At 47.8% G+C, this 69,821-nt stretch overlaps 3 protein-coding genes and 2 long non-coding RNA genes across 17 annotated transcripts; 3 read left to right on the plus strand and 2 right to left on the minus strand.

Annotated features, from left to right (window-relative positions):
- Window positions 1-9,241: 9,241 nt before the first annotated feature.
- On the plus strand, window positions 9,242-12,698 carry LOC120675680. The gene is made up of 5 exons (XR_005675444.1): window positions 9,242-11,593; window positions 11,677-11,949; window positions 12,024-12,115; window positions 12,214-12,312; window positions 12,414-12,698. It is a non-coding gene; the product is annotated as an uncharacterized LOC120675680 (long non-coding RNA).
- Window positions 12,699-17,988: 5,290 nt separating this feature from the next.
- On the plus strand, window positions 17,989-23,518 carry LOC120674012 (beta-galactosidase 2). Of its 2 annotated transcripts, XM_039955070.1 has the most exons (19): window positions 17,996-18,523; window positions 18,693-18,788; window positions 18,899-19,011; window positions 19,312-19,378; window positions 19,478-19,570; window positions 19,655-19,798; window positions 19,977-20,065; window positions 20,171-20,276; window positions 20,355-20,442; window positions 20,613-20,731; window positions 20,828-20,992; window positions 21,180-21,349; window positions 21,423-21,532; window positions 21,625-21,734; window positions 21,831-21,941; window positions 22,025-22,126; window positions 22,214-22,419; window positions 22,502-22,820; window positions 22,910-23,518. In XM_039955070.1, exons 1-19 carry the CDS (start codon window positions 18,365-18,367, stop codon window positions 23,018-23,020), a joined length of 2,478 nt encoding a protein of 825 aa, XP_039811004.1. In that variant the 5' UTR covers window positions 17,996-18,364; the 3' UTR covers window positions 23,021-23,518. The 2 variants fall into 2 exon arrangements, with proteins under 2 accessions (XP_039811003.1, XP_039811004.1); XM_039955069.1 differs by having other exon boundaries at window positions 17,989-18,523; window positions 22,025-22,419.
- Window positions 23,519-25,648: 2,130 nt separating this feature from the next.
- Window positions 25,649-27,045, plus strand: LOC120671963 (1-aminocyclopropane-1-carboxylate oxidase 1-like). The gene is made up of 2 exons (XM_039952242.1): window positions 25,649-25,869; window positions 25,978-27,045. Exons 1-2 carry the CDS (start codon window positions 25,750-25,752, stop codon window positions 26,803-26,805), a joined length of 948 nt encoding a protein of 315 aa, XP_039808176.1. The 5' UTR covers window positions 25,649-25,749; the 3' UTR covers window positions 26,806-27,045.
- Window positions 27,046-30,821: 3,776 nt separating this feature from the next.
- On the minus strand, window positions 30,822-37,363 carry LOC120673245. Of its 3 annotated transcripts, XR_005674589.1 has the most exons (5): window positions 36,420-37,358; window positions 36,264-36,322; window positions 35,493-36,155; window positions 31,239-32,376; window positions 30,822-31,153 (listed from the first exon to the last, which is right to left on the minus strand). XR_005674589.1 is itself a non-coding variant. In XM_039954004.1 (4 exons), the coding sequence occupies exons 1-4, from the start codon at window positions 36,868-36,870 to the stop codon at window positions 31,393-31,395; spliced, it is 2,154 nt and encodes a 717-aa protein (XP_039809938.1). In that variant the 5' UTR covers window positions 36,871-37,363; the 3' UTR covers window positions 30,859-31,392. The 3 variants fall into 3 exon arrangements, 2 of the variants coding, with proteins under 2 accessions (XP_039809938.1, XP_039809937.1); XM_039954004.1 differs by having other exon boundaries at window positions 30,859-32,373; window positions 36,420-37,363; XM_039954003.1 differs by having other exon boundaries at window positions 30,859-32,376.
- Window positions 37,364-37,777: 414 nt separating this feature from the next.
- Window positions 37,778-41,970, minus strand: LOC120673246. Of its 10 annotated transcripts, none has more exons than XR_005674598.1 (5): window positions 40,952-41,774; window positions 40,436-40,532; window positions 39,874-40,059; window positions 39,027-39,791; window positions 38,509-38,816 (listed from the first exon to the last, which is right to left on the minus strand). It is a non-coding gene; the product is annotated as an uncharacterized LOC120673246 (long non-coding RNA). The 10 variants fall into 10 exon arrangements; XR_005674594.1 differs by having other exon boundaries at window positions 40,473-40,532; window positions 40,952-41,773; XR_005674593.1 differs by adding an exon at window positions 37,784-37,996 and having other exon boundaries at window positions 38,734-38,816; window positions 39,874-41,970.
- Window positions 41,971-69,821: the final 27,851 nt, after the last annotated feature.

The raw sequence follows: 69,821 nt of genomic DNA on the forward strand, positions 1-69,821 counted from the left end.
CGGGCTTCTGGCTGCTGTTTCTAGAAGGAGGAACGACCTGCTGCGACTGTCCAGTGGGTCTCGAGCGTCCGCACGGGGCGGAGTGGGGCCACGGGCAGTGGGGGTGCGGCGGAGTGGAGCAGGGGAGTCGGGCGCGAGGTAGAAGAAAGGAAGGTGAACGCTGACGAGGGGGGTCGCGGTGTCAGCGACAGGGGAGGCGAGGGACGCGCGCGTGGACCGCGCGCTGCTGAAGTGGGCCCAGGGAGAAGAGAGAGGGCGCGACTGAGGGAGTGGGCCGCGCGGGTTTGCCTGGGCCGGGCTGGATATTGGGTTTGGGTTTGCTTTGGGGTTTGTTTCCTTTTCTAAATTCTATTTCTCTCCTTTCTAAATCTAACTCAAACAAAGCTATTTGAATTCAAACAAAATTTGAATTCAACTCCTATGCATTCAAACAAAATAAAGCCATGCACCAGCATGAATGCAACAAAAATTTAAACCTATGATAAATTTTAATTAATTAAGGAACAAAAATTAGATTAAATGCCAACTAAACACAATAAACCTTAGAAAATTTAACTAAAGCCAATTAATTTATTAATAAAATGCTGAAATTAAATTAGGGTGTTACAGACCCTACCCCCTTAAAGAAATCTCGTCCCCGAGATTTAGCTGGGCTGGCTAGCAAAGAGATCTGGATACGTCTTCTTCAACTCATCTTCTCGCTCCCAAGTAGCCTCAGCTTCACTGTGGTGACTCCACTGAACTCTGCACATCTTGATGCGCATGTTCCGAGTAACCCTCTCTGAGGTTTCCAGAATCTTCACCGGATGCTCAATATAAGTCAGATCCTCCTGGACATCGACTCCATCCTCGGGTACTCGCAGACACCTCTTCAGCTGAGATATATGGAAAACATCATGAACTCCTGAGAGGCTGAGAGGTAACTCCAGGCGATAAGCAACTTCGCCTTTCCGCTCTAGCACCTTGAATGGCCCCACATATCGAGGTGCTAACTTCCCTTTGACATTAAATCTGCGGATTCCTCTCATCGGAGACACCTTCAGATACACATAATCACCGACACTGAAAGTCAGGTCTCTCCGTTTGCCATCTGCATAGCTCTTCTGTCTGCTCTGTGCAATCCTCAGATTTTCTCGCACAGCCTGAACCATCTGCTCCGCATCATCGATGATCTCAGGACCGAAGAGCTGCTTCTCGCCAATCTGATCCCAATAGAGAGGAGTCCTGCACTTTCTGCCATACAATGCCTCAAAGGGAGACTTCTTTAGACTGGCCTGATAGCTGTTGTTATATGAGAACTCAGCAAATGACAGGCACTTATCCCAACTAGTACCATACTGAATAGCACAAGCTCTCAGCATATCCTCCAACACTTGGTTGGTTCTCTCTGTCTGCCCATCTGTCTGAGGGTGATAAGCCGTACTGAAACGTAGCTTCGTATCCAATGAATCATGGAGCTGCTCCCAGAACCGAGAAGTGAACTGAGACCCTCTGTCAGATATAATCTTCTTGGGCACACCATGCAAGCAGACAATCTGAGAGATATACAACTCTGCAAGTCTAGCACCGGAGTAAGTAGTGTTCACTGGTATGAAGTGAGCAACCTTCGTCAATCGATCCACTACTACCCAAATGGAGTTGTACCCTTTCTGAGTACGAGGCAATCCAACAATGAAGTCCATAGTGATTTCCTCCCATTTCCACTCTGGAATCTTCAAAGGCTGTAACAGACCTGCTGGCCTCTGATGCTCAGCCTTGACACGCTGACAGGTGTCACAAATAGCCACGTACTCTGCCACTGAACGCTTCATCCCATACCACCAGAAACGTTCCTTCAGATCATAATACATCTTGGTGCTGCCCGGATGAATAGAATAAGCTGTATCATGGGCCTCACTCAGAATCAACTTCCGAAGATCCTTCACATCTGGAACACAGATCCGGTTCTTGTACCACAAGGTACCCTGATCATCCTCTCTGAAATGAGGAGCCTTGCCCTTTCTGAGCAACTCATGAATCTCCTGCAGCTTCTCATCATCTTTCTGATGCTGCCTGATCTCTGCCTCTAGAGTCGGTACTGCCTCAAATGCTGCACTGGAGGTATGATGCAAGAAACCCAGACTCAACTGCTCGAACTCCTCACATAACTCTGGAGGCATCTGGAAAGCAACGGCCATGTTGACATAACTCCTTCTGCTCAAAGCATCTGCTACAACATTGGCCTTGCCCGGATGATAGTGAATCTCCAGATCATAGTCCTTGACCAACTCTAGCCATCTTCTCTGCCGCATGTTCAGCTCATTCTGCGTGAAAATGTACTTGAGGCTCTTGTGATCAGTGTAGATATCACATCGCTGCCCATACAAGTAATGCCTCCAAATCTTCAGAGCATGCACAACTGCGGCTAACTCAAGATCATGAGTAGGATAATTCAGCTCATGCCGACGTAACTGCCGTGAAGCATAAGCAATCACTCTGCCATCCTGCATCAGAACACACCCAAGACCATCCTTCGAAGCATCACAATATACCGTGAACCTCTTCGTCTGGTATGGCAGAGTCAGGACTGGCGCCGTAGTCAACCTTTTCTTCAGCTCATCAAAGGCCATCTGACGCTCATCAGTCCATACAAAAGCCACATTCTTCTCTAGCAAAGAAGTCAAAGGCTTCGCGATCTTGGAGAAATTCTCAATGAACCTCCGATAATATCCAGCTAAGCCCAAGAAAGATCTGACTTCCTTTACTGTCTGCGGTGTCTCCCACTCGAGCACATCCTTCACCTTGTTCGGATCAACAGCAATGCCTCCCTGAGAGATAACATGACCGAGGAATGGAACCTCGTCAATCCAGAACTCGCACTTGCTGAACTTGGCATACAACTGATGCTCTCTCAGTCTCTGCAACACGAGTCTCAGGTGCTCCTCATGCTCTTCTTCTGTCTTGGAAAAGATCAGGATATCATCAATGAAAATCACCACGAAGACATCCAGATAGTCCATGAAAACCATGTTCATCAGATGCATGAAGTAAGCCGGGGCATTAGTCAAGCCGAAGGACATGACTGTATACTCATATAGCTCGTACTTGCAGGTGAATGCCGTCTTCGGAATATCCCCAGGACGGATCCTCAGCTGAAAATAGCCCGAACGAAGATCAATCTTCGAGAATATACGAGCACCTCGAAGCAAATCGAAGAGATCCTCAATACGGGGCAGTGGATGCTTGTTCTTGATAGTGACTGCATTCAGCTCCCGATAATCCACACACATCCTCTTCGAGCCATCCTTCTTATCTACCAGCAACAACGGAAAAGCCCAAGGAGAGAAGCTGCGACGGATATAGCCCTTGGCTAGCAACTCATCAATAGTCTTCTTTACTTCTTCATGCTCTATAGGTGCCATACGATAGGGCCGCTTTGCAATAGGAGCTGTGCCAGGCAAGAGATCAATGCAAAACTCAATGGCGCGTTCAGGCGGCATACCTGGCAAATCATCCGGAAAGACATCCGGGAATTCAGACACCACGCGAATACCGTCCGTGGGTCTAGCCTCCATCTGATGAAGAAATCCAGAAGGCTCTACTGCACTAATAACAACCTCTTGGCCACTGGAAGCTGATAGCAAGACTGTCCTCTGAGCACAATCTATCCGAACTCCCCATTTGGCCAGAGTCTCCATTCCCAGAATGACATCAATGCCCTTGGTGTCTAGCACCATCAGATCAGTACAGAACTCTACTCCCCTCAAAGAAACACTGACTCTCGGGCAGTAAGTGTGAGACCTCAACTGTCCTCCCGGTGAAGATACTAACAGGCACCTCTTTAATGTGCTAGTATGAATACCATGATGCTCGACAAAAGACTGAGTAATGAAGGAATGCGTAGCACCAGTATCAAAAAGCACTGTAGCTGGATATGAATTAACCATGAACGTACCAATAACCACGTTGGGAGCCTCGGCCGCTGACTCGGCCGTCACGTGGTTCACCCTGCCCTGTGCTGGCCCCCTGGGCTGAGCTGGGCGTCCCTGCTGTCCCGCCTGCGCCTTCCGGGGGCAAGCGTTGGCGTAGTGCCCCGGCTGGCCGCAGTGAAAGCAGGTGCGAGGAGGTCCCTGAGCCTGCTGTCTGGTAGGAGCTGCCGGACGTGGAGCCTGCGGTGCCGGTGGAGCTGGTGGAGCACGAGCCGGAGGTGCTGGTAACCTCGGGCCCTGACCTGCCTGCTGCTGTCGAGGCGGGTACTGCTGCGGTGGCCTCTGCTGGTACTGCTGAGGAGGCCGGTACTGCTGCTGGTACTGCTGGGGCGGCTGGAGTCGTGGACGAGTGTTGCTGCCGGAAGCAACGGGGACAACCTTCCTCTTCTTGTCCTCCATCTCCAAGTGCTTACGCTCAGTGTTGAGCGCACTGTCAACCAGATGGTTGAAGTCGTCGAAGCGGAGGTTGAGCAGCGCGTACTGGAGGTAGTCCTCAAGACCCTCCATGAAGTGCTCCTGCTTCTTGCGGTCATCCGCAACCTCGGCAGGGGCGTAGCGAGCTAGCTGAAGAAAGCGATCACGATACTCCGTGACCGACATAGTCCCCTGAATTCACAAAGACAGATAGATATCGGAAGATTAATTCAAGATTCATAAGGATAGAACAAGGAGCATAAGCTCAAAAGAAAACGCTGAATGATTATACTTAAGATTACCTGCTTCAGTGCAAGGAACTCCTTCTGCTTCATCTTCATAACGCCCGCGGGGACGTTGTGGCTGCGAAAGCGCTCCCTGAACTGGAGCCAAGTGAGAGACTCGCGGTCATGGACTGGGTGGGACTCCCACCAGTCCAAAGCTGCCCCTCGCAGCTGTCCTGCTGCGTACAAGACGCGCTCACGATCATCGCACTGGGCGATGTCCAGCTGACGCTCCACTGCACGGAGCCAGTCGTCAGCCTGAAGAGGGTCGGACGTGTGAGAAAACGTCGGCGGGTGACCCCTCAGGAACTCAGCACGCCTGTCGCGAGGCTGCGGCGGCGGAGGAGGCGGAGGCTGAGTGTGAGCGTGCTGAAGAGCCTGAACAGTGTTGTTCAGGGTAGCCATCATCTGCATCTGGAGCTGGAAGTACTGCTCCGGAGTCAAGGGCGGAGGCATCGGGATCCCGGTACCCTGGTTGTTCTGACCCTGCTGCTGGCCAGAACCGGAACCGGTGCTCCTGGTGTTCACCATCTGATTTGAACAAAAGATTTCACGAGTAAGGATATTGCAGGAATAAACTCAGATGGATATGATAACTCTTTGCGGAAAAAGACTCAGCCATGATAAAGTAGACAGGATAGAGTTGACTGTTTTACCCCCAACGATCTAACTCATTTTATTAATTAGTTAACTTTAACATCCGAGTGATTTTCTTTAAGCAAAATTTAAACTACTAAGCTATGCAATCAGTCAAAAATCCAAATCAAGCATGTAGCATAATAACAAGCAGACAATTTTCACAACTTAGCCGAGTTTAGCAATAGACTCGACTAACACAACGCGTCGCAGAACGTGCTATCGTGTTATTATAAAAAGGTCACCTAGCTAACTCATGGTGGTCAGATGACTGATTCAGGCCAAATCTACGAAAACTATTCTTCAGAGAGAAAAATCAAGGCAGAAGGGTAAAAGGTCATAGAAGTCAAGGGGTATAATAGTAAAATAGTTTCAGCAGACAAGGATTGGAGAGAAGAAGTCCTAAAACTCGACCAGTTCTATCTAGGCTTCGTCCTACAGTCGATACTGCTCTGATACCACTCTGTAACACCCGGTTTATAAAAGAACATAAACCGAGCAATCATATACGTGCCAGGATCAAGTCACACGTATATACAACAGAATGAACAGTATATCATAGCACATATCACGTAAAAAGATATAATAAAGCGAATACGAATGTTATTTATTACAATAATGACAAAATGTCTGATACAGCGGAAGCGAAGTACAAAATACGATAAAGCTCTCCGAAGCTGAAGCAGGGCGCCACAGGGACGTCGACTGGGAGACGAAGCACCTAGAAGTCCTCGTAGTCCTGGTAGCGCTGGACGAACTCCCTCGTGTCGGCAGGAACTGAGCAGCAGTAGCGTAGCCAAGAGGAAAAAGTAGAGAAGAGGCAAGAGTGAGTACAAAACTTGTACTCAACAAGTATAACACAAACTATGAGGCTCTAAGGTTGGCTGACTCAACTGCATTAGCTTTTAAGTGTTGGCAAAATTTTATTAAAGCTATTTACTACGAGTTGATGAGTTACCATTAACCCAGTTACATAGTAATTAATCAGAATTAATTATACTACTACTGAGTACCAAACCGAAACCAAGCCACCAAGGTAAACCCCGAGAAGCACCTCCCTCGTCGGAAGGAGATAACTTCACTAATCAAAAGGAGGATCTGGGCCGCTCATAACCGTGAGCACGGCTAGTATACCAGTTTTACACTCTGCAGAGGTTGCACATCTTTACCCACAAGTCGTGAGCTACGCCAGTTGTTCATCACACTTCCTTAGGTGAGATGGCCAGCGACTCACTACGAGGCCTTTAAAAAGAATCTCGTTGGTAAGGCGTAACCGCGAGAGTTAGGTCGGCGACGATGGGGCCCACCTCCGGGGGTACAAGCACAGGAGCGCAATCCAAGCACAGACCAAGCCGGAGGAGCAGGGACCATTGAAGCTTACTACTCTTGCCCCGCAGGTAAGTTACTCCAAACCAAAAAGATCTAGTTATTACGCCAAGTCTATCCCATTCTAGCCTTGTGGTAGCGCTGTTGTCCCAGGTTGTCGCTCTATGAACCGGTCCTTATGGAGAGTGGCCAACCAAGCACTAAGCACCGTGCTGGCCCCCTAAACCATGTTTCTACAAAAACCAATTTTAACGAGACGTGAGCCACTCAAGCCACACAGAGTGCCACTCTCAGAATTAAATTCAAGTAAACCATTAATCAATTTAATTAAAAAGGACCAAAGTGTGTTATAGCGCAGCAACCTAGCACAACTAACCAAAATGCAACCCAAAGGCATATATAAAGGATATAAAGTGGCTAGGAAATCCTTATAGGCATACAATATTAAAATGCAGTATGAAATTGTATTTAAAGTGATAGGTTGTTCATGTTACACTTGCCTTCCTCGTACTGCTCCTGCTGCTGCTCAAAGTGCTCCGAAGACGGCTGCTCCGGGTACTGGTACTGGGGCTCCTCAGATGGATCAACGTCTACTCACGAACACATGGCCAAAACAATGCACAATAATAAGCATACAAGCAAACATTAACAAAAACTAAGAAACAGTACATCAATACATAAAAACAGCACACTAAACTAGTCTAATACTGTTCTACGCGTTACAACGATCGCGTGGATATAAAGAACGCTAAAAACGGAGCTAAAACGCGTTTTCTAGGCCAAAAACAAGTTCTAGGGGCTTATTTGTAAGAAAACAGAGTTCCAGGGGGTTTTCTACAAAAACCGAGGACTAAAAATGTAATTAAAGATTAAACTCAGGGGCTAGCGCATAAAAACTCAAGGACTAGACTGAGGGCGCTAAATCCAGAAAGCTCGGGGGTTAAAATGTTAAAAACAGGACCTGAGTGGAAATAGTTTTGACTAACTCTGGACCGCGGGTTGATTATTATAAAGCTGAGGGGCTCTTATGCAAAACTTGCAAGCGCTGACCGTTTTCTTCTCTATTGACTTTGGCTGGGGCCTCTGTGCGCCATCGGATCTTGATCTGACGCCTGAGATCAAGGGGTCGCGGGGGAGGCGGCGCTGCTCGCCGGAGCAGAAACTCCCGCGGCGGCGGGCTCGCCGGAGATGGCCAATCCGGCGTTCCCGTGGTCGGTTTGGATCGCGACTTGTCTCTAAAGCATGCCCGTGGCATGCGTAAGCCACTGGGACACTCAACGGGGAGCTGCGGGGCTGGGAGCTTGGAGCACGGCGACGATGGCGGCTCTGGGCGGCGGGGTCTCGCCGGTGCGAGTGTTTTGGGCAACTCCGAGGGCTACGGGCTACGGGAACAGGCGCAAAAGAAGGAGGGGTTTGGGGCGTAGCTTACCGAGGCTTGGGCCAGGTTGGGGCGGCCGTGCAGGGGTGCCGACGACGTTGACCGGCGGCGGGGGTGGAGTGGATCTCACGGTCCAGATGCTGGGGTGGCCCTCCGGGCTTCTGGGCACCGCGATCCAGCACTGGAGGCTCCTACGAAGTCAGAGCGGGGGGTCAGCGCGGCTGTACTGCACCAGCGGCGAGAAATCGCGGTGGCGCAGAGGTCACACCTTCGAGTAGTCCCGGCGAAATTCAGGCGAGGCAGGGTCTAGGCTCCGGGGCAAAGAGTTTGGGGAGAACCCTAGGGCCACGGCGAAGCTGCTGCGACGGTTGGCACGGGCTAAAGGGCAGCGGAGCGGTGGGACTACGGCGGCGTGGAGCTTCGGGCCAGCAATGGCGAGACGGGGGTGGCTCTGGGCGCTGAGGCGGCGGTGGAATGGCGTGGGTGTGCACAGGGATGGTCGCGGGGGTTAATTAAGGGTGAGGCCGTGATCCCCTGCGCAGGACGATGGCGGTGAGCCCCGGTGATCTCGGCGGAATTCTGCGCGGGGAAAACGGATCGCGGCCAACAAATTGCGCGATCCCGGGCTTCTGGCTGCTGTTTCTAGAAGGAGGAACGACCTGCTGCGACTGTCCAGTGGGTCTCGAGCGTCCGCACGGGGCGGAGTGGGGCCACGGGCAGTGGGGGTGCGGCGGAGTGGAGCAGGGGAGTCGGGCGCGAGGTAGAAGAAAGGAAGGTGAACGCTGACGAGGGGGGTCGCGGTGTCAGCGACAGGGGAGGCGAGGGACGCGCGCGTGGGCCGCGCGCTGCTGAAGTGGGCCCAGGGAGAAGAGAGAGGGCGCGACTGAGGGAGTGGGCCGCGCGGGTTTGCCTGGGCCGGGCTGGATATTGGGTTTGGGTTTGCTTTGGGGTTTGTTTCCTTTTCTAAATTCTATTTCTCTCCTTTCTAAATCTAACTCAAACAAAGCTATTTGAATTCAAACAAAATTTGAATTCAACTCCTATGCATTCAAACAAAATAAAGCCATGCACCAGCATGAATGCAACAAAAATTTAAACCTATGATAAATTTTAATTAATTAAGGAACAAAAATTAGATTAAATGCCAACTAAACACAATAAACCTTAGAAAATTTAACTAAAGCCAATTAATTTATTAATAAAATGCTGAAATTAAATTAGGGTGTTACATTTACAATGTATAGTTTTTTGCTGTCATAATCATACTAATTGATTGCTTTATCCTATTATTGCCAAAAGGCCATCGAATCTACACCTCATTGCTGCTCTGATATATAAGTATTGTTTCACCCTGTCAAAATGGTTAGTACCTATCCCCAACGAGTATATAATTATATTACTGATGCAACTTGGTGCATATGGTACAAAATGAGTTGAGAAATTTTAAACTAGTACAAATAAAATTTTGCTAAGTAGAACTTATGTAATACTTATTTTGTTTACAATTTCAGCCTTGCTTATGTTGCTCTACTGACAACCTGATATATAATCTTTGCAGTCTGGCTCATCAAAGAGTTCCACTGGTGACAGTGAACCTGTTAACAATGCAACTGATACACAAGGTGTAAATTTAAACAGCGCAGCTGCTTCACAGGCTTACTCATCACAAATTGCTGGGAGTAGCACTCGAGCATGTAAGTCAAGGACACAAACCAAATGGCCAGAGGACAAGGTGACTGCAACTAGACTTGATGAACAAGGTTGGCCTACCCCAGATGCTGCAAGGGAAAGATTCGTATTGGTCTGTGGCCTCATTGCTCGGGAGAGGGTGTCAATCAATGTCACGGTTGAGGATCTCACACCAGAAATGAGGAGAGATATGTTCACTGTTTTGGAGGAAAAGCTAGAGTACCCAGCCAATCTGTCCACAGCTGCTCGCAATAAGGCAATTAAGTCGGCTATGAAAGAGATTGCACTTTTGCAACGGCGATTCAAGGCCCATTTAAGAGCAGATTTTGTGAGGCAAGATGAGCTTCCCTTTGAGAAGCACCCCTTTTTGAAGCCAGAAGACTAGGAGCAGTTTGTAGAGACAACCAGATCTCCATTGTTCGAGCATGTGAGCCAGGAGATGAAAGAGAAGAGAGCCAAACACAATAAGCCACACAAGATGGGAAGAAAAGATTATTATGGTTAAAGGAAAGATTGGGAGTTGGAGGATGAAAAGCTAGCTGCAGAAGGAAAGGAGAACCCTTGGGAGCAATATCCTGGCCGTTCTAGGCCATATCTGCAGGCAAGGTCAGGGCCGACCATTAGTGCAAGCGGGGACATAACATTCACTTCCCCTCTAGTGGCAGACATAGCAGATAAAGTGAAAAGAATTGCAGCTCAAGCTAGTGATGGTTCTTTCACTGGGATTAGGGAGAATGATGTTCTTACTGAGGCACTTGAGAATCCAGAGCATCGAGGTCGGGTGTGAGGTGTCTCTAGTTCACTTGGCTGGGGTAAAGGGTTTGGCCCAGAATGTGCTGAAATGTATAGGAAGAAGAAGAAGAAGAGGAGGTCTGATGCAGACAAGGAAGAGATAGTTGGTGAAGAATTCAATAGAGTTATGGAGTTGCTGAGAGTTGCATGTGTGCCCATACCGGATGGTCTGTGCCTCACCCAAAGTGTACATAATAGATCTTCTGACAACATAGCTGAGGAGGATGTGCCCATTAACAAGGGGCAAAATGATGGTCCACCTCAGCCGGACACAATAGATCTGCTGACAGAGCCAACTAAGTGCAGTCTTCTGGATGGCAGCGAGTATGACATGGAGCTCGCATTAGGCACTGTCTATCCAAATCAACAGACTTGCCATACAGTACCGGTATAGAATGGGTATGCAGTGGTGCAACCTACTTATGTGTGGCCCAATGCGAGGCACATCAAACTGCCTATCCCAGTAGAGTATGAGATCACAACCCTAGCTGATTCTCTCTTGCAACGCATATAGTGGCCAAGACGGAGAATCCTTATCCCACCCAGGTCTAGAGATCCAAACTCTGCAGCACCATCAGCTGGTAATACAGCTTCCGATGCAGCTACTTTAGCTCTGCGTCAGCAAAAGCAACATCAGCAGGACCTGCAGCTCAGACAGTAGCTGGATAGCCAAACTCTGCCCCAGCATCCGCTAATCCAAACTGAGCCCTGCAGCATCCGCTCATCCAAATTGAGCCCCAGCAGCGTCCGCTCATCCAAACTGAGCCCCAGCATAAGCAGCTCAACCAATCTCCACAGCAGCACATCGAACATGAGCCTAAAAATATGGAAGTTGGCGCTGTTTGGACTATGGCTAATCTAAAATACAAGCCGGGTGAGCCTATGTTGTCAGAAAAGGCTTTAAAGTCTGCTGGGCCATGTTGTCAAGCATTGCATGCTTACATCATGAAACAAAGTGGAAATGGTGCTATTGACATTCCTGCAAAGGTGGCTGCATCCTACTTTCATACTGAGGATGATTTAAAATTGGCAGTTGGATTCAATGACTTGTATGACCTTTACAACCTGGATAGTCTGGACATGAGCTTGTTGAGGTGCTGGACATTGTAAGTCCCTTCAAACTAAAATAGATATTCTTTAATTTTTACCAAAAAGCTCATTCAATGACTAAGAAATTGTTTATTTGTAGGAAAATGATGAAACAGGCAGAGGAGATGCACTGTAATGTTGGGTTTTTGGACCCACAGATATTCTCAGCCACACTCGTTCAATACAAGTCCAAAGATGTGATAACAGCAATTAAAAGGGCTATGAATGACGACTACGTGGTGGGTGCCTACAACACTGGTAGCCACTGGGTACTAGTGATCATTGCTATGAAGTGGAATGTTGTTTGGTATTTGGATTCTGCTAAAAGTTTTCCATTGCGAAAGTTCAAGGATGTAGTAACTATTGTGAACTGGTAAGTAGATTCTAGGTTTAGATCACATAAATTCCATCTCTTAATGTTTCTAATGGATATTGCTGATCATGCAGGGCCTATTCAGAGCACATGGAGACAAAGATGAAAAAAATTCAAAAACCAAACAAAAACCAAACCTAAACTCACGCACAAGACAGATATTAAGGTAAGAGCAAGGATTTCCTTTTTGGTGCCTTCATATATATATATATATATATTTGGTACTGCCTTAACTTGTGTCATTTTGGTACCTTCTTCATGCAGTGCGCTCAACAGCCGTCGGGTAGCTTGTCGTGTGGATTCTATGTTGCACTGAACATGTACGACCTACTCGGTGACATAAATGTCATTAAAAAGACTTCTGTAAGTATATATATACTTACCTAGCCTTGGCTCTGATCAGATTCTCCATTTGATTTTAGAAACTGAGTTTTACTTGTATTCTCAATAATTGTATTATGCAGGGTTACAAAGCTACCCAAGAAGTAGATCAAGGAGCACTAAGGATGGTCCAGCGGATGCTCTGCGATTTCATTCTTAAGGAGATCATCGACCCAAAGGGCAGCTTCCATGATGAGCCAGCACATGCCACGTGAGTTCATTCTAAATGCTCTGAAACAGTGAACTTTGGAACTTGGAACTTGGAACTTGTAACCTGTAAATTTAAACTTGCAGTCATAAACCTTGTAACTTGTAACCTGTAACTTTAATTCTTGATGTGTACTTGTGTAGATAACTTTCATTCTTGATGTGTAATCTGTGATGTATATATATATATATGCGTTTGATGTATAATTTGTGATGTATATATATGTGCTTGATGTATAATCTGTGATGTATATATCCAAGCGCTTGATGTGTGATCTATGATGTTTGCTGGTGGCTACCAAATCCTGGCTGGTTCCAGGATGCAGCCAGAAACACAGGCTAATTTTTGTGTGGTGGCTCAAATATATGTAACGGGCATTAACTAAAGCAGGGTACAACACACGCCAGTTGGATTATGGGTAACACAAGATTGTAACGGGCATAAAAAACGAGCGTTACATACCGAATACAGTGGTAATGGGCTTGTTCTAACAACCGTTACCAAACCTGAACAGTGGGCCTGGGAAGAGACCCAAGAAACATGGGTAACATGTATTTGTAACGGGCTCCAAACAACAACGGTTACCTATAAGACATTTTGGTAACGGGCTTAGTGTAGGCCGTTACCAAAACTGACCAGTGGGCCCGGGAAGAGACCCAAGAAACATGGGTAACATGTATTTGTAACGGGCGCCAAACAACAACGGTTACCTATCAGACATTTTGGTAACGGGCTTTAAGTTTAGGCCGTTACCAAAACTGACCAGTGGGGCCAAGGAAGCGACGGTGTTGAAATGGGTATCACTTATTTGCAACGGGTGTGGAACAAAGCGTGTTACGTATGTGAGCTTTTGGTAACGGTTTTTAGATACGGCCCGTTACCTATATGACAAACCTGTAACGGCCTTTTAGAAAACCCTGTTACAAAATATGACCAGTGGGCCCGGATGGAAGCCTGGTTACAAGTATAGGTAACGGTCGTTTACAGAGAACCGTTACTAATATTTAGGTTTTGTAACGGACCTTAGTCTTTGCCCGTTACTCCGTTGCTCTGTGGGCCCACAAAAAAAGCAAGTTTGGGTTACTGGTTACTGCTTTCCGTAACGATCGTAGATTAATAACCGTTACAAATATGGACAATAGGTAGCGGGCACATGCCCGTTACCTTTACGCTATCATTTGTAACCCGATAACAGTAACAGTTGTGTTGCCCGTTACCTTAGGGGTGTTCGTGCCCGTTACAAATCAAGGTTTCTCACGTAGTGAATAGACATGGATGACACATTGTTTGCGGAGCCATATCTTCCGTAACCACCTCGTACCACTTGTTTTGTCACTGTTCATCAATCATCAATAACAACGTTCCTAACACTTATACATTAAGGCTCTGTTTGGATACTAATGGATGCTAATGAGTGTGCTAAACTTTAGCACTACTAGCTCCTCCAAACGCTAATGCTAATGGGGTGAACTAAACTTTAGTAAAGATTAAAAAAAATTAGCATGTACATGAATGCTAATATGTACTAAAATTTAGCACTCAATTTATTTAGCTCCTCCAAACAGACCCTAAAGCATTGATAGCTCTCCATATGGTTCCAAGTAGGCGCCTTAACGTTAGTTATGGCACAGCTATCGCACCTTCGTACCGTGCTCAGCTCAAAGTAAAACCTTTGTTGCTATTGAACAGGACACGACCGACCATGCCGCCTTGCACGTGATGCCACGCTGCCTAGCTAGTATGCTGTATGCCAAAAGCAAGCAGTGTCACTCATGCAGTTGAGACTTGAGAGCCGACCGTAACAGGTGTGGACCGAGCCTATAGCTTGTTACTGTACTTATTTAGGGGTCGCGATCTCTGTACGATTCTACTTGATCCCTTTTTAGCACACATACCCTGTTAAAGTGTTATTTATTATATGTAACCGTAGCCTCTGTACTTGTGTAAACAAATACTTTAACATGCTCCAGTATATGAGATGAGGCCCACACGTCAAGCGTGTGTGTCCAAACGAAACCGCCAGAAGATTTTTTTTTTTTAGAACAACCGCCAGAAGATCTGGAGCTAGGTGTTTGGAAAAAGAAAAATCTATGGCACCGTGCGTTGCTGATGTGAACTGTCGTGTGCCGTAGGGTGCTTTGATTTGCTTTTATGTAACAACAAGGGTTGTGCCACTTGCACGCATGCCTACGTATACGCATCATGATATCAACCATCCATCACCGTTGTGGCATTGTCCAACGCGTCTATGCATCATTATACGGGATAATGGGATGGAAACTGAAGCAAGAACTTTGGCACTCACTCAAAGATGTATAGTATTATCTTTGCGTGCACGACAAATAAGTGACCGCGGGCAGATGTACACTACTAATTCTATCCATTATCTGAGACAGTACAATACCTATACAAAGGCATATTTAATTTTGTCAAAATCATTCAATATTATTATACTATCTATTGTTATCATTGTCTAAAATATACGTATTTTGGATGAACTTGATTTTCTTTCGAAGAAAGAACGGTCGAAGCATCGGATTCTGATTGTTTGGCAACCCAATGCAGTCAAGCAACCTAGGCCCACCCCTAAATATGGTGAAAAAGGCCAATTAGTTCCACATATCACCTTCCACCTACATTCCACAGTATCTTGAAACTTACATTTCAAAGCCGAAATGAAATATAGCTGTTTGGGATGTCTCGCGAAGAACACAGATTCGCATTGTTCAGCTGGCTGTGGCCGGTAGCTGGTGTTGATTTATTGTGAAAGAAAAGTACTGCTGGCTGGTGACTGATATTGATTTGGTGTGAGAGAAAAACATTGCCAGCTGGCTGACTGACAAGCCAGTTGAACAGAGCGATTATATATTTGGAATATAAAATAATCCTTTATTAATAAACAAAATAAACCTCGAAATTTTAAATAGAGGAAAAGTTTTGTTCAATTTATAGACATGAATTTATTTTATGAACATGATTTTTTCTTATAAAATGAAATATCAGATTTCATAAAAAAAATCCGAGTATGGAACCTTTGCTTGTCTTTTTTTTTATCAAACATACCTGCATTCAACTTAAACATACGGTACAAAGACCAGAACCCATACAGGTACACTGTGGTAGGATACAGAAGACAGCTGTACCACCAAACCATTTGCAGAAAGGACCCTAAAAAACATGAAAATTACATTCAAGTCCCTGAATCCTTTGCAAATTGGATCTCGCCGTCGGACGCCGCCGGCGTTCACCTGAAACGGTCGCCATCCGCCCACTAACCGGAGGAGCCTCCTCGCCATCAGGCTTTGATGGCTTTGATACGAGCCGCAGAACACACTCGTCGTCACCGACGAGATGAAGCCATCGCAGAACGTCCATCGGCCGGGGACGCACCCCAAACTCCGCCGGCTCTTGATCCAAACTCGCCAACGACGACAGAGGACGCCGCGGAACCATCGAGCCGAATCCACACTCCAAACTTCCACCAGATCCAAAGCTGCTTATTTATCCACAAAAGAAAAGAGCGGCACACTCACCTCCCTACTGATGAGTCTGGCCTAGGTGGGATTGGATGAAAAGCCCGACACACCGATCCGGATTCCCCGAATCCAGCAATCTTAGCACCGGCATCCGAAATTACGACGCACCGATCCGGCCTACAACGCCACTAGGGCCTCTTGTTGTGCCTCGGCAATCTTTGCACCGCACTCCGGCGCACCCACTCAGGAAAAGGCCCAATCGCCCTAAAAGACTAGTCCAATAGGGGAAGGGTGGCTCTCCCTTTTAAGGTGGCTTCCTCCTCCCAAGCTAAGCAAGGTGGGATTATGCGGCTCACACGGTCGCCGCCCGACTACAACTGGGCCACTTTTGGCCCATTTTTGTTGCGTCTTTGCCAGAGGGTAATAGTAGATGATGTCCTCATAATTCCCACCCCCTTAACAAGGGCCCAGCTCTGATACCAAATGATGTGTCCGGCCCAGGTGGGATTGGATGAAAAGCCCGACACACCGATCCGGATTCCCCGAATCCAGCAATCTTAGCACCGGCATCTGAAATTACGTCGCACCGATCCAGCCTACAACGTCACTAGGGCCTCTTGTTGTGGCTCGGCAATCTTAGCACCGCACTCCGGCGCACCCACTCAGGAAAAGGCCCAATCGCCCCAAAAGACTAGTCCAATAGAGGAAGGGTGGCTCTCCCTTTTAAGGTGGCTTCCTCCTCCCAAGCTAAGCAAGGTGGGATTATGCGGCTCACATGGTCGCCGCCCGACTACAACTGGGCCACTTTTGGCCCATTTTTGTTGCGTCTTTGCCAGCGGGTAATAGTAGAGAATGTCCTCATAATTCCCACCCTCTTAACAAGGGCCCAGCTCTGATACCAAATGATGTGTCCGGCCCAGGTGGGATTGGATGAAAAGCCCGACACACCGATCCGGATTCCCCGAATCCAGCAATCTTAGCACCGGCATCTGAAATTACGACGCACCGATCCGGCCTACAACGCCACTAGGGCCTCTTGTTGTGCCTCGGCAATCTTAGCACCGCACGACGGCGCACCCACTCAGGAAAAGGCCCAATCGCCCCAAAAGACTAGTCCAATAGAGAAAGAGTGGCTCTTCCTTTTAAGGTGGCTTCCTCCTCCCAAGCTAAGCAAGGTGGGATTATGCGGCTCACACGGTCGCCGCTCGACTACAACTGGGCCACTTTTGGCCCATTTTTGTTGCATCTTTGCCAGCGGGTAATAGTGGAGGATGTCCTCATCACCTACCGGGCCGGCGAGTCGAAGCCGGAGGACTCCTGTACAAGGGCTCCACGCCGGGAGCACCACCTCCTCAAACTCACCGTCGATGCCAGAGTGAAGCATCGCCGGGGCGAGGAAGAGCTTGAGAGGACTTATTCCGATGCGCCGCCGTCGCCGCCACCTTGCCGATGCCGCCTGGACACCAACACTTAGATCTACTAAGACCTAACCTACCCGCACCGCCCGACCGGGGCCCAACGGTTTCCGCCCCCTCCCGACGGCGCAGAGGCCATCGGAGGAAGAGGAGACCGCCGTCCCCGGCGGAGGCGACAAAATTGCTTTTTCTCTCCCCTTTGTACTGTAGCAGAGGGAGAGAGTTCGAGAGTTCACTGCACTCCCTTACCTTTGCGTCTCTTGTTTGGTGGTGAGCCGGTGACAGTAGAGCAGCCGACCACCCCAGCCGGCAACCCCCACCAAGATTTGACCTGCCATATAAATTCGTGCCTCCCTGGCTCTCACGCCACTCCTCCGCGCCAAAAAGTCTCTCACATTGACGACACCAGTCCCAGGCTGTGGGCCCATCAATGCAGTCACATTCTCTGTCCTCCTTTCCTCTTCTCTCTCTAATTAACTACGCTATTAGTTGGACTCCCAGTCTCGCTCCGTTGCTAAAGTGGTGTGTGATCACGCTCTCAGACCCCTCCTAGATCCTCGCGTCTCCTTCTTGTGCAACACATTTTTTACTCAGATCGAGGGGCTACAGGTTAATCGCTAATCAGCCCTTCCCTCTCAGATCCCAAAGGCCAAATTTAGAGAGAGAAAGCAAGAGAGGGGGGAGAGAATCAGCAGCAGAATACGCGGGAGCAGTGTGCAAAAGAGGTGTTTGGTGGCTTGGTGCAGAGCAGCCAGAGATAGAGAGAGTGAGAGGCCTCCCTCACTGTCCTGAAGCGGCGGCTCACTCCGGCCGTCCGGTGGCCCGACCTGCTTCTTCCAGTGGAGGGAAAGCACCGAAAGGCGCGGCCTTTTTCTCGCTTTGCTTCCGCCTTCTTTTCACTTCCCTCCCTTTCCTTTCCTTCCTTCCCCCCATCCATGGCGTCGGCGGGCCTCGCCGCCGCCGTGCTCGCGGTAGCCCTGCTCGCCGCGGCGGCGTCGGCGGCCGTCACCTACGACCGCAAGGCCGTGGTGGTGAACGGCCAGCGCCGGATCCTGCTCTCCGGCTCCATCCACTACCCCAGGAGCGTCCCCGAGGTGCGCCGCACTCCCTTGCTGTTCCCCTTCCCCGGCCCATCCGGCACCCCGGCGCCTGCCGTTCCTTCCCCGCCGGAAATGCGGGCTCGCTGGGGGTCCGCCGCCGCAGTTCGTGGAGCGTGTCTGACTCCCCTCGCTTGCGTGCTTGCTTGCTTCTTCTGGCGTGCAGATGTGGCCGGATCTGATACAGAAGGCCAAGGACGGCGGCCTCGACGTGGTGCAGACGTACGTCTTCTGGAACGGCCACGAGCCCTCCCCTGGACAGGTAGTTAGTTACCATTGCCGGAACACAAATTGCTGGTAAAAAAAGAAGCAGTTGATTTTCCCCTCTTCCGCCGCTGTTCTTGATTTTGGTGGTTGGTTGCCCATGCGCAGTACTACTTCGAGGGGCGATATGATCTAGTGCACTTCATCAAGCTGGTGAAGCAGGCCGGACTCTACGTGCACCTCCGCATTGGCCCCTACGTCTGCGCCGAGTGGAATTTCGGGTAACGGCCTAACGGGAGTTTGCTTGGTTTTGCTAGTCTTATGTGAAATGTTTCTGGCAGCATTGATGTCCTTGCTTGTATACATGTGTTTCGAGTGAAAAAAGAAGAAGCAAGTGCTGGTAGTTGTTTTGGTTTGAAGTAGTTTCTATGCTCTTGGTAGTTGACAGTTAGTGTTCGCGAGTAACAACTTATTCCTGTGCTTTGAATTTAGCCAGCGAGGAATAATTAACATAGATCCATTGATGTCAGGGTGATGTGAAGTATGCTAAACTATGTTCCTTTCTCTCCTTTTGGTTGCAGTGGTTTCCCTGTTTGGCTCAAGTATGTCCCAGGCATCAGCTTTAGGACTGATAATGAACCTTTCAAGGCAAGAATTGATAGATCGCTCTGCTTCTCAAGTATTTATCTTTTCTAAAATTACTGCAATCTTGGCAATTTTTTTTAACCCAGGGTCAATCTTGAACAGGCTGAGATGCAGAAATTTACCACGAAGATTGTTGACATGATGAAGTCGGAAGGGCTCTTTGAATGTCAGGGAGGGCCAATCATCCTCTCCCAGGTATGTTTGCAACTTACATTCTAGTTCTGTATTGATGCCATGCTTTTGAATGCAACCTACCTTTGGATTCCATTGTCCTTGCAGATTGAGAACGAGTTTGGGCCCTTGGAGTGGGATCAGGGTGAACCAGCCAGGGCCTATGCGTCGTGGGCAGCTAACATGGCAGTTGCACTGAACACAGGTGTTCCATGGATCATGTGCAAAGAAGATGATGCGCCGGATCCAATTGTATGTCCTGTACTTCCTTTCTTTAACAGTGCACCTTGGCCAGCATTTCTTTAATGTGCTGGGGTCTGACCTTGTGACCATTGTCCAAGAAAGGAAACTAATCATGGTTTGGATGATTTGCTACCCCCTCTTTCTCTTTGTACACTAAACAAGAACTTGCTCTGATCCAATGTTGCAGATTAATACATGCAATGGATTTTATTGTGACTGGTTCTCCCCGAATAAACCTCACAAGCCTACCATGTGGACTGAGGCTTGGACAGCTTGGTAATTTAGTTTTCTTTCTTTTCCTAATCCAAGAAGCTAGACACTTATAGTTTCTTTTTAATCTTTCTCCTTATGTATCTCCTTTATTTTCTCTTGGGTGTGCAGGTATACAGGCTTTGGTATTCCAGTTCCACATAGACCAGTAGAAGATCTAGCATATGGTGTTGCCAAATTTATTCAGAAGGGTGGCTCTTTTGTTAATTATTACATGGTAACTCCTGTGGTTTATGCTTTGCAACTGAGGCTTATTACCAAATAATTGATTGAATAAAGTTCTGACACCTTTCAGTATCATGGAGGAACAAATTTTGAGCGCACAGCTGGTGGTCCATTCATTGCAACTAGCTATGACTACGATGCTCCAATTGATGAATATGGTGAGTTGAACACAGTCTGCTTTGGGCAAAGGCATGCATTTTGTAGTTTGCATGACAGATTGGTGCAAACTACAAAATTTAATAAGAAGTGATTATGTTCCAACCATTTATAATTTAATAATCCCTCTGTTGACCAAATTAATCTGAGTCACCCCCTGTCACTTCCTCAGGCTTGTTGAGAGAACCAAAATGGGGTCACTTAAAGGAGTTGCATAAAGCTATCAAGCTCTGCGAACCAGCCTTGGTTGCAGGAGATCCGATTGTTACTTCACTTGGCAATGCTCAGCAGGTCGTTAACTATCACAACATTATGTTCACTCTTTATGCACTTTGACCCTATAACAATATTTAATTCAGGACTGACTTTTTGATAATTCCTATTTAGGCATCTGTTTTTAGATCAAGCACAGGCGCCTGTGTGGCCTTCCTTGAGAACAAGGATAAAGTATCATATGCTAGGGTAGCATTCAATGGAATGCATTATGATCTACCTCCCTGGTCCATAAGTATTCTCCCAGACTGCAAAACAACAGTGTACAACACTGCCAGGGTGAGACTGGACGCCTGAGTCTTTTTGTTCATTCTACAATTCCTCTTGCTATTGCTCTAAATGAGTTGCTTGCTTGAATTGGATGTTTATCCTATTCAATTAGTTCATGCAGCATTTCCTTTGTGATGCATACCTTTTTATTATTTTGGAGAAAAAACTTTTTGTACTGATATGTTTATTTATACAGGTCGGGAGTCAGATCTCACAAATGAAAATGGAATGGGCTGGAGGATTCACGTGGCAATCATACAATGAGGATATAAACTCCTTGGGCGAGGAATCATTTACGACAGTAGGTTTATTGGAACAGATAAATGTGACAAGGGATAAAACAGACTACTTATGGTATACAACATCGTGAGTACTCTTAACTCAGAAAATCTATCATTAGTTTTTTGCGATTTGAAGATGCTAAAGGTTTCACTTTCAGTGTTGAAATTGCTCAGGATGAGCAGTTCCTGAGCAATGGGAAGAATCCAACTCTAACTGTTATGTCAGCTGGTCATGCTTTGCATATTTTCATTAATGGACAACTAACAGGTAAAACAAAGGATTCTCTCCCTTCTTTCCCTCCCTCCTTCCCTCCCTCTCTTTCTAATTGATTTTCAATATGCTCTCCAATTCATTGGCAGGAACTGTCTATGGAAATGTGGAAGATCCAAGATTGACATATAGGGGAAATGTCAAACTTTGGCCAGGCAGTAACACCATTTCATGCTTAAGTATAGCAGTCGGCCTCCCGGTAAGTGAACGTTTTTCTTAACAGCAGATAGTGCTCTAGTACTGGTTGTGAGATGTATCTGTGTTGCGAGATTCATTCTATTAACCTTTACTGCAGAATATGGGAGAACATTTTGAGACTTGGAATGCTGGAATTCTAGGTCCTGTGACACTGGATGGTCTGAATGAGGGAAGAAGAGATCTCACATGGCAGAAATGGACCTATCAGGTTACTTCTGTCATTGTTATGATCCTTAACCTTATGGGTGCTGTGCTGAAGACATGAACGTAAACAGCTCTGTACTTGTGCAGGTTGGTCTGAAAGGTGAGACTTTGAGTCTTCATTCACTTACTGGAAGCTCATCAGTAGAGTGGGGAGAACCCATGCAGAAACAGCCTCTGACATGGTACAAGGTATTGAAGAAATTCATAATTTTGATTGCTTTCCATGTGGAAAAACATTATTTTTCAAAAGATCATTCATTTATTTATTCTGTGCAGGCTTTCTTCAACGCACCAGATGGAGACGAACCATTAGCTTTGGATATGAGTAGCATGGGTAAAGGGCAAATCTGGATAAATGGACAAGGTATCGGACGGTATTGGCCTGGTTACAAAGCCTCTGGAACCTGTGGAATCTGTGATTACCGTGGAGAGTATGATGACAAAAAGTGCCAAATCAACTGTGGCGACTCTTCTCAGAGATGGTATGCACTTCGTAGGTCACTGCATCAATATCCATGAAAAGTTTACAATTGAAGCTCTTGCACTCACTTCATGCTTGTTCAGGTACCACGTCCCTCGTTCATGGCTTAATCCGACAGGAAACCTTTTGGTTATTTTTGAGGAGTGGGGTGGTGATCCTACCAGAATCTCGATGGTGAAAAGAACCACAGGGAGTGTCTGCGCTGATGTCTCTGAATGGCAGCCATCAATGAAGAACTGGCATACAAAAGACTATGAAAAAGCCCAGATCCACCTCCAGTGTGATCATGGACGGAAGATAACTGAGATAAAATTTGCCAGCTTTGGCACACCACAGGGCTCCTGCGGGGGCTACTCTGAGGGAGCTTGCCATGCACACAAGTCATATGACATATTTTGGAAGGTAAATGATCTGCAAACACTGGTGGACCAGTCATAAACCTAATCTCGTATTTCTGTTTACGCTACAATCAAAATTGGTGTTTCTTGCAGAACTGCATTGGTCAAGAGCGTTGTGGGGTAAGCGTGGTTCCAGATGTATTTGGTGGGGATCCCTGTCCCGGGAAGATGAAAAGGGCTGTTGTTGAGGCTATATGTGGTTGATCCACATAATCCATATAAGCCATTGGTTTCTACAATAATGTCGCCCAATCAACCTTCTGGCAGGAGGTGAAAGTCACAGCTACCGTGACGCGCAGACTGTCAGTAGTTACAGGAATTAGTTTAGGTGTATGTTAGATTTAAGCATCTATATCTGTATGTAATTTGGCCTACACAAGATTTTGCATGGGATTGTTAGGACTCTAGGCATGAGAAATTCAGGGTTTTGGCACATCTTAGACACAACAGATTGGTTTGGCTTGCGGAGGGTGCAGATGAGACTCTGCTCATACCTGAGTCCATGTGCGCGATGTCTCTTGGGTTGGAGGAGGACGCTAAGAAGCAAGACTGCTTTTGCATTATCTGTTTACTCACTTTAGCTCATTGGAGGGTGCAATGTAATGTTCAGGGCCCATCATTCATGTACTGTGCTAACTAGTACTCGAGCAGCAAAGGATATCTGTTTCAGATGATAAATATGAATTGTGTCCTATTCTGTCTTACTACATCTTTCTGATTCTGTACTTTGTTGGGCATGGTTTACATGAATGTCATCTTGCTGAATGCTTACATCAGAATGGACCCATTCCAAGATTTAAATGAATAACCATCGCTTGCAAATATTTGAATAATACATGGTTTGCTTCTGCAAGTTACGGTCAGGGATACAAAAATTCGGTGGTAAGCAGCGCCAGCATGCCCATACCCCGGTGAAAAGATGCCAGTTTCAAAAGTTGTGAATTTGAACCTTGATTTTGAATTCAAATATTTGACTAAAATGTTTTTTTTCGAGTTTGATAGAAAGTTGGGAGTTGTTTTTTTACTGGGAATAGCATGAATTTTACTTTGTCCTTGATGTATTGTTCTTTTAGACAACACAACCCCCTTTTTTTAGACCTTTTAATAGACAGCAAGCATTCTCATCGTCTCACGAACATACAGGTACTTGAACTTTGCCACGCTGTATTGAACATTCGTCGTAGGGTGAAACTTTTGGATTTGTCGTCGGCAGCTCTCCTGCCTAGTTCGTTTTTTTAAAAAAACTTATAAATTCTTTTTTCAAATTGGTACCGAGAAACTAATCATCTCGCAGTGCCATTCCGTTGGTAAGCGGTACCAGGTTGCGGTTTCGACTTGTCAGCGAACACGGTACCTGGTCCGAAATTTGAAGCAAAAAATTCGTACGTGCAAATTTGGCCAGAATTCCACGGCCCTGCACGCTGGAGGTCTGGCACTGGCACGTGTCCCTGCGGGCTGCGCTGTCATGGTCAAAAAGGTCAGTCCGCGTGGCCCCGAATGCGCTGGCGGCCGGCCTCTTGACCGGCACAGATCGATCGATCAGGAACGCGCAGAGGAGAGGAGACGCATGGCATGATTGGAGTAGGAGCGAGCTAGCACCACCAGTCCACCACACTGGCTGGTGGTGTTCTCCGGCATGTGCTCGCGCTCGCAGTTTTCCAGGGGAACCCGGGGGCCGGGCCGGGGCTTCGGCCAAAACAAGCACACCTCCGCGTACGTGCAGCTGGCCAAAACCCAAACCGATCGCTTTCTTCAAAACAAAAATCCATCGCTTTCGATCGGTAAGATGTCGTTTGGTGGTCGTCGTCTCTGCCCTCTAGCCAGACTAGGGGTCTAGCCTAGAGTGACTACTTTCCACCAAGACAAAAGAAGACCTGCAATCCGGTTTGGCGTGGTGAATTCAGTGTGCGGCGAGCCGAGAGATCCGGTGGAAAAACCGCGCGGAAGGGGTCGGAGCGAAGCGAACGGCCGGCGTCGCCGGCGGCCGGTCGGGAGACCCGGCAGGACCGATCGAGCCCCGCCCCCGCATGCGGCGGCGCGCCAGGCTCGCCCATGCCGCGGCCTGCCCGGAAGCAGCGTCGAGTACACAGGACAGCGTACTAGTCTACGAGACGACCGCGCCGCGAAGCGAGCACCCGATCGACGCCGGCCGCCGCGCTCGCATCGGGTGCGTCAGGGTCAGTCCAGTGCATCTAGGCCCGCTTCGTCTAGATCACATCAGATTCGATTCTTCAGAGCTCAGAGTTGTATATATGTGTAAAATAGTAAAATACTCCACTTACTAGAACACACGTCGATCGATCGGCTGACCGGCGTACGCGACGCTGCAAACGGACGGGCCGCCCGGCGCGTGGCCCCCGTTCCAAACCAAGCAACCGAAACCGCAGGAACCAAGCCACCGGCCTGGACGGGACGTCTCCATGACCCTCTTGTATTTGGCCACATTGGCCTTGTTCTAGCTGTGCTAGAAAACTAGCACGCATCCCAAAAAAAGAATCTCGCGTGCATGAAACACTAAATAAAGTCTATTTGTAAAACTTTTTAGGGATGAGTGTAAATTTTCGCGACGAATCTAATGACTGTAATTAATCGATGATTTGCTATAGTGATACTACAGTAACCATCCTCTAATCGCGCGGTCAAAGGTCTCGTTAGATTCTTTATGGTCACTAGCGCAGGGGTTCTGAAGTTGGTTTTGTAAACTGACTTTGTTTGACACCGTAATTAGCTGTTAAAATTCCTAGCGCTACAATTCTAGCACCAACCAAACAAGGCCATTGGGAGTATGTTCGTGAAATGTCGGAAGCAGCGGGGTGCTATAAATAGCCAACCTAGCCCCTACCTCATGCAGCAGCGAACACACAAGTTGGCACACTACTGCAAGGAGCTAGCTTCGCATTTGGCAACTTACCCTGAATAATACGAGTCGCGCGATGACGGGACAGACGGAGATTCCGGTGATCGACCTCGCCGGCCTCACCGCCGGCGCCGAGGAGAGGTCGCGCACCATGGCGCGGCTCCACGAGGCCTGCAGGGACTGGGGCTTCTTCTGGGTAACAAACACATCCTGCAGTAATTCCTGTAGCGGTTTCTAGCATGCAACCTCGTACAAATTATTGTGCCTGCGTGCTCATCGATCCGCCGCGCGCATCGCATCGCAGGTGGAGAACCACGGCGTGGACGCGGCGCTCATGGACGAGGTCAAGCGCTTCGTCTACGCCCACTACGAGGAGCACCTCGAGGCCAGGTTCCACGCCTCCGACCTCGCCAAGAACCTGCCGGCGGCGGCCGGCGCCGGCGGCGAGGAGCCCTCCGACAAGGTGGACTGGGAGGCCACCTACTTCATCCAGCACCGCCCCCGGAACACCGCCGCCGACTTCCCGGAGATCGCGCCGCCGGCCAGGGAGGCGCTGGACGCGTACGTCGACCAGATGGTGTCCCTCGCGGAGCGCCTGGGCGAGTGCGTGGGCCTCAACCTGGGGCTCCCCGCCGGCCACGTCGCGGCCGCCTTCGCGCCGCCGTTCGTGGGCACCAAGTTCGCCATGTACCCGCCCTGCCCGCGCCCGGGGCACGTGTGGGGCCTGCGCGCGCACACCGACGCCGGCGGCATCATCCTGCTCCTCCAGGACGACGCCGTGGGCGGGCTCGAGTTCCTCAGGGGCGGCGCCGAGTGGGTCCCCGTGGGGCCCACCAGGGGCGCTCGCCTCTTCGTCAACATCGGGGACCAGATCGAGGTCATCAGCGGCGGCGCGTACCGGAGCGTCGTGCACCGCGTCGCGGCGGGGAGCGAGGGGCGCCGGCTGTCCGTGGCCACGTTCTACAACCCCGGGCCCGACGCCATGGTGGCGCCGGCGATGAGAGGGGACGACGCGGCCGCGGCGGCCTACCCGGGGCCCTACAGGTTCGGGGACTACCTCGAGTACTACCAGGGCACCAAGTTCGGCGACAAGGACGCCAGGTTCCAGGCCGTCAAGAAGCTGCTCGGTTGAGCCACCAGGCTGAGCTTCCGTTCATGGAGATCCTTGTTTCGATTCTTCGCTTTTTGCTTGTTGTTGATCCATGGCCTGCATTGCGTGTTTACTTTAGCAAATCTTATTCATTGTATGTATTCTGCGGGTTGACTAATGGTGCGGCTTATGAACGCATCCCGTCAAGTACAGCTTGTTTGCAAAACATTGTTCCCTTCCGGTAAAGGTGGATTGAGGTGAAAAATGAAGTAATTTCACAGACGAAGTATGAGTTAGAGAAGATTGAGCAGGAGAAAAATTGCAACCACACTCGCCACAGAATGGCCGGCCAAGCAAACAGAAAACGCCAGAGCAGAAAATAGAAAAGGAAACACTCCTGTCAGAAGTGCCAGAATATCCTCAGCTTAAAATAAATGGACATCGGGAAACATATGCTAAAATAAAAATCAAGTTATTCTAGAATTCAAAATTTATCTTAGAAAATAAATCGTTTTACCCTATTTAAAAAGTACATATGCATATAAGAATCAATTACTATCTGAATAGATAATAAATAGAGATAAATATAATTATTTTACCTTTCTTAATAATCTATCATGTAATTTGTAGTCGTTGTATTTTGGTACGGAGAGAGTAGACGCCCATCCAACCTGTTCTGTTTACGTGAGGCCACTGCGGCGCGGCCCACAGGTGCGTCGAGCCCAGCGCGCACGCCAGGCCGTCGGCCCGCTAACTTCGTCGTACCGAAACACAATAGTATCATTTGGCCTTTTCGCTCCTGGTGTTTCTGATCCATGTTACAACACTCGCCTACTCTTGTGCACATCGAAATTTCACTCACAAACAATCAATGCACAACGGACACTTACCCTTTACCCACACCACCAAGAGACGGACCACATATTGGCAATGTCAATTACTCCTACAAAACAGATCGAGATGCCTGACATCTCTCTCCTCGTAAATTAATAAAGGAGGTGCTTTGAGTGAGATGACACCTTGCCACCCCGCCCATCATCGTCACAGCTGGTGGGTCCTCACTCTAGAAAATCCTCTAAACAACTTCTATCTTATGTTAGAGAGCTAAGAGCATCTCCAACAGATCATGTAAAATGAGTTGGTTCTGTAAAAATAAAAAAAACTAAGCTTAAATCCAAATCCACCAGACTCTCCAAACTCTTCAGCTCGGTATCTGACTATCCATCCAACACCCTCCGCTAGCTATAAGCACTCGGATCAGCATCCATCCACTCCGTGGGCCCTCTGGCCCCTCCACCACACTGACCCGTCGCCCCCTCCACCGCGCCAGCTCCTCCTCCGCCCCCTCTGATGCACCAGCCACTCTGCTGCCCCCTCTTCCGAGCCAGCCCCTCCGCCACGCCCCCCCTCCCGCCATGCTGCACTGTCCCGCCGCCGCTCCGTGGATCCCGCGCCCTCTCCCACTGGCGCGCCGTACTACTCCTGTCGGCGGCACCTCGGCTGGGAGGCAGAGGAGAGGGGCGCCAAAGCTGCTCTGGTGGGCGCTGGCCATGGAGGAAAGCAGTTGACTGAGATTGGGGCTCTGGTGGTGGAATCAACTCGGGAAGAGCTAAAATAGCTCAAATTGATTGGGGCTCTGGCTTGGAGGGGATGAACTGACGTGGAACCGATTTTGCCTAGTCTGTTGGATTATCTTGTACAATTTAGGGGTTTTCTATTTTTACAAAAGGGTACAATCTTCAAATTAAATAACATAATACATAAGCTGTTGGAGATGCTCTAAGGGTGTGTTTGGAAAAACTCCACTCCAAGAAATCAACCAACTCCACCAATATGTCATGCCAAACAAGTCCAGCTCCAGCAACTCCAACTCCGAAAAAAACTGGAGTTGGAGGCAAACTCCATGTTTTTCTTGTAGTTTCTTAATGGATACTCCAATAACAGCTAGTATAAATATTCTCATGGAGTTGGATTGAAATTAGCCGCCTTTGCTACTGGTTACACATGTACCGCTTCGCGAGAAAAAAAAGGCGTTGTCTTCTCCCTCCCCTAAGCCCATTCCAGGCGCCAGCCCTGCCACAGGCCCCTGCGCCACCGTCCAGGCGCGCCCCCGCAGTGCTGGACCTGGCTCAGTTCTGTGTGGCCGGGCGGAGGGGGGTCTACGAAAGCAACGAGCAGGAGCAACACCGCCAGGGAGCCAAATGCGGCGCCGTACACCCAGGGGGCGGCACCAGAGCTTTGGGATTAAGGAGGGTTGGCCTTGAAGCCAGCGAACGTGGAGACGTTCCCGCAGCCGGAGGTGACAAGGACGGCGACGAGGCCCAAGAGGCCGCATGCCAAGGCAGGGAGCGCGACGCGGAGCTGGGCTACACAGGAGGACGTGCCGATGGGGAGCGCGAAAGAGGAGGTGGCAGCAAGGTGGAGCGAGAGGAGGAAGGTGATGTCCTGCGTGGCGACCCTGTAGCGGGAGGCGTCGACGTTGCGAGGAAGAGGCGCAACACGGTGAAGTTGAGCGCGCATTGCGGCGGTGGGGAGGGTGCGGCTAGCTAGGAGTGGAGCAGAATGGGGTAGAGGAGGAGGAGGGCAAAGAGGAAGAGCGGGTGGAGATGGAGGCGGGATCAATCGACGGAAGGCCCGGCGGGCCACTGCGCTGCCGCAGGACATGGCCGCGTGGGTGGGGAGAGGAAGAAGACGAGGGGAGAAGAGGAGAGGCTGACATGCGGCCACACTCACAAGGGTACAACAGACTGTTTACGATAAAACATCTAATTCGTAGAGCTGGAGTTATGCTATTAGCCAAACATATTCATCAAATCTATATCTTTCTGGAGTTTGTAGAGTGAAACTGCAAAAATATGGAGTTGCTACTTCTGAGTTATTTTTCTGGAGTTGGAGTGCTCCCAAACAGGTTGCACTCCAGCGCACCCTCTATTACACCCTCTATTACACCCTCAAATCCATTTCTAGAATTGAGGTTATTTTCTGAAGTTGGAGTTAATTTAGAGACCCCTAAAATATAGAGGTAACCGCAATTTAAAACAACTCCAGCAGATCCTATATCAAGCTCCCTATCCTAAATATGAAGGATGGAGTCGAGATAAACAACTCCAACAGACTCTCTACTTGAGTTCCCAAGCTAGGGAGGCCTCCAAATCTCCCCTTACAGTCTTACACCCCATAGGCTTAGAGTGTCTCTCGGAGCCCTCCATTTGTGGGCCTCACTCAAGAGCCCCTTGCTTCTCCCTTCAAGGCATGTGCTTTGCTCCCCTCCTATTGTGCCGGCCCCCTCGCTGCCCTGCCTAAGTGTGCTTAAGGCGTGTGCCTAAGTGGTTGCATGAACTAAGCTTCGGCCGGTCTCTTCCCATCAGTGTCGCGCGAGTCAAGCTTGGGCTGCCATCGCTCGCTTCTACTATTGGCCTCGTCGAGGCGCACTGCCACCACCGCTTCCCCTACTTGGCTAGATCTGCCGCAGCCACCGTCGCCGCTATAGCCGGCCTCAGCTTGTCCCGATCGCCTAGAAGAAGGGAGATGGCGGCGAGCGGCTGCAGCACTAGGGAAGGACGAGGAGTGGTCACACGAGGAGGAAGACAAGGATTTTTATTTTTAATTTAAACTTTTTGGATGAGAGCTGAAATATTACGGCTCTTGCTAGATTTGGATGCATTATTTGGAGGTTGTGAGATGGGGCCAGCTCGCAAAGGCTACATGAGGCCTATGATTTGGGGGGTATTGTTGGAAATGCTCTTAGTATTTAAGAGTTTGATTTAGAAGTTATTGCTGAAGTTACTGTTAGTAGCTTTCACAAATGATGGAGACTACTTTTTACGCTGTCATTTTAAAATTTCTTGATTTCAGGCAAACGAGGAATATGAGGTGCGATAAATTAGGAAGGAGCTTTGCCGAACATTTTTTTACAGAAAACTGATTCTAACCCAATTCCATGAAGTAATTATATAAAAAATAAATTAAAGGATTGGGAGTTGGGAGCTTAAAGAAAGTTACCTTTCTTAATTTGCTTTTGGCTCATAATCACTTCATATTCAAAATTTAACCTCGAGTATCAATGAGAATCATTTTCCGACACTAAATTGTTTCAAGTGAGTCATTTTTTTTACAGTGAATCAGAAGCAATAGAAGCTCTACCAAACATCATCAACCCAAACAGAGAATCAGAATTTTTGAGTCACAAGACTACAAGCACGCATATGCTTGCAAACGTCAGCGATAAATGAATCGCTTGTCTGCTGGATTTACAAAGGGTACGCCCACAGATCAAGATAGTGAATGGTTCATCACGGAAGAGACGAAGTCACTTCTAGCATCCCAAATACCCCAGAGGATGGTGAGAGGCACAGCCGGCCAAACATTCTGGCCCAGATGACTCTGCGTCCTGAGAGTTCAGAAGTAGTTCACATCAGCTGCACAGCACAGCCAATCTGGCAACCCAAAATGTTATTATCATGATCCATCCATACATGATCGCGGGCGCCGATCTTCTCTCACGTCGTCTTTTATCGGCTCAACACCATGGCACTTCCTCGATCCAGGTTCACCCTTGAACATTGATCACAAATATTCACAAAAAAACCCTACCTTTTGCATACAGCAAACCATCACACTCTGTCGTCATCATGCCGCCGCCGGGCTCCTCAGCTCCTCCGACCGCCTCCGCCGCTCTCGCTTCTCCGGCGCGCGGAACCCGTCCGGCTCGACCCCGCCGGAGGCCGGGTGGTCCGGCCGGAGCGCGTGGTACCGGCTCGCCTCCCGCCCGTACGACCTGCCGGCGTCGCTCTTCGACCGCGCCAGCAGTGCCGGCTCACCCTCCGGGTGGCGCGCCGCCTCCCCGTGCTCGCTGTGGCCGCCGCCGCGGGCGCGCGAGTCCGCGGTCGTGGCGGTCGTCACGCTGCTCAGCGGCGTCCGCGCGAACGACGACAGCGGCGTGCTCTCGTACGAGTGGTCGCCGTCGAGCACGTCGTGTGTCGACAGCCACCGCATGGCCTTCTCGAGGTACTCGTCGCTCGGCGGCGGCGCCGCCGGGGCATTCCTGCCGCCGTCGCGTCCGCCGCGCCCGTGGCTTGATGAGTGGCCTCTCTTGCCGCCTGGGAGGAGCTTCTTGATGTTGCCCAGGAACTTGAGCTTGCGCGGCCCGGCCTTTTTCCCTGGCGCCGCGGCGCCGCCGGCTGACATCGGCTTCTCCGACATGGCATGAGGGCTCCGCTCCGGCTCGTAGTAGCTGCGCGCCGGCGACCGCGCGTCGCCGTCGCCGTCGACCGACTCGTGCAGCGGGGAGAAGAGGGCGGGTTCGAAGCCCTCGAGGCCGGGGTGGCCGTACCGGAGCAGCAGCTGCCTGGCCCTCTCGCTGGAGCGGAAGCTCATGCTCCTGCTCAGCTCCAGGGCGGACACGTCTCCGGCGCTGCCATCGTCGTGGTCCGGTTGCTCGGTACTCAGGCGGCCGTCGTGGTCGCGGAGCTCGTGGCGGAGGCAGGCGTTGACCCACTTGAGGTAGACGAGCTCCTCGAGGTGCGCGCAGTGGTCGTCGTGAAGCTGCTCGATCTGCCGCGTCAGCCTCTCGTTGCTCTCCCTCAGGTACCTCACCTCCTCAGCCATGTCCTCCTGCATCCGGAAAATAAAGGACAAGATTATAGCACACAAGATTACAAGCGCAGAAATGTTCAGATTACCATTTGATTTGGGTCTGGTTTAGATGCAAAAGTCAAAATTCCATAGGCGACACATGCATGAAGCATTAAATCTAAATAAAATAAAAAATTAATTACATAGTTTACTTGTAAATTACGAGACGAATTTAATGAGTCTAATTAGATCATAATTAGACACTAAATTGCTACAGTAAATATGTGCTAATGATAAATTAATTAATCTTAGTAAATTCATCTCATAATTTATAGACGAGTTTTGTAATTAGTCTATGTTAAATATTTGAAATGTGAAAAGATTTTTTCAAAAACTTTATGCTTAATATGCTTCCAGATATAGCAGTTTGAGAAGCTTTGATAAACAAATTTAGAGCAGAGCCGTATGGCACTGACTAGAGTGGCATGTTGCTTGACCACACGTGCTGTTTTTTTTTGGTGTCGAAACGCTTCTCCTTTATTTGGTGTGTGTTTAAAGCCTGAGATCTTGTGATGGCTACAGATAGGTACAGAACCGAACGCTTCATCAAAATTTGCATAAAAGAAGTGAGGCTTTGTTTAGATGCGAAAAGTTTTGGGTGTAAAATACTGTAACACTTTCGTTTGTAATTGGTAATTATTGTTCCGCCATGGGTTGACTAGACTCAAAAGATTCATCTCGCAAATTATAGTCGAACTGTATAATTAGTTATTTTATTTAGCTACATTTAATACTTCATGCATGCGTTCAAAGATTCGATATGATGAGAAATCTTGTAAAATTTTAGAATTTTAAGTGCATCTAAACAAGGGCTAAATGCCGGTAGTGATACTGCGACTCTGCGAGGGAGTCATTTGCGTGCTCTGACAAATTTGCAAGCAGATTTAAAGAAAGGGAATGTTCTGCATGCAAGAACTACGGAAGAACAATGGCCTTGTTTAGTTGCAAAATTTAAAATTCTAAATCTATCACATCAAAGAGAATCTTACATGTATGGAGTATTAAATTTAGATAAAATAAAAAATAAATTGCATAGTTTTCTTGTAAATTGCGAGACGAATATAATGAGCCTAATTAGATTATGATTAGATACTAAATTACTACAGTAATTGCTACAGCACACATGCTCTAATGATGATTAATTAAGCTCATTAGATTCATCTCGTAGTTTACAGACGAGTTTTGTAATTAGTCTATGTTTAGTATATCAAATATTCAAAGATTTCATTTTTACAACTTTACACAGCCAACTAACGAGGCCAATATCCTCTTCTTTTGATTTGGGCCTGTATTTTTTACCCTTTCTCACAAGTCTGAATTTTAGATCCTTGATCTTATCATCCTAATGCCATCCAATATTCTCCTTTTAATTTTCCTTCTTACTCTAGTCTTCTTTCTCCTTGCTCCACTCACAACATTGTCAGCTCTCCCTCACCCCGCTCTCCTAAGGCCAGTCTGAGAGTTTTATGGACACAGTTACCTAAACTGGGAACTAGGTAACTGTACCAGATGAGTTTCATGGTGATGAATTTTTTTTCACATCCCATGAAACTCCATCCTTTTCTCTTCTTATCATGTCAGCAAAATTGATGATATTTAATACTATAAAACTCTCCATGAAACTCCGATTGAAACTGGTCTAAACAACACACAACTCTATTGGCTCCTGTCTTGGGATCCTCATTGAGTCGTGCTAACCGATTGTAGCAAGTTGCCTCCTCCCCGACCCTTCCCATGGGCTGCCCACGTCACCTTGCTGCCGAGTTGTGCACATCTAGACTGCATGCCTACCAGCTGCCTCTTCCGCTGGACTAACCTTTGCTCCTTGGCTTTCCAAAGCCCCAAAATTTTCAAAGATAACCTCTAAAAGTCCCTAATTACTAACCCCAACCCACCGAGAAACATTCGCTCTGTTCAGCTAGTTTGTCAGCCAGCCATAACTTTTCTCTCACATCAAATCAGCATCAGCTCACACCAAATTAGCATCAGCCATCAGCTAGCAGTATTTTTGTCTAATAACAAATCAACACTAGCTATCAGCCACAACCAGTCGAATAGATCGAATGTTGCTAGACATAGAGATGAGGGAGAGGAAAAAAAATCAGGTAGAAGAGTAAAATAACCTAACACTTGATAGCAATTTCTTTGGCTTTTGAGCATTTGAAAGGTCTTGAGCGAGTAACAAACTAACGACTCTTTGACGGAGCAAGGTGCACGGAGAAACTTTATGACCCATCACGTTCAGCATATGCTGGCCGGGAAAAGTACCATTGACACCCATGATCAAGGAGAAAGAAGATTAATTTGCCTAAGCTTGATACAGATTCAAAGGCGAAAATGACCAAGTTCATGCCCAACGCCAATAATTCAGTAGCAGGAAGGTTCTAAGCATGACTTTAGCATTGGAATAACAAAACCCACCCAGGATGAGGTGGTGGTCTACTTTGATAAGGCATCCCCTAGTCAACTTAAAGCTATGACAGTGACATGGAAACTTGGCACAAATTCCAGCCTCTGCTTTTCAGGGAGCGTTTTATTCCTGATATAAGGGAACGACAAACGCATTTCACCAGCACCGCTGCAAATCACTTAATTCAGGCATTGTTGGCACTATTCCTGAATGCAAGAATAAGAATTTGCAACCGTCCATTATGAACCTCGTGGATTAAGGCCCCATTTGGATCCCATTGGATTTTAGAATCAGTTTTGGTCAACTAGAGAGATTTCAAAAATTATTAAATGCTGAGCGTAAAATTTAGGGCGTTTAGATCCCTAACTAGATTTTGAATGCTGGATTCTAAAATCTCGGCACCTAAACCATCTTTTTTATTTGAGAAAGAAAAGTGTCTCATATCTGACTCAAGGAAAATAATTGGCACCTAAATCATCTTGATTACTTATATTTTGCTTATTTTTCAACCATTTGGCAACGGTGTAGAACAACGCGCAAGGTACTATCTTAAAAGGTCTATCATGATAAGATAAACTAAAATAGCATCTAATAATTCAGAAAAAAACATTTATTAGCCTGACAATGCATGCAATATGGAGAAAGATTAAATTTTACTGAATACTTGAGTTAAGATGCCAATTACCTCAAGAGCTGGATTAACAGAGGATGGAGCAGCCTGTCGCGCATCCTGCAGCCTGAGCGCGAGCACCAGGTTCTCCTCCTCCAGCGCGGCGTTCGCCTTCCGCAGCTCCGCGACCTCCGCAGCCAGCGCACCGGCCGTCTCCTCGCCGCCCCTCTCCAGCTCCGCCACCTTGGCCCGGAGCGCCGCCGCCTCCTCCAGCTCGGCCTGCACCCGCGCCTTGATCGCGCGCAGCTTCTCCTTGGCGCGCGCCAGCTCGGCGCGGGCGGCGCCCAGCTCCTCCACCTCCGCCCGGAGCCTCCCGTTCTCCTCCTGCAGCGTGGCGACCTTCAGCTGCAGGAGCCGCTCCTCCGCGGCGGCGGCGGCGGCGACGCGGCCCTCGAGCTCCCGCACGGTGGCCTCCTGCGCCCGGAGGCCCTCGAGCTCCTGCAGCCGGAGCTCCAGCCTCTGCTCCCGCTCCAGCAGCGACAGCCACAGCTCCCGCAGCCGCTCGCGCTCCCGCCGCTCTTCTTCCCCCGACCCGTCCGGCTCCGCTCCGTCGGCGGCATTCGCTCCGGCGATTTCGGCCGGCGGCGTGGCCTCGATCACCACTCGCGCGACGATATCCGGCTCGTCTTCTCCGGCGCCGACGGACGCGCCGTGAATCACGTTCTCCGAAGATTCATCCTTTTCACACGGAAATTTTGAAGGATCAGCTTGACACGATCAAAGGCTGTGTGGAGCTGCCGAGCTGGCACGATCAAGAAACGGAAAGTCGTTGGGTCGAGAACTCACGTTGGCCGACAGAATCCTGAGCCCGTCGCCGGGCGCCGGTAGAGCACGAGGCCTCGCAGCTGCAGGAAAATCCACGGTAAACAGGATCAACAACGCCACCATCGGATCGAGACGCGATCACGCGAACGAAGCAAACGGAGCACTCGAATCGCGCACCTGAATCCGGCGGCGGCAGAGGCCGCCGCTGCCGCCGCCGGAGCTGTGGCGGCGGCGGCGGAGCGCGGCGCGGGCGCTGTTCAGACGCGTACACCGCCGCGAGGCAAAGCGAAACCGCCGCGGCAAGCGCGGCGGCGGACACGGCAGCGTTCCCGGAGCCGCCGATGGCAGCTTCCTCCCCCACGATCGCCAGGGACCCTCTCCCCCGTCCGCCGTCCTTGCTCCATCCGAGGAGGCGGGTGAGCAGCGCGGAGAGTGAGACGCCGAGCAGGGTCCTGTCGAGCCCCGGCTTCTCCGGGTCGAACCGGAGGAGGAACCTTAGCCCGGCTCCTCCGCCGTCGCCCCCCTCCATCCCGTTACTGCTGCGGCCCTGCTCCCCGATTCCCCATGTCCACGAGGCGGCGCCGAAACAGAGCCCGTGCGGAGGTTGAGGAGGCGGCGGCGGCCCCATGGGTATATATGTCAACTCGCTCACCAACACCAATCTTGGTCAAAGGAGAAACAAAAAAAATGAAGAGGAATTGGTGCGAGGAAATTATTTTTGGACAAAGTTGGATTAAGAATTGGATTCCTTGGTGCATGGATGGAAGAAGGACGCGGGGAAGAAAGCATCAGAGACCCCCACACGAAAAGGAGAGGCCAGTGTCCCTCAATCTCTTCCTCCTCTGGATGGCTGGGCTGGGTCTCTCTGCAATTGAGTACCTGGGTTGAACACTTGAACTTGGGTGTATGTGCGCGCGATTTTACTGGGGCGCATGCACACACACACTCTGCTTTTCATGTAGAAGTGCTTGCTTGCTGGCAGGACGCGGAGATTGGTGTGCCCTGATGACGTGGAATTATTAGGTGTTTTCCCAGGAAACAGCTTGCTTTTTAGAAAGTTTTTTTTTGTGTTTCTGGAGATAGGACATGTGAGGTAATGTTTGCAGATACGAGTGTGCCATCATCATGCGTTGGTGTCTGACAAAGGGACCCTAACAATGGGGTTGCAATACTGTGGGCCACAAAACCATGTACTACTGCTGATATGTACTCCATCTTGTTTTGACATGGCAATCTGACGATTAGTTGATCGCTGTCTTTGTCATAACATGGGTGTTTAGTAGCTTATTGTTTCCACCGGCGGTCTGGAATATAATCTAGACTAGTCCCTTGCACGCGCGTTGCGCGCGCATAGATTCTTTGTATTCTGTCAAATATTTATCTTTGATATAGAATGTAGTTATCTCTATAATCTTAAGAGGTAATTATCATTGTAGTAAATGTTTAAATACAGGGATCTAATGTTTCGGTTTATTTTAGTGTGCTCATCTTCCTTTGTAGATCTTTATTTGCGCGCCTTCATATAAGGTACCACCTCAGAGTAGAAACTTATATTATTAATATTCTATATTATTTTTCGAGAATTATAATAGACAGTAGGTTACATTTATGTTACAACAAAACATTTGATGCTCTAGCAAAAAGGTCGAAGATACCAACCACATAATCTAAGCTAAGCTAAGCCATAGTTGATGCTGTTTTGGGATGGTCTGTTAAGAATGGCTTGGGGTTTTCATGATATAGACATAAATATCCTGCAAAAGTTTAGATCGAAAAATTTAGTGGTTTATATATGTTTGCTTTGATGATTTGACATATCCAGAAACCAAGTTTAAAATATATGGCGATAGAAGTAGTTGGTACTGCATCAACAAATGAGATCTAGTTAGTACTGGATGTTCTTGTTGTGTATAGCTTTTTGTGACTTGAAATCAAAAGTTCATCAGACTAGGTTCAATATTGTGCCACATCTTCTCAATAGAATTCACAAGAAATATTGCTGTTGGCATCAAAAGTTGCAACAGGAAAGTGGCTCGTATTCTAATTTGCATTTAGTCTCTGGTGCTTGGCAGTTAGCATGCGATTCCAAATTAATGTACCTGAAGTGAGCATCATGATGATCCTGCTTTCAAGCCGCTGGGAAAACCATTTTTTACCTTTATTAATGGTAAAATGGAGCTTCATTTCTTCACCGGATCCGAAAGAAGCCAAGCTTCTACACATTTTCCTACCTTTCATATATACTGACCAACGTGTGAACATGGAGAAAAAAACTATCCTTGCTCCTTAATCAAAATGTGAACATGAAGAAAACAAATTGCCCTTCCTCATGTACTATCAAGGTTCAATCTAAGTATGAACGCAAGGAAATTTTACACGAAGGACACTTGGGCAAGCAGTCCTGTTGCCTTGTCAGGTGTGTACGTTTGGTACCAGTCCTTTCATCTAGGTGAATAAGAAAATTCAATAAAAAAAAGGTAGATAAACTTACCAAACTTTAAAAGCCGCAATTCAGGTTTCTCCTAACAGGCTATAGTAGCAGTAGAAATGTAGAATCTTTTTTTTTCTCTCCAACTGCATACGGGGAAAAGGAAGTGATAGATCAATTTTGGGTGCATACATTACAGAACCATAAATTTGAGTTAAGTCAAATTAATTTTGTATCATACTGGAGAAAATATTTGCCAAATAGAATAGTAAAACTGGTCACAAAGTATTTGTAAAATATATGTCATAATGAATCCAATGGCAGGTAAAGGCACGAAGAGAATAAGAAAGAACAACCTGATGACAATAGGAAGCTCTTCTGATCTAGCAGTTCATTGCATGAATATTCTCTCTGTGTGGCTGATCATATGAAAAAAATGAAACTATACCTATTAGTTTGATCTGAATTAATTATATTACAAAAGTTGCAATCATATTGAGAGATTCCAGGTGGTAAACATGTCCCAAAACGATGTACCTGCATAGCAGAAACAAAGTAGTACCAAACTTCAAACTGGACAACGATGGTATTAATCTAACAATGGTATCAAACTAAACAAATTTAGCATAAACAGTGACAAGAATATGAACAATAGATGGTCTGTACATCCGAAAGGGAATGGGTCCAATAGCTATTAAACTCCTATAGAAACAATGTGATGTAGCAACTCTGAATTATATTTCAGTATATTCATCCGGAAAAATACATGTTGTGGTGTGGAAACAAATTAGTCGAAGTTGAAATAGAAAAGGCCACGGGACAAAAAACTACAGGTATCTCTGACCCATCTATCAAATTGGCCTGTCAAGCTGGTGGAAGGGTTGGTCATAAAAATATGCTTAATCAAGCAGGTCACACTTAGGCATCATATGTGAAAGAAGCAATGAAAAATGGTATAAGCAAATATTAGGCATAATTAGTTTGTGAATATATTGTTGCACCCTTCTTTCTTCTGTTTTGAAAATTTCAATGCATCTGCATAAGAAAATGATTTAGCTGGAAAATGTAGTTTTTTTTACCTTAGTACCTGCTTGGATAAGTGAATGCATTCTCTGAAATTCCTGCATGGTGTAGGCAGATACAATGAGGACAAATGTTCAATCAAATTTATCCACTAAAATAAGAAATAGCGAAATGACTCACCATCTTGGAGCTCTTTAACATCCCTTATGTCCTTGATGGAATCCCTAGGTTCATTTTTCCTTTTGCTTTTCCTTCTCAAGGAATGGCTGAATTTATTTCCAGCAATAATTGCTTTGTTGTTGAAAGAGACAATTTTAATCTATGCTCTCTTTCCTTTCTTCATTATATGGACAAGCCCTTCAAAACCTGCACATGTTGTTTCAATTTCAAATCCAAGTCAAAGCAAAGAAAGCTATTTTCAGAATTTAATGATTCGGGTTCAAGTTTGTGGTTATCCTTGATAAGAAATTGAGAACCAGATTCGAGCATCAGCTACAAGGCCCTCTAATGAGTCCATATAAAATTCAGGCAATTAGAAAATAACATACTATATTGATTTCTTCCCCCTGTTACAGAAGTAAGTTGGTGTTTCTAGCCTCACAACCAATAAATCTACAATCTTGTATCAGCAATTATTTTTATGCCCTCAGGTAATAGCATCTGCTTATATATCAATTCTTTATCTTTCAAAGAAACAAGGAAGAAAGTCGACAGTAAGTGCAAATATGGTCCAAGAACTCACATAATTAATAGGATTGAAGAAAAGTAGCTTATAGTACCTCCAATGTCTTGAGCAGCATGGAAGGACACAAATACCTCTAAAGGTGCTTTTGCAGGACCTGTAAAAATAGGAAGACCATATTCTGTAACTTAATCTTTGGAAAAACGCTAAGGAGAAATTGGAAGAAGGCACAATGAGGAGAAACATCAGATCGAGATTGAAATCAAAGAAAGAAGAAAATACAAAACCAATCTGGATGTGAAGAATCTGTTATAAAAAAGAAAAGAACATAGAAGGAGGGTGTGGGGGGGGGGGGAGTAATTGGAAGCCGCATGAGCACAAGCAAAATCGAAAGGACGGAAACTTGATCTGAGCATCCAAAGATATGGGCATGAAACACACGTTGCAGAGCGCCTGAATCAATGTTCGAGCTACATAGGAGCAGCCAATCGAATGGATCCTCATATCATAGAAAGAAGAAGTGAGAGGAAACAAAGGAGAAAGCGACAGTAGTAGTAAGGAAGAGGAAGAACTTACCATAGAAGCCAAGTGAAGCAGGATCCCCCGGCCAAATATGGTCGTCGACCACGTACGGCGTCGAGGCGTCAGCTGCAGAGGGCGACGGTGTGTAGGAGAACATGGCCGATGAGGCGGGCGCAGCCACGACAGAGGGGATGGCGCGGAATTCCTTGTGGCCTGCCCATCACGGCGGCGACAGCACACAGGGAGATTACACCTAGCTTGTGGGCGCGTAAAGGCGAAAACCATCGGTTCACGCGTGGGCACAGCACAGTGGCAAACTCGTCGTGTACCTAGGCGATGGCAGCGGCGGCGAACTCTCCCGCTGCGACGCAGAGGTAGGGTCGCGCCCCGCGGAAGTTGCTGTGCGGTGTGCACGCAGCAGGGCGCGTCGAGAAGGTGCGGGTCCGGGTCGTCGACTGGGCCGGGGCTGGAGCACGAAACCGGGTATCCGGGCGGCGGAGCAGAGGCCACAACCGCGCAGGAGGAGGTGGGCGTGTGGACTGCGCGGCGGCAAGCGACGAGGCGAGGCGCAGCAGAGTGCGCCGAGCAGCTGCGGGTCCAGGTCGTCGACTGGGCCGGGGCTGGAGCACGGAACTGGGCATCCGGGTGACGGAGCAGAGGCCGCAACCGTGCAGGAGGAGGTGGGCGCGCGGACTACGCGACGGCAGGCGGCGAGGCGAGGCGAGGCCGCCGCCGTGAGCCGCGAGGACCACAAGACGAGCTCAGAGAAGAGGGCGGAGCTTGAGACATCAGAGGAACTATCGGGAAGGAGAGGGAGGAAGACGGAAATTTCCCAGAAGATGGGCTTGACCAGCACTGCTGTGTGTGAACGGAAGAAATCTTTTGGCGCAGAGGAGAGGAAGGAAGACGAAAACTTTCTGGAAGATGTGCTTGACCTGCACTGCAGCATGTGAACGGAAGAAATCTTGTGTAGCACAGACGAGCAGGCATCGAGACCATCGGAACGAGATCGCATGGCCAAAAAAATTTGAGCCGACGTGGCCACAGCGAGAGGCTACGGAGTCCCACACGAAATGCCAGATGTCGTACGACCATCTCAGATCAGATGTCAGTGACAAGTGTACAGACCGGATGATACTAGAAAACCTCGCGGCAATGTGGCCAGTGGATGTACCCGTGATATGCTTGATTTTTTTTTCCGCATGCAGTTGTATAGCTATTTTTATAAATGAATTGTAGAAGCACTTTGAATTTCGAGCAACTTTTATATCGAGCACTTTTTTATTTGAAGACGTTTTGGTGTTCCAATTATAGGAAGAATAGCTTTGGTTAATTTGTATGCATTTGGATGAATTTATAGAATGTATTTAGAATTTGTTCTAATTAAAAATGCATAGAAGGGCAAAAATGGAATATTTAGAATGTAGTCATAGTATTTGTTCATATGAACATCATGGCGGTGGCGGGGCCTGTATTACGTTGTGGTATTATATTTGATGTAGACTTTATTTCGTGCATAGAGTAAAAATAATTGTATGTAGACAGATGTAATTTTTAAGGTACTTAGATAAGACGTAATATATATTATTTATTTATTTATTGGTTTACTATACAATTAGTTTCTTGCAGATTTATTCATAAAAGAAAAAGATTAATAGGTATAGAAAAACCTATTCATATGCTAAGCACTCATGTTCTACTAAATAGTGTTAAGTAAAATTTACTTAAGTAATTCGTAAATTTTGCCTACATTTGAACAAATGTTTATAAGATAAGGCACTTGATGATTACTATGTGAATTTATGGACCTTATCAAGTGAATTGTTTTTTTGCATACGCAAACAAATTTAAATGTCTAATTTTTAAAGGTACATTTGAATTGATTGTGGTATATATTTTAGTAATTTAAATTAGTGTGAGTAAAGTGAACTCAAATATATGGCGTATTGCAAGAATCTAATGAATTTAAATAATTGCAACAAAAATAGAAAGGGAGCAAAAACTGTTCGATTTGTCTTTCCACAAATACTCTGAACATTATTTCAATTCCTAACACAATACGCGCGCTGATTTTACATGGAAATTCCAAAGGATTTGTGATTAATTGGCTGCTGTAGTCACAAGAGTCAAAGGAGAAATGGCCCATGTGTTGCTGACGGTCGTGGCCTCTGAGCCTTTGACTGGCCGGTACTGTTTTGTGGACTCGCTCGTGAACCATTCTGTGAACTTGTGTTGCTGCTGTTTTGTGGACCCGCTCATGAACCATTCTGTGAGCTCGCGTTGCTGAGTGTGGTTTAGATGAGGCAAGCCTGAAGGGGGTTCACCTCACCTGCATCCTAGTGGCGTGCTCCCATTGGTCACGTTGACGTGGCCGGCTTATCCTCTGCTATGCCACACGTTCACGGGCTTACGGCCCCTCTGTTCTGTCCGCGTGAGAGAGAAAAGTGAGAGGGAGAGAACGAGGCAGAGGGAGAGAGCAAAGCGGAGGGGGGATGTGCCGGTGGCGCAGGGCAAGGCGGAGGGAGCAGGGGGTAGCGCGATGGCGTCTGGCAGCAGCCTCAGCTCGGGCGAGGTGGAGCTAGCTCTGGCGATGGAGGGCCAGGCTGTGGCGGCTCGTGGCTCCGGCGGGCAGAGGCGAGCGTGGCGGCGCTCGGCCTCGAGCCGAGCTGACGAGGAGAGTAGCGGTGGCGGCGCTTGGCCTGGAGCCGAGCTAAAAAGGAGAGCAGCGGTGGCGAGCTCCTCGGCTTCGGCGCCCATTTCTTCCTCTTCCCCATCATTGCCGAGTAGAGGAGGGCTGTGGCCGGAGCGATTCTAGCTGGAGGGGCAGCGGCCGCTGGCGCCTGGCGGCCATGGTGAGTCCGCGCGGGGCCATGGCGGCGGCGGCAGCCTCGAGGGCGCCTGGACGCGGCCCTGGAGCTTCCTCACAGTAGGATCCGCATGGGGCGCGGCGTCACCTCCCTCCCGGCCGGCGCCTCCCTCCCCGGCCGCGAGCGCCGCGCCGCCCCGACCCTCCTCCGGCCCGCCTCGCCCCTTCCTCTGTGGCGGTGTGGCCTCGAGCTCAGCTTGCGTGGCACGGCGGTGTGGCCTCGAGCTCGGTCCACGCGGCCTCGAGCTCAGCGGGTCCACGGGCGACGGCGATGAGCTCGCGGCGGCGGCGTACTGGCCTCGGCGTCTGGCCTCCCTTTCTCTCCCTCGTCTCCCTCTCCCTCTATCTCTCTCTCCTGCGGCTGTCGGATCCGGCTCCGGGGAGCCGTGACCAGGCGGCCGGAGCTCGGGCCGGCGGTGGGCCCGCGCGGTGCGCGAGGAGCCTCGGGCCTGTGCTGCGAGGAGCCGGCGGGGCGTGGCCTCGGTCAGCTGCGGCGAGGAACGGGCCGCGGGGAGGATGGGCTCGGCCAGCCGCCGGCCGTTGTTCGCCGGATGGACGGGCACGATTTTTTTTGATGACGTGGCCACGCTCTCCTGCCTTCTTTTGGTGCGGAAATCGTAGGTAGAGATAGGATAGTGTTATCCCCCCAGCAGCTGCGATCACAACACTTGCTGAAATCCTATTTGAGATTTGGGACATGGATCTTTTTCCACGGTTTTGACCACTAGATCAACCGTGGTTCTGTGGGCTGTGGCTGTATGCTGCCGGTCCAGCTCGTCCGCCGTAGCCTTTTCTTGCTTTTCTTTTTGGCCCACATGCTGATGCATACTACTGAAAGATATGCCATGCATGCTCTTATTGCTCTGCACTACCGTTATATATGTGGCACAACTCATTTTTTTTTCCTGGACTACGACTGCTACCGGCAGAAGTGTCAATGATCCATGTACTACACCTACTACTGAAGGTCTGAAAACAATTCATTATTTGCTTAAGCAGCTTGATGAGTCACTGCACCCCAGGTTTAGTGGTAACGGCCGCGGTATGCAGGCCGCAAATAAGGGTCGGATCTGGACATCTGGGACTGGTAGCAGCAGCTAGCAGCGGCCACCGAACTGGCCTCTTGTCATAATGTCTCTCTAATGTCATGGCCTCCTCCTCCTCTTCTGATGATGAGTGCTGATGATGAGTAAATGATGCCGTTGTCAGTAAAGGCGAGCTAGCGACAAACGGCTACGGCTACAAGCGCGTCTTTCCTGGCCGTATCCCTCTCTTTTCCTTTCTTCTTTCCCTCGTCGTCGCTTCGCTCGCCGGGTATACGCGCGTCTTTCGTTGCGGTCGCGCTGCCCTCGAGGCTGATCTCTCTGGGAGTCTGGGTGTGCCGCGCCACCGCCACTGAAAGCGAGGAAAAGCTTGGGCAGGCAGGCGAGGCGATCCGGCATGTCATTGTCTGGCAGACTGGCGCAGTAGCTAGAAGGCGATGCTGTTTCAATTGAAAGCAGGCAGCAACCTCCTTTACTATTTTAGATAGCATACCTTTTTTGCTTCTGCGGAATGCCTCGATTGGGGATGCTTCTAATTTCGAGCTACAATCCGATGCCTTTTTTTTTTTGTCTCTGGTGATTTTCTACTGTTCTCTCCTAATTGAAATAATGAATCCTTTGGAAATGTAATGACGCCGGGAGTCGAAGCTATAGCCCGAAAGGAACTGGCGCAAAACAATGGCCATGTTTTCAGAAACAAAAAAAACTTTTTTTTGGATGTAGATTATTGTGCCATCAAATACTCCTTGACTTCAAACAACCTGTCTAAAGATAGGTCGAACGGACTGAACAAATGCCAAACATTTGTATTTTCTTTTTCTTTCTACTCGTAAAATGAAGTCATTTTTGAGTTCAAATATTGCAGGGTGTTTGATTAGAACATACTCCATGCCACCAAATGAAGATTTCAGTAATTACTCACATGGTTTTTCAAGGGTCGAATATGAGAGTGCTTGTCCTTTAGTTGATATGCTATCGCCAACGCCAGACGAGGTATATGATAGGCTAGTATACACAACTGGAGCCCGATTCCCCCCGCTCATCACCAAATTCACACGATGTGTCCCGAACAGACACCTAACTATGTGTATGTGCTGTAAGCACACAAATCATCACCAAATTCTCAAATGAGCTGAGCTAACCATACGATGTGTATACATATATCTATCTATATTTATATCTATTTCTAAAGCTTTAACGGATAACTACATGTATGTGATACTTATATCAAATCTATTCGTTGCAACACACAAATATAATAGTAGCCTAGTAGAGGCATATATAAGCAGTGTATCAATCAAACACGTCCGAGGCCCGGTTCAACTGCTTGGATCTAATCTGTGCAAGCGGCGGTAACTACCTATTACTCCCTCCTTCCCCGTTTATAAGGCATGGTGGAACATGACACGGTCTTCTAAACAACACTTTGACCATTTATTTATCATATATTATATCACTTTTGATTATAAACTTATAATCATTGTAAAATATATTTGATTATGAATCCAATCATATGAAATTTGCATTATAAAAATAAAAATTTAATAGTCAAATTATTGGTCAAAGATGACAAGGTTTGAATCTTGATATACGTGTATGCCTTATAAACAGGGAAGGAGGGAGTATTTTGTTCTGAGAAGGGCTGCCTCCTAGGCTGGATTTCGGTCTGAACACGGCCCATAAAGATGGGCCGCCCAACTGGATCCCAGCACGATTTTTATATTTTTATATTTTTTATTTTCGTTTTTACAAAAATATATTTTCATTTTCGAAATTTACAGGAATATAGGCCGGGACCTAGTTGCCCCGCTGCGGGGTGGCAGGGGCTTTTCTGCAAAAATTTTCGCAAAATTTTTGCAGAAAAGCCTCTGGAGGACTGGTCGCCCGGCAGCGGGGCGGCCGGCCCCCCAGGCCGCCCAGTAGCGGGGCGACCGGCTCCCCCGCCCTTATATAAGGGTTGGCTAGTCCCCCGACTCCTCATTTGCATCACTAAAATTCCAGAAACCAAGAAAAGAGAGGGAGGGAGGGAGAGAGGAGAAGCCCTGCCGGATTTTCGAGCCGACGACTGCAGGTAACCAAAATTCTTCTACGCTTTACAAATAGATTATGTTGTAATTATTTTTGTTGACACAGTAGATTAGCAATCAGTTTAATATCATTATTGTGTGGCCAGATATGTCGAGCAAGCTTTGCTTTCAAGTTCATTATGGTGACTACTATATTTCTCATGATGCGTATGGAGTAAATCTATCAGCTTTTGAACGCAGAGAGTGCGGAATAGATAAACCCTTAGAGAGGAGTTTTGGTTTCATACGCAAATGCCTTCATGAGATATTCAATGTGAATCCAAAGACCAATTTCCTAACCGTTCAGACTGTGACGAATTGGGCAACTGAAGGGGATTTCTGGGAGTTGATGCTTATAACAAATACCGAAGAATGACGGACTTACATGCAAGCAACTCTTGACCGTGGGTGGCCTCCTGAAATGCTAATTCAGATTCACTAGAAGGCAGCTCATTTCCGTGAAGGGTCAACAAGTACATCATCTCATATGAACCAAGCAGTGGAACAAGAAAATGAAGATCAGAACATGCATGTCATAGAACCTGAGCCGCCTGGTATAACTGATCAGGTAGGAAAAAAGAAGATCAGAACGTGCATGTCATTCAACCTGAGCCGTAAGGTTTAGCTGATGAGGGGGAGTGGATACCTGGAATAGTAGAAGCTGTACAGAATGAAGACCAGGAGGCTCGAAAGATGGAAGAATGTGGGGACTCATCAGACGATGAGGACTACCCGTTGCTATATGAATGGCGAGACAAGGGTTTTGGAAATCCAGTGATACAGGATATTAGGAGTAATGAGTACGAATACAGAGAGAATGAGGTTGTGCAGGGGGCAAAGTATCCTAGCATTGAAGCTGTGAAGGATGCTGTGAAGCTTTGGGCTATATCGTTGAGGAAGGAATTCAGAGTTGTGAAGTCTAGCATCAAAGAATATGAGGTGAAGTGTGTCAATGACGATTGTACATGGCGAGTACATGCCTACAAGGGCAAGTACAAGACACACTGGGAGTGTTCAATTGTTACACCACATACATGTAGATTAACTGCTGTTGCGCAAAATCACCGTAACATCACATCCACTTTCGTGGCCAAGAAGATGTATGGGGTGATTCTCGACAAAATTGATTATGAGTCAAAATTGATAATTAGGGACATAGACGACCGTTTTCAATACAAAATCAGCTATGCAAAGGCTTGGTGGGCAAAATAAAAGGTGTTTGAGATGAGGTTCGGCACATATGAGGCATCATATGATAACCTGCCTCACATGCTGTCAGCAATTGTGCAGAGAAATCCTGGAAGCGCGACTGATACCTACATTGTACCAAGTTTGTATGGGGGACCTGGATTTCTGCTCCGTGCTTTCTTCTGCCTTGGTGCTTGTGTGATGACATTTATGTATTGTCTTCCTGTTCTGTGTATCGACGGCACATTCTTGACAGGGAGATATAAGGGGACAATACTGACAACGATTGGAGTTGATTGCAACAAGCAGGTGGTTCCCATCGCCTTTGCTTTTGTTGAGAATGAGAACACAGAGAGCTGGTACTGGTTCCTTGAACGTGTGAAGATTCACGTTGTTGCTGCAAGGCCTGATGTTTGCCTCATCAGTGACAGTCATGCAGGTCTTCTAGCAGCAATAAGGCAACTACATGAAGGAAGTCGAGAACAACCTCCTCTATGGCCAGATGTTGTGAGTAGGTGGTGCATAAGGCATATGGGTGCAAACTTTTATGAGCGCTTCAAGAATAAGGAACTTATGAATTTGTTCAAGAGGTTGTGCACTCAGAATCAGTAGTGGAAGTTCGATGCTTTGTGGCAGGTGCTAGATAATATGTGTGCCGAGCTACTAAAGGAACATGCCTCAACCTCCAGCCGTAGACGTTCAGGTGGCGGACCTTTCACACAGTGGATCAAGGATGCACCTAAGGAGAAGTGGTCAATTCTATAGGACACTGGTGGGCGTCGATATGGGAACGAGACAACCAACCACGGAGAGTGTTACAACATGGTAATGCGTCATGTTCGTTGATTTCCTCTTGTTGGCATAGTTGAGTTCATCATGTACGGATGCACAAGGTACTTTAGATAGCGGTACCAGACAGCTGTTGTCTTACTTAATGATCCACGAGTGGTTTTTTGTAATATGGTCACTAAATACATGAAATAAAAGATTGAAAAGACTCACTATCATAGAGTGGTCTCCATGGGCACAAAGGATCAAAGGTTTGAGGTTTTATGCAAGGACAGGACAGGTCAGGGTGTCCGCAGACAAAAGGTGGTTCAGGATTGCTTTATAACGCCGGAAGGCAAGGTGTTTTGCAGATGCAAGAAGCCACAACTTCTTCACTTACCATGCTCCCATGTTATTGCGGCATGTTCAGAATCTGGATTGGAAGCTGGGGTTTTTGTTTCTGAATATTACAGAAAAGAAACCGCTGTGCACACTTGGGGCCATGAGATATATGGCATAGGCAGTCTGGGATCATTGACTACACCAAATATCCCTCAAATGTACATTCCCAATCCAGATTCTAGGAGAGGGATAGGTCGACGGCAAACACTTCGTATCCGTAACGGAATGGATGAGTCTGAGGCAGGAAAGAAGAAAAAACGATGCAACCTGTGTGGAGCAGACAGTCACACTTACAAGAAGTGCCCTAAAATGCATGAAGATAATGCTGGTGCCGAGGTTGGACTTTCTGGGAATCCCACCGATGGATTGCCTCCGGATTTTGGAGCCCGTCGCATTTAGATTTCATTATGTATGGATATGTATTTGAACCAGATGTATGGATATGTATTCCCACCTGTATGTGACAATTACATTTCGTTACGTATGGATATGTATTTGAACCAAATGGTAGCATGTAACAATACAAAGGTATTTGTGCAATAAGGTTTCTTGGTTGCAATTCTAAATGTGTAGGTTGATTGAATTAGATTGCTAACTGAATGTAGTGTACTGAAAATAGAAGTATAAGGTAGGTTACGAACCATAAATTCCCGGCTTGCAATACAATTTTGTAAACAATGCTACGATTACAAAGCAGAGGCCTAAGGCGTTCATACTACTACAGTAAATAATGCTGAGACCTTTGCTATAAACTAGGTACTTTAACAATGAAAAACAGTGGCATATGCAACACGGTAACCTCGTGTTGTGACTAAACCTGACATGCCTTAGGAAATGTAAAATGCCGGGATTACATGATGGTGCTTTACTGAGTGCATCGGGGATATTTTCCCTTCCTAATAGCTTCAGGCCCTGCTTCCTTAGCACGGCGTGCCCTCTCTCACTTCCGCTCCCTGTCAGCTTCACGTTCATCTGCCTTCTGATGTTCCACTTCTACAATCCTCTTCTAAATCTCTTCCTGATCTTTCTTGCGCTTCTCCTCCATCTATTCTTCATGCAGCATTCGTTGCCACCTTTCTGCATCCCACCTTGCTTGACGCTCAACATGGTCCTTATCCTGATGAGATTACTCGGTGTCTAACCACTGCACGAAATCACATAGAGGCGGTGGAGTCTTTCCCCAAATCATGTTAGAAGTCATTACCAGATCCGAAAGTGGCAAACTCTGATAGTGTTTTGTAGTACCTTTGCTCAATCCTTGCCGTAATGCTTGGGCAGATCATACTCGTAATTCTCGCACATGAAGAACTTCATGCCAAAATCGTCCCCCAAAAACCCTGGATTTCACTAACTTGCACAAGGATCCGCAAAAGCACATAGGCACCTGGACTCCTTGGGGGACTGTTTCCTTCACCTTACTCCGTGGAATGTAGGTGGATCCTGAGGAGGCCATGGTGTTGAGCTCTGGCAATCACAAGTGCGCAATCAGATTGCTAATGTACTGTATCATAAACTGATTGCTAATGTACTGTATCACAAAATGATTGCTAATCTACTATGTCAACAAAAATAATTACAACATAATCTATTTGTAAAGCGTAGAAGAATTTTGGTTACCTGCAGTCGTCGGCTCGAAAATCCGGCAGGGCTTCGCCTCTCTCCCTCCCTCCCTCTCTTTTCTTGGTTTCTGGAATTTTAGTGATGCAAATGAGGAGTGGGGGGGACCAGTCAACCCTTATATAAGGGCGGGGGAGCCGGTCGGCCTGCTGCTGGGCGGCCGAGGCCCACCGCCCCGCTGCTGGGTGGCCTGGGGGGCCGGCCACCCTGCTGCCGGACGACCGGGGTATATTCCTTTAAATTTCGAAAATGAAAATATATTTTTTGTAAAAAAATAAAAAATATAAAAATTAAAAATCCGCAAGCTCTGGGTCACGCATGCAGTTCGGTGGCCCGTCATGCATAGCTGGCTAGCTGCCGCCTATCACCATATTCATATCGTTGCACGCCCGATCCGCCGTTGTTGCCGCCGGCGCTAGCTCACTGTGTGCGCAGGTAAACCTCCCGACTTGGCAGCATGCGGTGATGGGATCGCGCAGACACCCAATTTGGCTCTTGTCGGTGTTTACCGCCAAACCTACTCAGGGATGTCCTGAGCAGTAAGGTTTGTAGGTAGAAATCGACTGCTCTGGAACTCGATGATGCAAGAAACACAAAATTTAGACAGGTTCGGGCCGCGAGTTGCGTAATACCCTATGTCCTGTGTGGTTGTTTGTATTGCCTTAGGTGTTGATGTTGTTTCGAGGGGGTCCCTGCCCGTCCTTATATATCCGGGGGGACAGGGTTGCATGAAAAGTCCTTGCCGAGTATAGTTGGAGTCCTACTACAACACAATCGGGTAGTTTTCTTTGTACTGTAGCTAGTTCTACGCCTATTCGGGTAGTTACAAGAGAAGTAAGGTACATCCATAATCTATCTCTTACTATAGAACATTCTATGCATATAAGCAGTCCCGCTGCCTCGGGTTTGACAAGCCCCCGAGCTCTTCGTAGCCGAGTCCTGCAGGCGTCGAGTACTTGGCTGGGCGTCTTCGAGTACTTCAAGTAATCAGAACGTCCCTCTGGTTGCTTCTGAGCTTCCTTCAGATACATCGAGTAGTTCTCCAAGTACTTCTGGTTGCTCCGAGACTGTGAGGTGCTCAAGCCCCGAAAACTTGATCATATATGGTGCGCGAAATACTCGCGCTCCATATGGAGTAGTCTCCGAGCCTTAGGTTGAATCGCAGAATCAGGCTGAGGATCACTTTAGTCTTTTTCCTTTATTATTTTCCAAAAAATTTGAAAAATAAATCTCTGATGCACATATCCCGCAGCCCCCGAGCCTTAAATCAAAATCCCTTATTCTGCGGGTAGCCCCCGAACAAAGATTTGAAATTAAGGATCTAAGACGTGGCATTAGATTTTATTCTTCAGAATATCTGCAGTTTTAATCAGATCTGGTATCCAAAAAGACCTCTTTTTCGGGTAAAAAAATCCCTGAAAAATGATTTGATTGGATACACCACACTAATTGCACCCGAAATATCCTCAGAAATAAAACCCGGGATGTATATCTTTTACTGTGTGCTCACATGGGTCTGTACTGTATGGAGAATCTTCATTATTACGCTCGTGAATTCTACCACTGTAGCATCACGGGTTGTCCTCCAGTAAGGTCCCTTGTGGCTATAAAAGGTGGGTGAGAGGTCTTTGGCAGAAGCACCAGCATTCTAAAGCTATGGCTTGCGTTTGGTGTTCTTGCTCTCGCCCTCCTAAAATTTCTGTAGTCCTTTCCAGCAAAAGATGCTAGAAGAGAACTTGCGAGTGACAAGAGAAGTCCCTGCTACCTCATCGTGCAACCCCAATGCTCTCATCTGATCCATTTTGGACATCATGTCCTTGCATATTCCAATGAGACAGGTTTGCTATTGATGGGTTGAGTCTTGTCGTGTCACATCCTTGGGGTTGCCTGTTTCTGGGTGCCCAAGAACTGACATCTCTGGTAAGGAGACTTAATCTTATCACAACATATTCAGGGAGAAGGATAAATTTCTCCGCAAGATGCTACAAGAGATCTTGCGAGGAGATTACTGTAATCTGCCTCCAAACTCTTGAAACTTTTCTCCCAGAATACGAGTATCATTATTCCCTTGATGGGAATAACAAGTTTATACTTTGTTATGGCCTCGGGCCGATCTAATTGCAGCAGATTCCGACTAGAAGCTCCAGGAGATCTAGGCAGTGTGCATGCTGGTCTGAGTCATTCTAAAGCTAGTTAGGAAGAAGTACTCGAGTTGTAATATCGAGTAGTTGTATTGTGTCGAGTACTTTTCCTTTATCCTAGAATGTAATCCCAGTAGAAGGAAGTAGAGTCGAGTAGTTGTCAATGGATGTGAGTGTTTTCTTTTTCTAGAATGTAATCTTAGAAAAAAATGTCTCAGAAAATCTCATTTTTTCCGCAATTGGTAACTGACTGTTGGCCTTTTGGTTGTTTTACCGTATTGCCACCACCATTATAAAATAGAACGGTAACTAGGTTTTACCTCACCGGCCGCCATTCTCATTTACTGTTTAGATTTATTCTTGCTCTCAAGCTCCCAGATCCAAAATTCCTTGCTTCCTCTTGCTTCCCAATCCCCTTAGGGTTTAGCTAGTGTATGCGCGTGAAGCTCTCTGTTGATTTCCAGATGGCACCCAAAAAGTCGAGCAAGGGCATGGGTGCGACTGCTGAACCATCCCGCGATGAAAGATGGATCACAAGTAAGTGCTCTGAATCTGATATAGAAACCCTAGTTTCTGCTAGTCTTCTGCTGGAGAAATCCGTCATCCAATGGCGTCCTGCCTTGGGTGATGATCGTCCGTATGAAAATACGGGCGAAATCGTCACTTTCGTACCTTATTTGGAATAGGGATTGGGGTTTTCTTGTTCATTTTCTTCTATGGGCTCCTGCGCTACTACAGGATCCAGCTCCACCATTTGACCCCCAATTCTTTTGTTCATATTTCTATCTTTGTGCATTTGTGCGAAGCTTTTCTGGGCATCGAGCCCCATTTCGAACTCTTTTGATTCCTTTTCCACCTTAAACCGTAGCCAGATTCCTACATTTTAGATGTAGTAGGAGGTGTGGGTTTACAGCTTAGACAGAAGAAGGATAAGGTTTATATCCCTTATAAACTTAACAATAAGGTAATCGACTGGAAACCCAAATGGTTTTATGTTGAGAACCAGTGGGAGAGCGTACCAGCGATTAGCCCAGGCCCTCCAATTCAATGGTCAGAATGGAATAAGAAACCAGTCGACAGTAGTCAGATCTCCGAGCTACTCGCACAGATTGCCAATCTTAGGCAAAATAATGTGATTGGAGAGGCTGTCATGTTCGACTGTATGAAAAGAAGGATTCAACCGCTGCAGGCTCGGGAAACATTTGGTTTCCAGTATCAGGGAACAACTGATTCATCAAGATACTCAGAGGAAGAGATCTCGGATGAAGAGGTGTTTAGTCGAGTCCAGCGACTGCTAAGGGATGTAAAGAAAATTCCCGTTGTTTCTGATACTTATTCTGCTGCAAGTCATCTGAAGTAGGTACTTGATAAGAGTAGTCGATTTGTAGTTATCGATTACTTTACCTTAGTGTAATTCTAATAGAATTTGTTTTCTGTAGGAGGACGTGGAGCGTTTTAAAAGTAGTCCTCCACTGCCAGGCATTTATTTGTCCTTTTTATTTCTCCATGCGCTCTTATATTGTCAATCAAGTCCTAGCATTTTCATATGAAATTGTATATAAATAGTACTGATTTCTAATCTTGATTGTGCAAATGAGGAGGCAGCTGGAGAGAGGAGTGATGGGGAGCGCAGCCCCACTCCTAGTGCCGATACTGAAGCCGGGCATCCAAAGGGTGTGCGGTCTGTAGCGAGGAAGCGCAGTAGCTCTTCTCAAGCCACCCACGACAGGTAAGTAACTAGTTGATTTCAATCAAGTACTTTCTGTCTTCAATATGCTGGTTTTGACTTAAATTTTTGCTTTTTTAAATCCGGCGGCTAAAATGCCACGAACTTCAGCATCTGGGGATGATGCTGTGGTGGGACAAACCGTCCCTTCCACCACCGTGGACCCATCAAAGGGGACTGTGACTACTCTACCGGCGAGTAGTTCCAATGTAGATAATGCCGGAAATGCGGGTAGCCAGGCTGTCATTGTGAAGCCTACCCGAAAGTTTGGCATCAAGAAACTTGCCGTGAAGTGGGCATCTACGTAAGTTCTTTTTAAACTTGTCTGTAGATTTGGCTAAGTATCAAGTACAATTCAACTGCTTCGTGTTGACAGTGATGTACTTCTGGGGGCAAGAGGGGAAACTGAGGACGACTCAGCCCCCAAATCGGTGGTGGAGAAGCCCCCGAGTACTCCAGAGATGAGTGCTCGTGAGGCAGAGAACATGGCAGCTGCCATGCTTCGAGATTCTCCACTTCCGGATGCCGAGAGGAGCGATGAAGGGCTCCCGCAAGGTAGTAGAAGCGACAAGCTTCTAGAGGAGGAGGATGGCTTGAAACTTCCTGAGGGAGGCGACGAGAAGCAGCCTGAAAACACCCCTTCAGGTAAACTTATAATGCCTTGTACTGATAGAGTGCTTCCTTCTCTTTTTAGCTTTGTGAACTAAGTTTTTCCTCTAGATTCACAAAATGGAGGAGATGTTGTAGAGAAAGTAGATGTGTCAGAAAAGGAAGTCTCCGTGGTGCGGGCGAGTGCTTCCCAGGTTTCATCGGGAAGTGCCGCAAGAGAAGCTAAAGCTTGCATTCAAGCTGCTGGGGGTAAGTAATCGAGTATTTCGAGTACTTAAGTATAGATCGAGTAGTGTGTACTGATCCTTTTGTTTTTATATCTTGGCAGGAGGTGTTGGGAGAGGGGAGTAGCCAGCCCCCGGACAACTCGGAGCTAGATTCTCTGAGAGAGCGGGTGAAAACGCTCTCGTCCGAGAAGGCTGCCCTTCAGGATAAAATAAAAAAACTCTCCAAGGCCAAGAAAGGTTAGTCTTTAGCATATATGATGCAATCGACTAGATTATTCTGCCAGGTGTTTATAAGGTTTTTCTTTTTAATCGAGTACAGCTTGCTCGAAATCATTAAAGATTGAGGAAAGTTTGGTACTGGATCTAAATATTCTTATGTACCGAAACGCAAATGAAATCGAGAAGCTCAAGAAGATCAAGGCGGATTCTGACCAAGAGGCAGCGACTTGTCTTCAGCAGCTTAAAACTTTGTCAGAATCTAGGGACTTGATGCAGCAAGAGCTTGAAGAACTCAGAGATGCTGCTCAAGATGTGGCAGGACTTGTGGAGATCCCGGAGGGGAATGAGGACGAACTGCTTATGCTGGCGGGGAGGCTTCGGAAAGTACCCGAGAGCTTCGAAAGGTACGTCTCCACAACCACCCGACAGTACGTGGGACATGTACTCAGGGTGGTGAAGTCCTACTGGCCACTTACTAAACTTGATGCACTTGGGAAGGGCGCAAAGGATGACTGTGCTGATGAAAAATTCAATTAGTACCTACAAGAAACCTCCCCAGTGGCAGATCAAATAGTGGCGTCATTGAACAAACCTGAATCCCCTTGAGTTTGTGTTATCTCCATAAATTAATAGGGTTAATTTATGGGCCGAAAGCAAGATGGGCTTAAAACAGAAGATCAAGAAGACTTGCAAATCGGCTCCTGCGTGAGCATCTGGGCCACATGGGCCGTGTATCCTTAGATTTAGTTTAAGATTAGAGATAGAGTCCGATCGGGACATGATTAGTTTAGATTGTTTCCCAAGTCTCCGGACTATAAATATGTATCCTTTGTTATTCATGAAAGAGAGCGTAATCACAACTCGCAAACAACAACTCTCGGCGCATCGCCACCCCTAATCCTAGGGTTTCATCCAAGTAAGCGTCATGCTGCCCTGATCGCTTCTCGCGATCAGGGCAGCATTGTTCTTGCTTTTACCTTGGTATTACTCGTACTGAAGCGTTTTTTATGGCGAGTAGTACTAGTTATCTTGATGTTTGTAGCATGTCTTTCAATAGATTCATCATGCTTTCGTTGTTTATCATCTACGAATATCACGTTGTCTCTGTGCAGTCACGTTTCAATCTCATGCTAGTTCTTGTCGCATAGAACTAGTAACACAGAGGCAACACCCTGCTTCTCTTATGTCTAGTAGATCTGATCTGTTATGGTTTGCTCTTATCTTAAGAGTTTGCGTAATATCTGCTAGGTTAGGCCTTGCAAACGGATTGGATGATCCGGTGGCGTAGTGGATGCTTTATCTTAGCCTTGATAGGGATTGTTCCGGGAATCGGCTCTTGCTAGTTCTTAGGCCTCTGTTTTGGGTTACGGTTTAGTTATCTGTTACGTTCATTAGGCCTAGTCACGTGTAGGATGTTCCAATCTAGCAGTGAAGCTTTTACCATCGTGGATTAGATTAGTTAGATTTAATTGAAGCAGTTTTACAGTTATTTGCTCTATTTACCATATCTGGATACGATCAGATCCGATCTGACACCGGGACACGATCGGCTCTTTAAAGCCGATGCAAGAGTCGTCCCGGGGAGCCGACCACGGCTCGGACTTACGTTTACACGTGTCTTTGTATGCAGGAAACTGTTCGGAGCACGTTTGCACCCTCCTGATCGGGTATAGGTCAGGTGGCACGCCCGGTTTTCCACAAAACCTCCGGGCGCGTGACGGAATTGCGGGCCGTCGACGAGGGAGCAGTGCCTGCTAGCGCCCCAGCAACCTCCCGGCTCTTCGTGTTGCCTGTCGCTACTCGCCGGTGGGTTTCGACTGACAACACATTCTGGCACGCCTGGTGGGACTCTTCTCGGCAACAACATCTACTGCAACAATGACTGGAGCTCAAGACCAAGAACCCGCTCTCAAGCCCGTCACGTATGAAGAGCTTCGTCCTGAACATAAGGAGAAGTATGAAGAGATCAAAGCTCTGCTGGAAGCCGATCTCATCGGCTCTTTTGAGAGGACCCGCAACCATGGCATCATGTGGAAGGGGTTCTCGCCTGAAGGCGCTCTCGACAATGTGGACCTATCTGTACCATCAGAGGAGCGCACCAGGGCCCTGCGTCAGGAGATGAACTACATGGTGGCCCATTCGCTTCATCGGCATTCTCAGAGCCTGATGAACGAGCTAGAGCGCATGGCCCATCGTGTCATCCAGGAGATAATCAAGAACCAGTACTCTCCATCGGGGCCAATCCTGGGGAGTCACACAGAGGAAGCTGCACTGCATTCTAGGCCGCAACTGCCATTCTCATTTGCAGCTCCCAGACCACAGAGCTCGCTGATCTACGTCGTCCACAAGATCGGCGGTGATCCTGGGGAAGGCCAGTTCCTCACCGAGCCACCTAAGGAGATTCCGCACGGCTACACGTGCGCCTACATCCCTGACAGCATCAGTCCAGCACGCTCGGTGCAGGTGATGAACCCAGGAGCTTCTGGAGTAGACGCAGAAAAACAAGCGTGGCTGGCAAAGTACGCTACTGGGCCGAGTGCTGAGCCATCGGCCCCAGGAGTTCTTAGTGTGGAGCAGGTCCGTGCAATACTCAGAGACCAGTTCGGCATCCTGCCCAAGAGGAAAGCGGTCGGCTATTCCAAGCCATATCCAAGCGACTATGACTTGATCCCATTGCCACCCAAGTATCGGCTTCCTGAGTTCACCAAGTTCAACGGGTCAGAAGGAGCCAGCTCCATCGAGCATGTGAGCCGATACTTAACGCAGCTTGGGATGATCTCAGTTTCGGATCCATTAAGGGTCCGGTTCTTTGGCCAATCTCTTACAGGCCCAGCTTTTGGATGGTATGCGTCACTGGTTCCGGATTCGATTCGGACTTGGAGGCAGCTTGAAGATCAATTCCATACTCAGTACCACTCAGAAGCTGCAGAAGCTGGAATTGCCGACCTCGCCCAAGTCAGGCAGAAGTGAGGAGAGACTGTGTCAGAATACATACATCGCTTCAGGGAGGTGAAGAACCGATGCTACTCATCGCGCATCACAGAGAAGGAGGCAGTCGATCTGGCTGTCCTGGGACTTGCTAAGCCGATCAAGGATGCGGCTTTTCAGTTGGAGTTCACGTCTCTGGCGCACCTGGTGCAGAAGCTTACAGCATACGAGCATTACCACCCTGACCTGTACCAGGACAAGTTCAAGCGCCATGTAAACACGGCACAGGCTGAAGAATCTGACGACTCTGGCGAGGAGCAAGAAGTAGCCGTGGCAGAGTGGACCCGGGGGGCAAACCCTGTCCCGTGTAAGTGGGTCAAACAGCAGGGACTTGTGAAGGGCTTCGACTTCGACGTGACCAAGGCGGAGCAGATATTTGATCTGCTCCTCAAAGAAAAACAGCTGAAGCTCCCTGAGAATCACAAGTTGCCAACAGCCCAAGAGCTGCAGGGAAGACTGTACTGCAAATGGCACCACTCGTTCACTCATTCCACGGGTGAGTGCAAGGAGCTACGTCGTCAGATACAATCGGCTATCGAGCAAGGCCGATTAATCCTGGCTCAACACACGATGAAGGTTGACACTAAGCCCTTCCCACAAGCTAATGTGGTGGAGCTGTCAGCTTTCGGATCCGAGGGCCAGGACTTGGCATTCCAGATCAACATGGTGGGACCCATGCGCCGCCATGACAAGCGGAGGAGAGAGGCCGTTTCTGGCAAACGGCCGCAAGATGAACGTGAGCTAGAACAGCGGCATGTGACTGAAGAGCAGGTGCGCCACATCCGCAATCAGCTCCCAGCTTCTAATCGGCTTCTGGAAAAATACCAATACCAGTACCAGCTACGCCGCCGATACGAATCGGAAGAAGACGAGTACGAGCACGGCTCAGGAAGGACCTTGGGGAGACACCAGGCTATTCGCGACCACTGGCATTGCCCGTTCTTCAGGTACGGTTGGAATTCCGGCATGAGCCGATTACCTACTATAGATGATTGCTTGGAGTGCAGGCCTCGAGGACACCAGCAGGACAAGACATCAGTGTTCCGTCGCTTGGGGCCCGGAACGCGTTAGGATGACCACATGAGGCGCCCATCCGGGGGTGATTTGGAGCTAGAGGAAGAAGACAGGTACCATCGCCCACGGTGGTGTCCTGACGGGCTCAATCGGTCTCAGAAGCGCAGAGTTCAGCGCTTGCGCAATCTGGAAGAGGCAGAAGCAAAGTATCTTGATGTGCTGAGGAAAGCGCATCCGGATCTTGCGGAGCAAGTCAGGCGACCGCAGAGGGGAGAGAGGTGCCCTCCAAGGAAGGAGTGGCGCCCCAAGCAGACAAAAGCCGATGAGAAGCCATCGGCTGATGTGAACATGGTGTTCGTGCTCCCGTCAGAGTTTCGAGCACCCCAACTGGAAGAATCGGCCATCGCACAGCTGGATCTCGGCCCACGGCCAATCATTTTCAAGAAGCCCAAGGAGAAGAGCTACAAGCACTTGAAGGGGTTATATCTCAGGGGCTTCATCGATGGCAAGCCTGTAAACAGGATGTTGGTCGACACTGGTGCCGCGGTCAACCTGATGCCATACTCTATGCTGCGCCGATTGGGTCGTTCTTCTACTGATCTGATCAAGACCAATGTGATGCTTAATGACTTCAATGGACAGCCATCAGAGGCGATGGGGGTTCTTAACGTGGAACTCACAGTGGGCCGCAAGACTGTACCAACATCGTTCTTCATCATTAACAGCAAGAGTACATACACAGTGCTGCTTGGAAGGGACTGGATTCATGCCCACTGTTGTATCCCCTCCACAATGCATCAGTACATCGTCCAATGGGACGGCGATGAAGTAGAAGTGGTCCCTACAGATGATTCCAGCGAGGTCTCCGTCGCAGATATGCACGCTTGGGATGCAGAAGGACAAGAGCCGATCTCAGGGATCGCCCTTGAAGACTGTGATCGGATTGAGGCGACAAAAAACGGACTGAGGCTGGTCTTATCCACTGGCCTCATAGAGTAGATGCACCCTGGCTAGCCACGGGGTGTAATAAAAATAGAGAGGCCGGTCCTGGCGATCGGCCCCGAAAAATAGAAAAATTCTGTTTTTGGTCGGAATTGTTACATCATGTACACACGATGGCCTGCTCTGGCAGTTGGCCACTCATCGACTATTTGATTTCAAATGATAATGGAAGTATAGAAGTGGCCAGCCCGTGCGGTTGGCCAAATAATTTTTCTTGTCATCTCCCTGTGTTTGCCGCTGATCTTGTGGATGATGAAGACTCGCTTGCATTCGCCGCTGATTTTTCAGACGACGGCAAACTCGGATACGGGTTCACATCAGCTGATGATTTGGAAGAGATTGACATCGGTCCTGGGGATAAGCCACGGCCGAAATTTATCAGCAAGAAGTTGGATCCGGCTTTGCGAGAGGAGATGATCGCACTGCTAAAAGAATACCGGGATTGCTTTGCATGGGACTACACCGAGATGCCCGGACTGGATAGAAGCATAGTTGAGCATCGGCTCCCGCTCAAGAAAGGGTTTCGGCCATTTCAGCAATGAGCACGTCAGATGAAGGCCGAAGTCTTAGAAGAAGTCAAGAAAGAGGTGGAGAAGATGCTGGATGCTGGGTTCATCAGGCCGTGCCGGTATGCAGAATGGATCTCCAGTGTGGTTCTAGTACAGAAGAAAGATGGCCGATGGCGTGTCTGCGTCGATTTTAGAGATCTCAACAGAGCAACTCCGAAGGATGAATACCCAATGCCTGTTGCAGAGACATTGATCAATGCCGCTGCTGGCCACAAAATGATGAGTTTCATGGTGCTTGGGCTATGTTCTTTGATGGATCGACTTGTGATGACGGGTGCGGCGTGGGAATTCTGTTGGTGTCGCCTCGCGGGGCGATTTACTCCTTCTCCATCAGAATGACTGTCCCGTGCACCAATAATTTGGTGGAATATGAAGCCATTCGCAAAGGGATGGAATTGCTTCTCGAAGCCGGTGTAGAAGCGGTGGAAATTTTTGGAGATTCGAAGCTGGTGATTTCTCAGCTCACGGAGGAATATAGGTGTGAGAGCGAGGCTCTTTTCCCGATATGGATGCAGTGCCATGAGTTGATGTCACGATTCAGGTACATCAATTTCCACTGGATACGTAGGACTCTGAACAATGAAGCCAATGATTTGGCACAGATGGCTTCTGGCTACAAGGAGATAGCCGATGGAGTCGATGTGGAGGTTCAGTTTCTTGAACCTGGAGACTGGAGAGCCGATATCTTCAATTACTTGAAGGATTCGGCTCGGGGGGCACCCAGAAGGATAAGACTCAAGGCCATGAAGTACGTTCTGATAGGGGATGACATGTTCTACAGGACCTTGGAAGGACTACTGCTCAAATGTTTGGGACCTTCAGAGTCAAATCGGCTCTTGGATGAGGTTCATTAAGGAGCCTGCGGTACTCACCAATCGGCTCATAAGATGAAGTGGCTGATTAGGCGATCGGGTTATTACTGGCCCACTATGCTTGAAGATTGTTTCAAATATTACAAGGGATGTCAAGCATGTTAGAGGTTTGGTAAGATTCAGATAGTGCCAGCATCAGTGATGAATCCTATCATCAAACCCTGGCCATTCAGAGATTGGGGCATGGACATGATTGGACAGATCAACCCGTCGTCTAGCAAGGGTCACCAATGGGTCTTAGCTGCCATAGATTATTTCACAAAATGGGTAGAGGCAGTACCCATGAGGTCGGTGGCGTCAAGAGATGTGATCAGCTTTGTCAAAGAACACATGATTCACAGATTTGGGATCCCTCAGACCATTACGACCGATGGAGGATCGGTCTTTATATCGGAGGAGTTTAGAAAGTTTGCCGATGACATGGGGATTAAGCTGAGCAGATCATCTCCGTATTATACCCAAGCTAATGGACAGGCTGAAGCATCCAACCAGAGCCTCATCAAGCTCATAAAAAGAAAGATCGATGAATATCCTAGGCGCTGGCATGAGGTGTTGTCAGAAGCTTTGTGGGCATATCGTATTTCGTGTCATGGGTCCGTCAAGACGTCGCCGTATCATTTAGTCTACGGCCAGGACGCTGTGCTACCATGGGAAATCACGGCTGGATCAAGGCGCGTTGAGTTTCAGAATGATCTATCTGCTGAACAGTATGCAGCCTTGATGAATGATAATGCGGAGGACCTGATGGAGCTAAGGCTTTGGTCGCTGGAAAAAATCAAAGAGAACAAAGCCAAAGTTGCCCGTGCATACAACAAAAAGGTCAAGCCTAAGGATTTCCAGGTCGGAGATTTGGTTTAGGAGGCAGTATTGCCGTTAGGAACTAAAGATAAGAAGTTTGGTAAATGGTCTCCAACTTGGCATGGTCCGTACAAGGTTGATCAGGTTTTGCCTGGGAATGCGTACATGCTCGAGGAATTGGACGGCGTCAAGTTTCCTGTTGCTGTCAATGGACAACATCTGAAGAAGTATTTCCCGAGCATGTGGGAAGGCGAGTAGAGAAAGCCAATGAGATCCATCTGGCTGCAGTGTAATGGGCCAACACGTTGAGTTGGCCGCAAAAAAAAATTATGATGACAGGCCAACACGGTGAGTTGGCCGGTAAAAAAAATAAATAATAAATGATGATGACAGGCCAACACGTTGAGTTGGCTGGTAAAAAAAATGATGATAACAGGCCAACACATTGAGTTGGCCGGTAAAAAAAATGATGATGATAGGCCAACACGTTGAGTTGGCCGGTAAAGAAAGACAACCGATGTGTAACCATCGACTTAAGATGTTTTTAAACAAGTACAAGTTTCAGGTTAACAGGCAGTACTGATTGTTTCTTGAGCCTATCTACCGGTTCAGGAATTCTTCTATGGCGTGGATGGCTTCAGTATGGACGGCGTCTGCTCGTGCTACAATCGCTTCGTCATCCTTGTCATCGCCTGTAACTATCTGCCGACTCAAGGTGCTGATCTCTGCAAACTCTGCTTGTATCTGCTTGGATATTTCCTGGGTTTCTTGTTTGGAGTTTGCAATGGAAGCTTCCTCGGCCTGGATGAGTTCTTTGGTAATGCGGACCTTTTCTTGGAGTTCCGTCAGTTCTTTCTTCAGGAGGGCGAGTCGATTCGTGTTGACAGACACGTCAGCTTTGATATCTAGAGTTGCCTTCTTATGGTTAAGAGCCTTGCACTTTTGGGTAATATCAGCTTTTAGAGGAGCTTGAGAGCGACGTGCTTTCATCCTTTCTTGCGCTTTACTGACTTCTATCCGAAAGAATGGAAGGTTGCTGGCTGACTAGAGTTTGAGTTGCAACGGCTCCGGGAGTTGGGATTCTATTTGCTCGAAGACGTTCTTTATCTTGCTGGAATCATCAACTAGAGCATTGATCGGAGCAGATAGGAGGTCTTTGATGAGTTGAAGCTGATGTGCCAAGTTAGCCGATTGCTGTAAGGAAGGTGTTTCTGCTCCAGGGACAGTTAGGCCCATTGATGCAGGGTCAAAGGAAAGCAAACCTGAAATATCAAAACTCTATAGGCACATCTGGAGTTAATGCAAGATGCATTTATGGAGTTATCGGCTGGTTCAGAATTGGTTTTTGTAATGTTACCTGTTCTGAAGAAGAAGTGTTGGACGGTTCAGGAGCAATCGTCCTATCAAAATTGATGTTGACGTCAAGAGCATCTGCTGCATCAGCTTGTTCCTCGCTTGTATTCATCAGTGCATTAGGAGTTGCAGCCATCTCGTGTTGTTCCGGGCTTTCTGCATTGGAGATGTTTTCGGCTGCATCCTGGAAATAGAATTACAGTCAACCAGAGCATATATGTATGAAATAAAGAAGGAGATTTTGAATGATGAGTTACCTGGTTGGTATTAGACTCTGATGGACTCGGAGGAGTTGGTACTGGTTTCTTGATCACTCGCCTTGTGATCATCTTCCTTCTTTTGGTCAAGACTCGGGGGGCAACGCTTGCAGAAGTTTGTCTTCGCTTGGAAGCCGACTGAAATAAGTCTGGCTGAACAGTCATTATCATTTTCTTCATTGGTGGTGATCCTTTGCAGAAGAGTGCATCAGGAGCAGTTGGAAGAAAGTGAAATGGCTCCCCAGTGCTGGTCATGGGTTCTGGACCATCTTGTTGCTGCTGACAGGATGAGTAGGTTAGTCCAAGAAAAGGGAAGAGAGGATTTAAAAGGATGAATGCATAGAATCAGTACCTCTTCCTCGGGGATTGCATATTCAGGATCGACTTGCTGCAGTCGAGGACCTAGAGCTTTTCTGAAGACATGAGTTTTCCACATCTTCCACCAGGTATCAAAGCCGATTGATGAAGAAGTGAAAGATAAATCGGCTGGTATTGGAATGTGGAGGTCATCAAACATGCTGTAGCATCTTGAACTGGTAAGACCGTCAGGCAGATCGGCTCTGCTCTCCACCAAGTGGTGAATATGGAAGTGGGGAGGGACCTGTCCTAGGCCAAGTTGCCGAGCTGCTATAACTGGTTGGTAAGATTCATAACCTGGCTTGATAATTCTGTTAGCAGTACTAATGCCAATGGGGAGGAAGCCAGGTTGAATCATCAGAGAATATAGATGCCGAGTGCTGTCGTCATCGGCAAAGTTATCTAATCTGAAGGCAGTTGGGTTCTCAAAGGATTCAGATTCAGTAAATGGGAGGTAGAGAGGATTGTCTAGTCCTTTGTAGAAGACTCTAAACCAGTTTGCTGCATCTGTTGAATTCAGTTTACTGCCAGGGAGACTGAACAAAGCTTGGCCGTAGCTAGTACATCTAATTGGTTTGCCACTCTCATCAGGGAAAGAGTTCTTGGTCAGGCCTTGGAAGTTGGGAATGTGGTGCTGGAAGTACAGTTGTGCCCACAACTAAATGAACCACCAAGGGCCTCCAGTTCTCAGTTTCTTTTTGTTAAGTAAATTAGATGTCATCAAATGGAGATATCTGTAGCTTTCTCCAAGGAAGAGTTTGCCTAGGCCGGTGTGATTACCATGGGCTAGGTGATAGGCCAAGGGAAGATAGTTCTTAGTGGGAGCTAAAGAAGGACCACAGAAGATGAAGTGCTCTAACCAAAGATTTAAGAAGGCTGTGTGTTCCTTCTCAGTCACTGGACCTTTTGTTTTCATGTGCTGACTCATGTAAGTACCCCAGTTTGTGCAGTTGACTTTGAAAGAAAGTTTAAAGGGGACTTCTACCATTTTGTGAGCAGCAGGATTGGGAGAGCTAATGTCTAGTCCAGTGATCATGACAACATCTAGCAGAGTGGGAGTCATGGGTCCATGACCAAAGAGGAAACAATTCAGAGCATCAGACCAGAAATAGCCGATGGTTTTCAGAAAATTTTCATCTTTGTCAAGAGGTGATAGTGATAAACTAAGTGCATCGGCTATGTTTAAATCTTGCCACAAGGGCATGTGAGCTTTTGCTACTCTGTTGTACCATGTGATCCAGCTCTCAGGAGGATTAGGCCAGGCTCTTAAGCAGTTGGCCCAGAGGTTCAAATCAATGTTTTGGCTCACAAAAGGGATCCTATTTGCTTCACAAGAGATCAAATCTGTGGGGGTTACATGGGTTTGTGGGCCGAGACAGAAAGATTTTGGATTAGAGGGATGCGGCAAGAGGATGTCTGACACCTGAAGTTTAGAAATTCAGAAATATGCGTACGGTGTTATGTTTCAGAGTTTTAGTTTCAGAAGCTTAGTAAGTTGAAGAAAACTAAAGGATTAGGCCGAATATTACCTTCAGGCCGTGGATTGCCGCATCATCGATTGCAGAGCTTGTCGTTTGAGCTGTAGAATCTGCCATGGTCAGATCTGCTGACTTAGGGTTTGATTGCTGGAGATTTTGATTCGAATTCCGGCTACTTGGAGAGTTCTTGCTCGGATTTGTAGAGTTTGGTTTTCGAATTACACTCGAATTTGAGAGTTCGTCGAGTTCGGTTTAAGCTGGAAGCGATATTCTACTCTTGTGCGGGTTGCTCCTAGTTTGAATTTCGTCGGCTCTTGGATATTTATGGAAGCCTGATGCGTTGCCATCGGCTTTTGAGAAATAAATGAAGACATGCAAAATTGGGGAAACTCGATTTCATTAAAAAGAAGGTTCATTACAAGGAAAGCCGATTTTACAAAGGAATTAATCCTTCGGCTTTGAGGTCCTATTCTTACGATGCTACCTACATCTACCAGTCGTAGGTGTCTAAACACCTACGGTGCTTCGGGCTTCGTGATGGTGCGTCTCCGCCGTCGTCGTTATCATCGTCGTCGCCGTCACTGCTACCATCGCCGCTGTCGTCGGCGCTGCTGCTACTTCATCCGCCGCCGCTGCTGCTGCTTCCTTCTTCGCTCCCCTCCGAGGGGGCCTTGAGGAATTGGTGGGGGTTTCCTCCTGCCACCGTGTCGTCACTGGAGGAAGAGCCGATCTCTTCGGAGGAGTCGGCTCCTTCCCAGGAAAAGGCATCGTCTTCATCGCTCTCCAGTTCCTCCTGGAATAGGAACTGGAGGTCTTCCTCTCCTTCAGTTTCGGGCTCGTCCTCCTCGGAGGCGACCCCAAAGTCGAACTCCTCTGCATCCCAGTGTAGAGGAGCCAGCGCCTCGTAGGCTGCTGTCGGGTCCCACTCGGGGGTCGGCTCTCGGCTCTCTGGGAAAGAGTCGATGGAGGAGGCCGAGAGGGAAGAAGAAGAAGGAGGAGAGGAGGAGGAAGAAGAGGAATCTCCAAAAGAATTGGAGCCGGAGGAAGAGGAGATGGCCATGGTTGGTGAAGAGTTGGGGTTTCTGCGCTACTGGCTGTGGGAGGAAGAAGGAGTTTGCTGTGGAGAAGAGCCGATTCGAGTGAGATTAAATAGTGGAAAGATGGAAGACGGATCGGCAGTTTCACATTCTACGAGGAGCCAGTTGCAGAGACGTTGCGTCTTCCTTGGCGGTTGCAGTGTGTTTAATGAGCATTAATGGGAAGATGAAGCGACGGATTGGTTTTGGAACTATCATTGCCAAAACCAGGGGGCATGTGTTATCGCCATAAATTAACAGGGTTAATTTATGGGCCGAAAGCAAGATGGGCTCAAAGCAGAAGATCAAGAAGACTTGCAAATCGGCTCCTGCGTGAGCATCTGGGCCACATGGGCCGTGTATCCTTAGATTTAGTTTAAGATTAGAGATAGAGTCCGATCGGGACATGATTAGTTTAGATTGTTTCCCAAGTCTCCGGACTATAAATATGTATCCTTTGTTATTCATGAGAGGGAGCGTCATCACAACTCGCAAACAACAACTCTCGGCGCATCGCCACCCCTAATCCTAGGGTTTCATCCAAGTAAGCGCCATGCTGCCCTGATCGCTTCTCGCGATCAGGGCAGCATTGTTCTTGCTTTTACCTTGGTATTACTCGTACTGAAGCGTTTTTTATGGCGAGTAGTACTAGTTATCTTGATGTTTGTAGCATGTCTTTCAATAGATTCATCATGCTTTCGTTGTTTATCATCTACGAATATCACGTTGTCTCTGTGCAGTCACGTTTCAATCTCATGCTAGTTCTTGTCGCATAGAACTAGTAACACAGAGGCAACACCCTGCTTCTCTTATGTCTAGTAGATCTGATCTGTTATGGTTTGCTCTTATCTTAAGAGTTTGCGTAATATCTGCTAGGTTAGGCCTTGCAAACGGATTGGATGATCCGGTGGCGTAGTGGATGCTTTATCTTAGCCTTGATAGGGATTGTTCCGGGAATCGGCTCTTGCTAGTTCTTAGGCCTCTGTTTTGGGTTACGGTTTAGTTATCTATTACGTTCATTAGGCCTAGTCACGTGTAGGATGTTCCGATCTAGCAGTGAAGCTTTTACCATCGTGGATTAGATTAGTTAGATTTAATTGAAGTAGTTTTACAGTTATTTGCTCTATTTACCATATCTGGATACGATCAGATCCGATCTGACACCGGGACACGATTGGCTCTTTAAAGCCGATGCAAGAGTCGTCCCGGGGAGCCGACCACGGCTCGGACTTATGTTTACACGTGTCTTTGTATGCAGGAAACTGTTCGGAGCACGTTTGCACCCTCCTGATCGGGTATAGGTCAGGTGGCACGCCCGGTTTTCCACAAAACCTCCGGGCGCGTGACGGAATTGCGGGCCGTCGACGAGGGAGCAGTGCCTGCCAGCGCCCCAGCAACCTCCCGGCTCTTCGTGTTGCCCGTCGCTGCTCGCCGGTGGGTTTCGACTGACAACAGTTTGCTTGTAAAACTGTTTGGCGTGTGGGCCTATTGATGACCAAAATTGGCACTGGTCGAACAGACCGGTCTGACCGGTGCCTATGAGCGGTCTAACCGGTCGGACCATGTAGCCGGTCTAGCAACACCGACCGGTCTGACCGGTGGTTCTGACCGATCAGACAGGTCTAACTGGAATCCGAGTACAACTGGGACTCTTTGTAGATTTAGATCTATAATAGGATTCCTTGCGGGATAAGTCCACCCCACCCTATAAATATAAAGGGTCACGGCCGATTGAGGGTATCCAATCAATCAATCAATACAACTTTTATCTTTTTATTTTCTCTTGCCCCAGCTTTTCCAATCTACTACTTTCTGTTCTTCCTTCATCTCTACGGCGATTGAAGGCGTTCTAGGTGGCCTGCCGACCCTAGAACACCCCTGCATGCGCCTGCCCCAACGGGTCTTCCCGGGCTAGCATTCGAAGGTTTCGTCACTGTTCCTGTCGGCGGTGACCGGTCTGACTGCTCCTTGAGACCGGTCTGACCGGTCTGTGTGGTGGCACTGCATCGCGCGCCTCTGCTCGCTGCACGTTCGAGTGCGTTCGTGTGTTGACCGTGATTTAGCGTCAACATACTTTTTGGCGACTCCGCTAGGGATAGGGCTACCATGGCCGGTAAAATTCCTAAACCTAGTGATGTTGATGCCGCCAACATCAGAAGGCCGACTATTCAACAACTTTCAGCCGAACATCAGAAGGCTCTTGATGACATCCAGAAGAAGATTAGAGAGGAGAAGGAGATCCAGAAGCTGGAGGAAGAAGCCATGAAGCAATACATCTCGCATTTCTC

Source organism: Panicum virgatum, chromosome 5N (assembly GCF_016808335.1).
Source record: "Panicum virgatum strain AP13 chromosome 5N, P.virgatum_v5, whole genome shotgun sequence".
Taxonomy (NCBI): Eukaryota; Viridiplantae; Streptophyta; class Magnoliopsida; order Poales; family Poaceae; genus Panicum; species Panicum virgatum.

Excerpts from the sequence above, each read along its gene's own strand:
- LOC120673245 (XM_039954003.1), bottom strand. The coding sequence starts at position 36,870 with ATGGGGCCGCCGCCGCCTCCTCAACCTCCGCACGGGCTCTGTTTCGGC. Across the intron at positions 36,156-36,263 it reads TCAGGATTCTGTCGGCCAAC|GATGAATCTTCGGAGAACGT; the intron begins GTGAGTTCTCGA and ends CCGTGTGAAAAG. Across the intron at positions 32,377-35,492 it reads CTGTTAATCCAGCTCTTGAG|GAGGACATGGCTGAGGAGGT; the intron begins GTAATTGGCATC and ends TTCCGGATGCAG.
- LOC120671963 (XM_039952242.1), top strand. The coding sequence starts at position 25,750 with ATGACGGGACAGACGGAGATTCCGGTGATCGACCTCGCCGGCCTCACC. Across the intron at positions 25,870-25,977 it reads GGGACTGGGGCTTCTTCTGG|GTGGAGAACCACGGCGTGGA; the intron begins GTAACAAACACA and ends ATCGCATCGCAG.
- LOC120674012 (XM_039955069.1), top strand. The coding sequence starts at position 18,365 with ATGGCGTCGGCGGGCCTCGCCGCCGCCGTGCTCGCGGTAGCCCTGCTC. Across the intron at positions 21,735-21,830 it reads GTATAGCAGTCGGCCTCCCG|AATATGGGAGAACATTTTGA; the intron begins GTAAGTGAACGT and ends CCTTTACTGCAG. Across the intron at positions 22,821-22,909 it reads CATATGACATATTTTGGAAG|AACTGCATTGGTCAAGAGCG; the intron begins GTAAATGATCTG and ends TGTTTCTTGCAG.